The sequence below is a fragment of the Chelonia mydas genome, chromosome 6, assembly GCF_015237465.2.
Source record: "Chelonia mydas isolate rCheMyd1 chromosome 6, rCheMyd1.pri.v2, whole genome shotgun sequence".
In the NCBI taxonomy this organism is placed as follows: domain Eukaryota; kingdom Metazoa; phylum Chordata; order Testudines; family Cheloniidae; genus Chelonia; species Chelonia mydas.
This window is the reverse complement of record NC_051246.2, coordinates 81840191-81912279: the sequence shown is the minus strand read 5'-3', so window position 1 is coordinate 81912279 and position 72089 is coordinate 81840191. Positions and strand designations below refer to the sequence as shown.

Here is a 72089-nt window from a genome sequence, read left to right as displayed (position 1 = left end):
TGAGGCAGCAACAGTCTTAATGAGGATACAGTGTTGCTAATTCATCTGTTGTTGAATAAATTATATAGATTAATACAGGGTTGTAAAATATCTGATTAAAAACTGCTTAGAATGTTTTACAGTGCATGCTGTATAGAATACTATATGAGTAGAAATAGTTTTCGATTCATAAGAGATAAATCTGGATGGCGATGGTGAAGTATTTATTACCAGTAGGAGAAAAGCATATCAGTGGGAAAAAATAAGCATAAAGAAATGAATTACTCTGACACCAATCTATTATTACTATTTGTATTACAGCTGTGCAAAAAAAACTAAAAACCAAAAAACAAAAACAAATAAAGTTTGGGATATCATTATGCAATGCATTGTACAAGCGCACAGCAAGAATCAATCCTTGGCTCAAAGATTTTTTGCAGTCAAATTAGACAAGACAAAAATGTGGGTGAAATGGACACAGCATACAAGCAGAAGAATAGGAATTGTTGTGCAGAGTGGTTAAGTAACTTGTCCAAAGTCTCATGTGTTTTATTGAAGAATTGGAAATTGACACGCAATCCTCTGAGTTCTAGTCAATTGCATCAACCACAAGACAATTCTTCTTGCTGATGATGGTCTCATTTGATTTCATCCTGGTGAATAGTTTCCAATTTTATTGGGGAAAAGATATGAATTTACCAGGCAGGGTAAGCCCTTTTTGGATTTGTATACGAGCCAGTGCATGCTGCCCTTCACTGAATTGGGCCTACAGTGGAATTTCAGCTACTTATGACTTAGGAGAACCCAAACTCCAATATGGGTTAGATCGTGCGTATTACAATTAAGTTACAATGGAACTCAGCACAGCTAAGAAAGCTTAGAGTACCAGTCACAAAGGTCTGAGCAGTGTTGCCAAGCTGAAGCATCCAAAATTATGAGATCGTTGTAAAATAATTAGATTTTTAAAAAAATAATTATTTTGGGATCTTTTTATTTGCCCTGTACTTTTTTTTTTTTTTTGAGCCTCTGAGATTCACATTTTCAGCTTTTCTTCACAACTATGAAGGCTAGAAATTTACTTTTCATTAAAAAAAAAATTAAAGCTGGGATTCTCACCTACACACTTCTCTCCAGGAGCTGTGGCTTTAAGAAAAACAACAAATGAACCATAAGAGTTGGGAAGACTGTACCAGCACTAACAGGTGTTTGGAAACCACTGATGTAGACTTTAAAAATGGCACAATATGTACTCTTGAATTCTATGGTACAAGTTACATCAGCCTTTGTTTTTAACATTTCAGCATATGAAACATGACTGTAATTCAATTTAAGGTTATGAGGTGATTTTACTCAGTAACAGACTCTCTAATTTCCTTTCATTATTTATCTAATTGCAGAAAGTTCTGACGGGTATCAAGTTCCTTTCATGGAAATATGAATTCCTCCAATAAGTTATCAAAGACACTGTCTTCAACAAACACATTACAATAAGCTTTCTTGTTTAATACACCCCTCCATCACATGCATATGTGATCATACTTCTCTCAGCTGTCTCTCCAGTCTTACTGATTGCATTCCTCTCACTTCCATCATCTGTTTTACTTCATGAGCATTAGACTGTGTCATTAGTTATGACTCATCAGTTGAGGCATAATCATATCAATTCCTGCCCAATGTCTTTTGTCCTCATTTAAATACAAATGCTTTGGCTGCTGCTGAGCTATCAAATATGTTTTATTCACTGAATGGTCTAATAAAAATATGAAACAACCCTTCACTCTACAGAAGGAAACAAAGTTGTTTATTTTCCTAAGAAAAAATCCATGTAATTTTCAATTGTATTAATTTCCTTCTGTCATCCTCTTACAAAAGGCCTCCTATGTATGGCCTTCATATGGAAATTAGATTGCAGCATAACTATTGGTTGGGTTACCTTATCTTAGCCCACATATGTGTTGAAATGGGAAGTTATAGCGTTCTTTATGCAGATTACTGGGATTTTTATTTCAAAACTCATTGGACAATAGTTATTGAGGTTTGTGGCAACACAAGCAAAAGAGTCTCAGAATCTGCAGACTTGATATTACCATAAATGTAATGCTGGCCATAATATTTAAACTGCTCCTTTTTAAAAGAATTGAATCTGTAGTATTATTTCTATTCTTTTTAGCCATTAATCACTGGAACCAAAACCTCATAATCATAGTGATAGACATAGGGCAATCCTTTTATTTCAGAAAAGGTCAATCAAAAATAAACTAGGTAAAAGTCTAGTCAATAAATAATCTTATAAGGCTAAACATTGCACTCATTCTTTTCAGGTCACTCATCAGTCATCTACTCTCTCAATGACAATTTTTTTAAAGTATTATTCCAAAGTCTCCTATGATTATTTAATTCATTTTACAAAGATGGGGCGAGGGGTGGAAATAGCTAGCAAATTTCCATTTACAGCTGAGGTCCAGCTAACCATAAATGAGCAATTTCCCAATGGACAAAAAACTACTGTGACAGGCACATTAATGTTTCTGACCATATACCTCTGTGTCTGTCTCTTATATAATAATATGGTAATATAATATAATAATCTTATATAAATGCTGTATGAATAAAAATGGCTTTGTATTCTGTGGTTAGAGTGGTTGAATTATTCATTGGGCAAGATTTTAAAAATGTCTGCCTAAAATTGAGCTCCCAAGTTAATCTTTGATATATGTATAAATTAGGGCTGTCAAGCAATTAAAAAAATTAATCGCAATTAATATCATGATTAATCGCACTGTTAAACAATAATAGAATACCATTATTTGAATATTTTTGGATGTTTTCTACATTTTCAAATATATTGATTTCAATTACAATGCAGAATACAAAGTGTGCAGTGCTCACTTTATATTTCTTTTATTACAAGTATTTGCACTGTAAAAAAACAAAAGAAATGGTATTTTTCAATTCACCTAATACAAGTACTGAAGTGTAATCTCCTTATCGTGAAAGTTGAACTTAAAAATGTAGAATTATGTACAAAAAAACCCTGCATTCAAAAATAAAAAAATGTAAAATTTTAGATCCTGCAAGTTTACTCAGTCCTATTTCTTGTTCGGGCAATTGCTCAGACAAACAAGCTTGTTTACATTATCGGGAGATAATGCTGCTCGCTTCTTGTTTACAATGTCACGTGAAAGTGAGAACAGGTATTCTCATGGCACTGTTCTGGCGGGGTCGCAAGATATTTACGTGCCAGATGCTTTAAAGATTCATATGTCCCTTCATGCTACAACCACCATTCCTGGGGACATTCGTCCATGCTGATGATGGTTTCTGCTCGATACCATCTAAAGCAGTACGTACCGATGCATGTTCATTTTCATTATCTGAGTCAGGTGCCACCAGCAGAAGGTTGATTTTCATTTTTGGTGGTTCGGGTTCTGTAGTTTCCGCATCAGAGCGTTGCTCTTTTCAGACTTCTGAAAGCATGCTCCACACCTCATCCCTCTCAGATTTTGGAAGGCACTTCAGATTCTTAAACCTTGAGTCCAGTGCTGTAGCTATCTTTAGAAATCTCACATTGGTACCTTCCTTGCGTTTTGTCAAATCTGCTATGAAAGTGTTCTTAAAATGAACAACATGTGCTGGATCATCATCCGAGATTGCGGGAACATGAAATATATGGCAGAATGTGGGTAAAACAGAACAGGAGACATACAGTTATCCCCCCCAAGGAATTCAGTCACAAATTTAATACATTATTTTTTTAATGAGCATCAGCAGCATGGAAGCATGTCCTCTGGAATGGTGGCCAAAGCATGAAGGGGCACCATTTACCTTGCAATGCCAGCTACAAAAGTGCCATGCAAATGCTCGTTCTCATTTTCTGGTGACATTATAAAATAAGAAGAGGGCAGCGTTATCTCCTGTAAATGTAAACAAACTTGTTTGTCTTAGTGATTGGCTGAACAAGAAGTAGGACTGAGTGGACTTGTAGGCTCTGAAGTTTTATATTGTTTTGGTTTTGAATACAGTTATGTAACAAGAAAAATCTACATTTGTAAATTTTTGTACATTTCATGAAAAAGAGATTGCACTTCAGTATTTGTATGAGGTGAATTGAAAACTACTATTTCTTTTGTTTATAATTTTTACAGTGCAAATATTTGTAATAAAAAACAATATTCACTTTGATTTCAATTACAACACAGAATACGATATGTATGAAAATGTAGCAAAATATTTAATACATTTCAATTGGTATTCAATTGTTTAACAGTGCAATTAAAACTGTGATTAATTGCGATTAATTTTTTTGAGTTAATCACATGAGTTAACTATGATTAATCAACAGCCCTAGTAGAACTGCCTTGCTTTCAGCTGGTGTTGCTGGATATTCTGCACTTTTGAGAGCAATCCACTTATTTAAGGGTGAATTTTCCAAAAAGCATCAAAGTGACTTAAGAGTTCAAGTATGATTGAAAGCTGTTAGGTGCCTAATTGACTTAGGTACTTTTGAAAATCCTGCTAGGTACCTCTTTGCATCATTAGGCATCTAAATACCTTTGTAAATCTAGACCTAAATGCTTAGACATAGGATTTGGAAGCCTTATTTAAGCACCTATTTTTTTTAAAAAAAAGATAGCCAATGAATTTATCACCCTTTTTCCTGAATCCAAATAATTCATGAACTCATCCTGATTTCTAGAAATATATTTGATATTGGTAACCATTTTATAATGATTTCTTAGCAATTTCAACCTATGATTTTTCATAAATTGTTCATTTTAAAACTCTTAACTTTTAAAAAGTCCTTAAATTACTTAGGAACCAAAGTTTCCCTTTCAAAAACAACAAAGTCACGTAACTTTCAATTGGGCTTAGAATCCTAACATTTGACTATTTACTATATATTATTCATGGTGTGTGCATGATGATCTAGTCACATATTTTTATTTCTGTTCTCTGATTGGCGAACTGGAACATTTAACAAGGAATATATGAATGACTGACTAATAATTAATAATACACTTTGGATATAGATTTTCAGATGAATAATAATTAATGTTAAAATTTATGAAATTCTGGTGATTCTTGAAAGCCTGGTGGTCATCTGAATATTTGCAAAAATATATAAAATTCAGAGTGACCTCATCATGAATAACTATTACAAATAATAACAATAATATTGCAAAACTAATAGGGGTTTTTGCAAGGAAAGAGAGGGAGTTCAGAGAAGAGCCGTGAGAATGATCAAAGGAATGGAAAAAACTTAGTAGATTAGGACTGTTTACATTTGGAAAGCGATTAATAAGAGACATGATAAAAGTATATAAAAGAATGACTGGTCATGGAGGGCAAAACTTGAGAAGATTAAAAAAGGGACTGAGCATTTACATAGATATCAAGGATACCCAGAGTTATAATTAATGATATCACCATTTTTGGAAGGGATATTAAATCTCATGCTACATGCTTTAAGCCAATCTCTAGCAAGCATCTAACAGTGGAGTTTCTGTGGCAGCATTAGAAGTGACCTGAGGAAGAAAAAAAGATGGTCATATGTAGAAGCTGCAGGATGTACATAAACTTTGAATGTGTATCTGATGGAAACCATTTATGCATGAAATGTCACCAGTTAGGGCTCATGGCAGAGAAGATTCAAAGATTAGAGATGCGGCTGGATACAATGATGAAATTCAGATGGGGATTTGCCTGTGTAGTGAAAGTGAGGAGAGATGAGGCATTGCAGACAATTTAAGATTTGCAGACACCTGCCAAACAAAAGTAACCAGACTGCCGGAAGAGTAGAATAATCCATGCAATAATCTGAGGACAAGGCAGAGAAAGAGATCATCTAGTGATGGTCAAGTCGAGTTGAGTAATTGGTTTCCTGCACTGGGGAATGAGGAGGAGAAACAGGCAAAAGATGGGGTGGCAAGGAAGAAAAGAGGAAAAGCCAGTCCCTTCAGATGAGACGAAGAGATGATGGAAGTAGCCAGGGAACAGAGCCCCAAAAAACGAGGATGATGTACAGGGGACTGCTAAAGAGAACATAAAACAGACTCATACGAACATCAGCAAGAGACACATCTATGTTATAGAAAAATCAAAAGGCCTGTCACCAGACCATATCAGAGAACAGAAGAGTATGCTGTTCACCAGGAGCAGGCTAGGAGATGTGATATGAGGCTGAAGAGGATCTTAATGGGATCAGGGAAAATCCACTGATTGTACTTTATGTTGGGACAAATGACACTGCTAGAATTCCTGCTGGAGCAGATGAAGGATGACTAGACTTGGTTGGGTAAGAAGCTTACAGAAGTGGAAGCCAGGTGGTTTTCAGTGGAATATTTCCAGTCCCTAGGGAAAGAAGGTAAAGACATGACAAGATAATTAAGTAAACAGCTGGCTCAAGGGAGGGTGCAAGGATTCAGGCTTGTGAATGCCTGGGACTTGAGTGGACGTAGCATTTCAAGAGTTGCTCAGCCTCTTACAGGATCAATCTTTTTCTGAGCAAATCTACTTCTCCTGTGCATTCAGAATTTCATCCGTTGGCTTTATTCACTTAAATAAGTTTTTAATACATCTTAATCCCTGTAAACCTGGTGGCTCCCACACAGCTCTGAAGGAATCACCATCTTTCTATTATGGTTCTCATAACAGAACTGCTAACAAAGTTCCAGTTACAAATACATTGTGATGCATGAGCCAAATGGGGGAGGAGGGAGAAGAAAGAGAGAGAGAGAGAGAGAGAGAGAGAGAGAGAGAGAGAGAGAGATTCCTGGCTTTCAGATTCCAAATTGAGTTTGCAGGTCTGGTAGTTGGAAAAACTGTATTTTTTACTTGTAAGTGGAGAAGATTTCATATAGAAATCACTGAGACACAATAAACACTCTCTACCCCACAAAGCTATTTTTACAAAGTCACTTTCGTAGTCAAACTGCACTTTAAGCAAAGATTGTTAATGTTTTGGCAGAATGCCTTCATCAAAAGAACTTTAGTATAACTCTTCATTTTCTTGCCCATATTTATTATTCTCTTTCAGTGCACAAGATGTGATGAATCTGCACATTTTAGTATCTATTAAATATTTAGTGATTAGGTAATACCAGCTGTAATTTCTATTTTTCCAGGACTGCAAAAATTAACTTTCTTTTCTTGGAATTGCAGTGTTAGAACTGCAGCAAGAAAATGTGTGTTTTATTAGTACATCTAAATGGTAGAGGAAAGAATACATGGGAACTTCCACTTGTTCTATATGCCCCAAAACAGTTGAACAGCAAAGAGTGGAGTTATTATTTTAAAAAGGCAAGTCAGTAGTGCTTGAGTTAGGCAATAGCATACAAATTAACTTAAGGTTGTGAATATATCCAGTGGATACATTTCAAGCTACTTAAAATATGAAGAATATATGCAATTTTAAGTTCTGACCTCTACCATGTCTGGCTGAAAACCCCTAAGGGCACAAGAGACTGGGCACAATGTTATATACAAATTATATATAATCACTTTGTATCTGCCCTAATTTCATATGGATCATATCTCAAGGACATACAACCAATAATCTCTATACTAAAGCTTTGATCTTCTTCCTGATCCTGCTAGCTTTACTATTGATTCTCTGTTATAATTTATTTAACATAAGAGAAGTTACATAAGGTGGTTGCAGTTAATGAGCCATTCGATTAGGGAGAAATGAGGTTGAGATCACTTTGAACCCACTCTAATTTTCCTTAGGAAACAAAACTTATGAGGTTTAGGGTCCTGGAGGAAATAGAACTCCTTAATTAATGGCATATCTGGGGAGAGGAAGTACTTCCTAGTGTGCACTATATGACTTTGATTTTTCTGTGGAACTTGAACATAAAAAGAAGGGGCCAGTTTCTGCTCTTATTTACACCACTATAACTATGACCAGAATTTGCCCCATGGCACTAGCAGCTTTATGTTGAACTCTCTCTCCACCCCACACATACTCACAGCCTGCTCTGTGATTGCTCTGTATTTTAAATATAGGCTCACAAGGGAACCAATAATGGGCAGGAGGACAGAGCAGAGCAGCTGTGCTAAAGTTATAAAGTGTAAAGTGCATGGCAGCCTAAACCACCTCCATTTTAGGTGATTTATTTTTAAACTGGTTGGCCCTCATCTCACACAAGTCTTGCACCCATGTAACTCCATTGATTTCAGTGGAGCTACTCTGAATCAAAACTAGGCTAATGAAGGGGATGAAGGAATACATTTTCTAAGGCACCGCCCCCACATGATTTCTGCATTTGCAAGTTAACAAAATGCCTTTGCTCTACACTGAGTTCATTACTGGCAGGTTATCTTCAGAGTTATAAAGGCTAGAAATGTAGGGCAGGGGTAGGCACTACCATGTTACGTGACGGACACTTGACAAAATTACCATACTTAGTGATGGACACTGGTGGGGGAAGAGGGGGTTATGTCATTCAACATATTTTGAAAAATTACCACAGACCTCAACATTTTTACTTCGGACACGTTGCTGACCCCTGATGTAGGGTGGGCTTTTCAAAAGTGCTCAGCATCAAGCTAACTCTACTCCCATCAAAATGAATGGTAAATGTCTTCAGTGGGAGCAGAGTTAGGTCAATAGTGAGCACTTTTGAAAATCCCACCTTTCACTTTTGAATGGAAGCCAAGACATTGCTACAAAAGATTAAATCTGTGGCTGTGGAACTGCAGAATGGGCAGGAGAGACTTGGTGCATTTACTGATGTGTGTCTGAAGTTAATGCATGCTCCCTCCATTAACCAAATGTATTTCCTAGTAAGTATTATTCCCACATCCCAGGGATCAGTAAGCATTATAAAAGGCCTCAGGATTGGAGTGGGTCTTCAGTTGGTATTTGTGAAACTCCTGAATTGAAATGAGAAGTTTTTAAACACCCAGTAAGCTAAATACCTGTTAAAGGTTGTATAATTGCACGCCCACATTTATATTGAAATCCTGAGGTCCTACATAATGTCCTGTATATCATGTCAGCCTTTAGGAGCAAATCCTACTCTGCTTTCCATGCTAAGGAGGTTCCCCTGGCAGTGAAAGCAGGACTGATCCTTCCCATTTCTTGTGGAACAGATTGAGAGGGCCAGCACACCATCCCTATGGAGCCAGAGTATCTGCTACTACGTAGGTTTGCCTTCTCCTCCTATGGAAGGACATCTAAGGGCCTCTGAAGGCTACAACAGGCATTCCGATACTGTTACTACTATAGAGCAGTTCTGAAGTTATTCAGTAGTTTGGGGAAATTCCTCTCCTCTCCTGTATCAGGCCTGACTAACTCACCTGGTTGCTAAGTATAGGGTTGGTTGCTTAAGTTGTCCATCTTTTCACTGGCATACATTTCACATTACAATCAAGTCTCTGTGAACATCACAGCTGAATACTATGCAAATAATTGTAGAGTCGCAAACACTAAACTGACTAACAAATTTATTTGAGCATAAGCTTTCGTGAACTACAGCCACTTATGCTCAAATAAATTTGTTAGTCTCTAGGGTGCCACCAGTACTTCTTTTCTTTTTGCAGATGCAGACTAACACGGCTGCTACTCTGAAACCAAACGCTAAACAATGAAATCCCTATATTAAACAGCCTCGAGATGCATCCCAAAAGGAAAGCAGCAATTTCTCTTTTCCCATGATGCGTCAGCAATGAAGGCAATGTACAAACACAATATATACCAATTAAATGGAGTTTTCATAAAGTACTGTGCCTTATAAAGGCAGCACGGCCTTTGAGAGAGTCTTGAGTTCTTAGCATGGGGTTTGAAATAGGAGTTTCCAAATAGAATGCAGAAATAGAATGGACTGCTTTTGAAAATGACAATCTTTTGAATGCCATATAACCTTAAGATGCAGCATTCGGATGAAATAAATACAATTGGAGACAAAGTTACATCCATTCAAGACCTTTGCTGGTGTCCTCGCTCTCCAAAATTATCACAAAAAACATAGACATATGCCCCTCATAGCAGCATTGTGATCCAATGTTACTAATAATAAAAAAAAAAATCCTCCATATCAAAATATGCTGCCAAAGGCCATACAGAGAAATAAAATAAATTAACTAAACTCAAAGACAGACACTCTCTCATTTCCTAAATCTAGATTTGTAGTTTTGCAGATGCAGTTCAGTGGAACTTTTTTTGCTAAAGATATTTCAAGATGTTTGCTTAATATCACATTTTCCTGCATTCTTTACAAAAATATATTCTGCATTTGAAAACTGAATGGCTCTGAATGAAAAGCTTTTTAATTCCAGTCAATTAAGTTTTTATATGGGCTTCTGCATGCTTCTGGCATTAACTATTCTGTGGGAAGGGTGAGGAAGAAAAGCTGAATGACTGAGAGACACTCTGTACATACATGTAATGCAGATTTATTTTAAAAAGTAAGAGTTGAGGGAACGCTATTAGCTCAGTGTAATAAGGGATAATGGAAACCTTCAATTTTGCTGGGGAGGGGGACTGAGAGCATATGAAGATTTAAGAACACATTGAAATTTCCATGTATTCAAAAATCGTGTCAGAGATCTTTAAGTCAGATCTTTTATGCCATGAAATCTTTTTATTTCTCTTTTTTCTTGTATGTCTTCTGTCAAGAGTTTCCAAACTTTTGTCAGCAAGTCAGGCACTCTGTCTGATACACTTGTTCTCCAGCAACTGATATGCTAGCTTTGTCAGTCTTTTTCCAACTTCCCAAGCATTCTCATTAGTTGTGACACAAACAGAACTCATCATTTCCAGATCTAATCAATTGCAGCTTCTCCTTTCAAGCAAGTGTTCAGCCCCATCAAAAAAGTGTCTGGTGGTGATGGGAAGGGTAATAATAACTTAAGACACAATACTCCAAAAGGAAAACAAACATACAATTCAGTATTTTTCCTGCCTAACGTGTAATGTGGTTTCTGAAGTCCAATGTCCCAGCTGATAGGACAATTTGTGCTTTGGAATTGTTTTACCTCATTCAGGTTTTCTTGTGCCTTTCCTGCAAATTAAAAAGTTGCCAGTACTAATATCATTGTTATTCTCCGCAAAATATCCTCCTCAACATATCCCCTTTATTCTCCTCAACATCCTTAGTTATGGGCTAACTACATAAAAAGTTAAAGCTAAAGACATAACATAAGGATGTTGAGGAGGATAAAGGTGATATGTTGCTCAATCAAAATCAGGTTCAGAGAACTGCCATGAAAGGGAATGAGAAACTGTAAGTCTGATTCACCATTGTGTTTCTCCAGATGTATACTGGCCTAGCTCCACTGAAATCTGGTGTAAAACTGGAATAGAGCAGTATTGAATCTCAAGCCCTGTGAATCTAAAATGAAACTCTGATAAAGGGTTTGATTCTGATCAACTATTTGTACTCAGTACCCTAAATTATTTGTACTCAGGAGTAACTTCACTGATCCTGTGGACTGACTTTTAATTTATATCACTATAAAGAGGATCAGAAGCTGGCACAAGATCTTTAAACCTAAAACTATCAAACTTAAGGCCTCATTCAACACTACACTACGCAACACTACACTCATTCAACCATGGTTTCACCAGTGTACCACTGGAGCAATGCAGAAAAGAACAGCAGGAAAAAACAGTTCCACACATTCCCCTTCATATGCTGGAGGACTTAGATTTGGATAATAATTTGGGTAATAGCAGGTGATTCATGTAATAAGGGAAACATCCAGCATTAAAGAGTGACTTATATTTAGCAGTTCTGACTGTAATAACACTGTGACTAATAAATTTATTTGAGCATAAGCTTTTGTGAGCTAAAACCCACTTCATCGATGCATGCAGTGGAAAATACAGTGGGGAGATTTTTATATATATATATACATACAGAGAACATGAAAAAATGGGTGTTGCTATACCAACTATAATGAGAGTAATCAGTTAAGGTGAGCTATTAGCAGGAGAAAAAAAACTTTTGTAGTGATAATAAGGATGGCCCATTTCCAACAGTTGACAAGAAGGTGTGAGTAACAGTAGAGGGAAAATAAGCATGGAGAAATAGTTTTACTTTGTGTAATGACACATCCACTCCCAGTCTTTATTCAAGCCTAATTTAATGGTGTCCAGTTTGCAAATTAATTCCAATTCAGCAGTTTCTCGTTGGAGTCTGTTTTACATTTTTTTGTTGTTGTAGTATTGTGACTTTTAGGTCTGTAATCGAGTGACCAGGAAGATTGAAGTGTTCTCCAACTGGTTTTTGAATGTCATAATTCTTGATGTCTGATTTGTGTCCATTTATTCTTTTGTGTAGAGACTGTCCAGTTTGGCCAATGTACATGGCAGAGGGGCATTGCTGGCACATGATGGCATATATCACATTGGTAGATGTGCAGGTGAACGAGCCTCTGATAGTGTGGCTGATGTGATTAGGCCCTATGATGGTGTCCCCTGAATAGATATGTGGACACAGTTGGCAATGGGCTTTGTTGCAAGGATAGGTTCCTGGGTTAGTGTTTTTGTTGTGTGGTGTGTGGTTGGTGGTGAGTATTTGCTTCAGGTTGGGGGATTGTCTGTAAGCAAGGACTGGCCTGTCTCCCAAGATCTGTGAGAGTGATGGGTCGTCCTTCAGGATAGGTTGTAGATCCTTGATGATGCGCTGGAGAGGTTTTAGTTGGGGGCTGAAGGTGATGGCTAGTGGAGTTCTGTTATTTTCTTTATTGGGCCTGTCCCGTAGGTGACTTTTGGGTATGCTTCTGGCTCTGTCAATCTGTTTCTTCACTTCAGCATTGTAGTTGTAAGAACTCTTGATAGAGATCTTGTAGGTGTTTGTCTCTGCCCGAGGGGTTGGAACAAATGTGGTTGTATCATAGAGCTTGGCTGTAGACAATGCATTATGTGATGTGATCTGGATGAAAGCTGGAGGTATGTAGGTAAGTATAGAGGTCAGTAGGTTTCCAGTATAGGGTGATGTTTATGTGACCATCGCTTATTAGCACCATAGTGTCCAGGAAGTGGATCTCTTGTGTGGACTGGTCCAGGCTGAGGTTGATGGAGGGATGGAAATTGTTTAAATCATGGTGAAATTCCTCAAGGGCTTCTTTTTCATGGGTCCAGATGATGAAGATGTCATCAATGTAATGCAAGTAGAGTAGGGGCATTAGGGGATGAGAGCTGAGGAAGCGTTGTTCTAAGTCAGCCATAAAAATGTTGGCATATCGTGGGGCCATGCGGGTACCCATAGCAGTGCCACTGACTTGAAGGTATACATTGTCCCCAAATGTGAAATAGTTGTGGGTGAGGACAAAGTCACAAAGTTCAGCCACCAGGTTTGCTGTGACATTATCGGGGATAGTGTTCCTGATGGCTTGTAGTCCATCTTTGTGTGGAATGTTGGTGTAGAGGGCTTCTATATCCATAGTGGCTAGGATGGTGTTTTCTGGAAGATCACCAATGGACTGTAGTTTCCTTAGGAAGTCAGTGGTGTCTCGAAGCTAGCTAGGAGTGCTGGTAGCGTAGGGCCGGAGGAGAGAGTCTACATAGCCAGACAATCCTGCTGTCAGGGTGCCAATGCCTGAGATGATGGGGCGTCCAGGATTTCCAAGTTTATGGATCTTGGGTAGCAGATAGAATACCCCGGCTCAGGATTCTAGGGGTGTGTCTGTGCAGATTTGTTCTTGTACTTTTGCAGGGAGTTTCTTGAGTAGATGGTGTAGTTTCTTTTGGTAACCCTCAGTGGGATCAGAGGGTAATGGCTTGTAGAATGGGTGTTGGAGAGCTGTTAGTCTCTAAGGTGCCACAAGTACTCCTCGTTCTTTTTGCTGATACAGACTAACACAACTACCGCTCTGAAAACTGTGACTAATATGATAGAGGGAAATGACACTCAGAATGCTAGGAATACCACCATCTCGGTCACCATTGCTTCGCTCTTTTTGCACTTCGTGACAGAGATAGCAACAATGCAACACTGACAGTCCCCTTAAGAAATAATTTAGCTTCAAATGAAAAGAACACAGAAAACTGTAGCTAACTCTTTAACAAATACAGTGCTTGAAAGCAAACTTTTTACATGAGCTCATTGAAAAGCTATTGTCCAAGCAGATTTTTTTTTAAAGTTGGAAATGAGAGTGGAATAGTGGAATAGACTAGGATACTTTCCAAGTGATCTGTAAATATTCAGAACCGTGGTATAATAATCCTTATGCATATTAGTTCTCTTGCCTGGAATCATCCAAATCCTGACCCCGCCCAAGTGAATAGCAAAACTCTCACTGATTTGAATGGAGTCATGATTTCACCCTTTATATATATTATTACCAGGTTTACAAAGAAGACAGTGTATTATAGTGGTTGTTTGGCCAAGCAATCAGATATGTATGACTCATCATCAGTAATATAATTGTGACTTCAACAAAGGCTATGTCTACACAGCAACTGGGAGCATGCCTCTCAGAGCAGCTAGACACTTGCTAGTTCTGCTCAAGCTAGTGCACCAAATATAGCACCATAGCCAGGGCAGCAGGTCAGGGTAGCCAACTGAGTGCAAATCTACCTTAACCCCCGGCTATGTATTCAGGAGGCTAGCCTGAGCCACTGTCTGTGCTACCACTGGGTATACTACTATTTTTAGCACACTAGCTTGAGCAGAACTAGCATGTCTGTCTACCTGCACTGGGAAGCGAACTCTGAGCTGCTGTGTAGATATACCCTGAGGGTATGTTACACTGCAATTAAAAACTCATGGCTGGCCTGTATTAGCTGACTTGGGTTCATGCGGCTCTGTCTGCAGGGCTGTTCAGTTGAAGCGTAGACTTCCAGGCTTGGGAGGCAGCCCAAGGTCTGGGACCTCCCCCCTGGAGGGGCCCTAGAGCCCAGGCTATAGCCTGAGCCTGGAAGTCTATAGTGCAATTAAACAGCCCTCTAGCCTGAGCCCGAGTCAGCTGGCAAGTGCCAGCCGAAGGTATCTAATTGCATTGTAGATATAATACCGACAGACCCCGTTTGTCAGCAGGAGGGATCAAACCTGGAACCTTTGGAGCTAAATGCCTGAGCCTTTACTGCATGAGCTAAAAGCCACATGGCACTTAGTTAAGGCTGTAGCAGACTCATTAACCTCTAAGTAGTCTTGGTGCCACTAGAGAGGACAGAGCACCAGACCCAGGAGGTTTGTGGGTTGTATAGACCTACCCTAAGCCATCGTCCCCAGTTCTACACTCTACACCAAGTTACATCAGCATACAAACATTTCAAAGGAAAATCAAACCTATAATGTCCGACACTGGCTATCTGATGCTAATAAGTTGACGAATTGATCATTCCTTTTGAAATCAGCTGTTTGCCATATTTTTATATAAATGTAAGAAAGCCTTTAAGGGTATGATGTATTAACTATATCCTTTACGGCTATTAGAATTAGGCTGATGAAGTAACAATAGAGTTACATTAGCATAAAAAGTGTAATGGAGTGGAAAATCAGACCCCATATTCATGTAAAAATCCTGGGCACCCTTTTTGCATCTTCCGTGGATCCGTTTGACTACACAAATAGCAGCACAGTCATTCAAGAAGTTTAGGCAGGCTATCTGAACAAGTATCACAGCAAGGTATTTCACATGAGGCACAGTTGGTGCGCGTGATTTCTAAGTCAGCCTTCTATCTCACAGCAGTAGAATTTCAGTTGCTTCAGGTTCCCATTTGGAAGTATCAACCTGTGGATAAAGCAATCTTTTACATGTTGCTTCAGCATCGGCACAACAGTGTGATGATCCCCTGCAATGACACACTGCTGTGTTGATGAACATACTGATAAATATTATAAAAAGTACATTTTAAATAATGTGAAACCGAAAACGTCAAGCTGGCCTTGAATATCTATGTTGCTCGCTAGCAAGCGTCTCTTCTCAATGAGATCATGTAGAGAAAGAAAGCAAACTGTTGGGAGAAACTGCAGGAGTATCTAGTGTTTGTGAAGTGAAATTATGCAAGTTCTGTCAAATAAAGAGTGCTGAATCCCTGCTGTGCACTTTTGGGGACTTAGCAAGATTCTGAGAGCATTAGAGGGTTTTGTGATTTTCTAAAGAGCATCAAAAATGTTTGACTTAATTTATAGGATGAAATTTAGGGGGAGGAATAGCTCAATGGTTTGAGCATTGGCCTGCTAAACCCAGGGTTGTGAGTTCAATCCTTGAGGGGGCCATTTGGATCTGGGGCAAAAATTGGGGATTGGCCCTGCTTTGAGCAGGGGTTGAACTAGATGACCTCGTGAGGTCCCTTCCAACCCCAGTATTCTATTCTATGATTCAGTATTCTATGAAATCTTGGCTCCAATTGAAGTCAATGACAAAACTCCCATTGATGTCAATTGGGCCAGGACTCTATGCTGTCTGTACAAATTTCTGTAGCTGATGGCTGTAGTCACAATGTGGAATACCTAGGGTTTCAGAGCTAGAGTAGATGAAAGGTCTTGTTGACACTAGTACCTTTTCCAGTGTTGGATTAACACCCATCCAGTTCTAACCAATGGTAGAAGGTCAAGTATAGATAAGGCAAAGGTGTTTTTGTTGATGTGACATCTAATTGTAGACAACACAGTAATAAACATCATTCCCCATTTCACCTAGATATTCCAGTTACCAATAGTAAAGCTGCCCAGGTGCTAGGCTGAGTATTGGAGAGGTGGGGGCGGGGAAGAGTGCTGAAAATAGCTATTTATATAGAGAGTTCTAAAAATATTACTCAGCTTTTTGTCTCTTATGATTTAATAATTTCTGTATTTCTTCATTTCTCCTTAGAGGTCTAATGAGAACAAGGCTTGAATTCCTAATATAAAAAACAAGCAGAAAACCAAGAATAAACAAAGTCTGATGCGAACACTCCAGACTTTCTCATACATCATCATAAAGAAGCTTAAAAGGTCACAGGAACCATTTTTAATAGTAAAGCACATTAGGAAATGTTTACCAGCAGGTTCTACATGGCCCAATTAATGCACAATACATAAATTCACTTAGAAAACACACCCCCATCAAGCACATTCTCTAACATGTAGACCATTCCTAAGTGTTTAGTGTACATCCCAATGTTTAAGATGGATGCTATCCCCCTGGATTTGGCCCATATTCCTTATTTACACAAGTGGTCATACTGATTCATATTAAAATCAGTTAGACTGAGCGTTGTTTGGGTCCTCAAATAGGAAACTGAATGTACTATTCTATGTATTGTAAAATGTATCCCATTCAACAAGATGTGCAAGCATCTGAATTAATAATGCTCTTGGAACCATAATTTTTTAATATTGGATTTTTCCTGATTTTAGCCATATTACTTTAGTCTTTCATTAACATAGATATTTGTGTTTAATGTAACTAGGTTAAAAGGAACATCAAAACGTGCACATTGTGCATTTGGTTTCTTATCCACTTTTTATTTGTATACTATTTTGGTTGTTTTGAGCTGGTGGGAAAAAGAGTCCTTGCTTAATGAACTACAGTGCCACATTTTGTGATGAATATTCAACAACATTGCATGACTTTCATGGGAGCCAATGGATCTTAATAATGAAACAATTTAAGCATTTAAAATGAGCTAATTTCAGATAATTAAATAATTTAGACTAATTTCTGTAGTTATGGCACAAAGTAATTTGCTTGGGGGAAGGAAGGAAAGAAAAAATAAAATTAAAACCAACAACAACAACAACCACAAAACCCTCTCACTACCAGATTAAGACAAACAATAGATGCAGAGACTGTTATCACTGAAACAGAATTTACAAGGTACTGCTACAAGATATTTGTTACCTGAGTTCTTATTATTTTTCTTTTTGGGTCTCTTTGACTTTTACCCTTTGTTGTTACTCTGACTGCATTTGGAGAAGTATTCTTCTATTACGTTCTGACACCTTTTGGATGTTTTGATATTTTGTATAAATATGTATGTATCACAATGAAAACCAGATAAATATTGTGATATAACTAGCCTTCAAATGAGCAGAAACAATTTGTTTTCTATTTCTCAGAGGACTTGTACAGACTCTCCAGGATTTTGTTTTGCTTTTTAAGCCTTTGTCAGCTGCACAGACCCAAATGCCTCATCAGAATCATGAATTTTTCAATCTTCTAAATTGGACACACTTACCAGAATCACAGGAACTCATCGGGGTTTATTAAAAAGCCCATATATGGAATGTACACACAATGGGCCTCATCCTGCAAGCATTCATTCATGCAAATACTACTGCTGAGGTCAGTGAGTTAATTAGTATGGCATACATGATTAAGAATTTGGGGGATCAAGCCAAACAGCAGTAAAGTCACTGATTATTGCTTAGGACAGCACACAAAGTCAATTCTCCTGGTGCTTCTCCTGTGTCATAAGAATGGCCATACTGGGTCAGACCAATGGTCCATCTAGCTCAGTATCCTGTCTTCCATCAGCGGCCAACGCCAGGTGCTTCAGAGGGAATGAACAGAACAGGCAATCATCAAGTGATCTGTCCCCTGTCATCCACTCCCAGCTTCATTCACAAACTTGACTAAGAAACTGGAGTGCACTCCTCACTTTCTGACAACTAATTCCTAGGTCCGGTGTTCTGTGGAGATGGAAAGAAGACAGAAATCTGTGAAATCTTTGTATTTCTTTCTCTGGGAAAAATACAGAAATCACTCAGCCAGCATGCATATAGCTAGGAAACATGGATGACCACCATTAAGCACTGTTTTGAGAGACTGATCCTTTTTAATCTAAGAGAACTATGAACAACAGAATGCTTCTGGTTTTTCAGAATGCTTTAAAATTTATTCTTACTAATTAAAAATATAACAAAATCTTTTTGTAGGGCAGTGATCATTTTTTGATGATTAACATTTTATTTAATGTCCCCAGAAACCAATTTTTAAAATCCTGATTATGCCTTCAAAGAGGAGGATTTAGAAATATGGGACCAGATTCTCAGCTGGTGCAAATAGACAGAACTCTGTTGACTTCAGTGGAGTTATGCTCACCAGTTGAATATCTGGCTCATAGCTTTTTATGGAATATAGTTGAAACAAAGTTAAGCTTTCACACAATTCCCATCCGCTAAGTTGGCTCCTGGACTTTCCAAGCAAGCCAGCAGCAGATGGCTGAGACTTCTGGACCGAAGGGGCTAGATTTCCGATTGATGTCAGTGGGGCTTCCTGCATGCTTAACTTTAAGCATGTGTTTGTTGCTAGATTGCTCGGGACCTTATATCGTTGAGTTCAATAATCATTAAATGAGGCTTACATCTGTCAGAATTTGGCAGATCCTTTCATATGTTTTTCATGCTGTACCGTATAACAAAAAAACCCCTCTCAAACCAGTATCTCTGCTTCCAGCTTTATGTGAGCAAGAGTTTGGGATAAACTGCACTTAATGCACTAGAGATTGAGTAATACAGTTTCTGAAATTTTTCCAGACTCTTGCTCATAGTTTCTTCAGACAGTTTTAAGCACATTTTAAAGAAATGGAACCAAAGCAATTAGTATTAAAATTCACAAAGTATTAATGTATAATAATATTTTTCTCCCAAAGACATTTTTCCATTACATCAGAATAAATATGCTATTTTTCCCTTCACTTCCTTGGTTAATTCCATTATAGTTAGCTTAAATTATATAAAAATATTATATCACAGATTTCTATAGCTTGTGTTAACAAAAATAAATGAAAATAGGGATTTCAATAAAACTTTGCAAACAATTCCATCATAGCTTGTCAAATGCACATACGATCTCAGCTGTAAGTCCTTTCATTTATGTGTCAGTTTTCTGCAAAATCACTGATTGAAAGTATGGATTTCTGAATACAATTTCTACAAAAAGGACAAAATGACAATTCTAGCCTTAAGCTTTTAACTATGTCTCTAGCAATGACATTTTTTTCCTCATAGATGATTCTATGCTACTACTACTAATTATTATTATACTAGTAAACATTTGCATGTGAACAAATTGTATTTGTTGAAATATTAATAGAAATTTACTACAATATTAATAAAGCATAAAACATTCATCTACTTGCCTTCCTTTCGCATGTTATCAGACTCTGTTCAGGGTATAGCTGGATAATACTGTGAAAAATGTCCACAACCATTCATTCAAGCTTATGAACTTACTTCAGCCATGTGTGCACGCCTTTTGTGTTTGTGATCTGTGAATATGAATGCAATCAAGTTTTCCTGTTGTGAATGTTTGTTGGAAGTGAATTTCAAAGTCTCAATTTGCAAGTTATTTGTGGAAAACAGATGTAATATCACATGCACAAGTATTCACATTTCAAATTCAAAGTATCACTCATAGAAAGGAATAATAAACTGCAAAAATACAAAATGTTAAATGACTGCATAGGAAGGAGTACTGCAGAAAAGGATCTGGTGCTTATAGTGGATCACAACCTAAATTATGAATCAACAATGTAATACTGTTGCAAAAATAGCAGACATCATTCTGGATGTATTAGCTGGACTGTTGTAAGCAAGACACAAGAAATAATTATTTCATTCTACTCAGAACTGATAAGGCCTCAACTGGAGTATTGTGTCCAGTTCTGGGTGCCACCCTTTCGAAAAGATGTGGACATACTGAAGAAAGCCCAGAGGAGAGCAGAAAAAATGATTAAAGGTCTAGAGAAAAATGACCTATAAGAAAGACTGAAAAAGCTGGGGTTGTTTAGTCTGTAGAAACGAAGACTGAGGGAAAACATGACAACATTCTTCAAGTATGTAAAAGATTGTCATAAAGAGGAAGGTGATACATTTTTCGCCTTATCCACTGAGGATAGGACAAGAAGTAATAGGCTGAAATTACAGCAAGGGAAATTTAGATTAGACATTAGGAAAAACTTCCAAACTTTAAGGGTAGTTAAGCACTGGAACAAATTAACTAGGGAAGTTATGAAATCTCCATCAATGGATGTTTTTAAGGAAAGGTTAGACAAACACCTGTCAGGGATGGGGTAGATCAGTGGTTCTCATCCAGGAGTACATGTATCCCAGGGTACACAGAGGTCTTCCAGGGGGTACATTAACTCATCTAGATATTTGTCTAGTTTTACAATAGACTATATAAAAAGCACTAGCGAAGTCAGTACAAACTAAAATTTCATACAGACAAATGAGAAAGCAAGCAATTTTTCAGTAATAGTGAACACTTTAACAGTAATAGTCGCAGTTTTGTATTTTTATATCTGATTTTGTAAGCAAGTAGTTTTTAACAGAGGTGGAACTTGGGAGTACACAAGACAAATCTGATTCCTGAAAAGGGTACAGTAGTCTGGAAAGGTTGAGAACTACTGGAGTAGATAATACTTAGTCCTTTCCCAATGCAGGGGATTGGACCAGATGACCTATCTTAGTCTTTTCTAGTCCTACATTTCTTTGATTCTATCTACTTTGGAAACAGAAGCAACACTATGTGACTTTTACATGTAAACATGTAAAACAGGTCCAGATTTTTTGTCCTGTACTAGCTTCCTTTGTGCTGTTCAGAATTCAATGTGTGAGAGACAAAGGTTTAATTTAGGGAGGCTCTCAGATAAACTGGCTAATTTGCCTTAAATTCTCAAGAGTTCTGGTCTGAGTTGCTAGTTTGAAAGAAAAAAAATGGCTCCGTATACTTTTATGAGCGTTATTTACAATTAATAAGTGAGCAAAATTAGAACCAAACACATTGGTAAGGTTAAACTACTATAACATGTACAAAAGTTACTAAATGTTAAACAATACAATTATCAAATCAAGTTCACAATGGAAACTGAATCAATAAATCAATGGATTAACAGTGATACTGAATTAAATCACTAATTACTCAGCTCATCATATTATCACCAACAATCAAATCATGAGCATAATACAGCAGATAGTGAGCTTATATAACTCTTTACCCAGGAATTTAAGGAGATAGCCATCTGTTTTATTCTAACCCCCTAATTAAAGGGCTCTACCCATGACAAGGAAATCAACTGAACCAGTTGAATATTTTATTATTGAAACCAAATTGGTTAACCTTTCAGCCCTCAAGGTAAATCAAGGCTCTCCCCTGAAGTTACTGTGTATGTAATAGCTATCCTGCTTTCTCTCCCAACAACCTGAATACACAATTTTAACACAATAAGAGTCAGCAGCTCTCACAGCCTCTTATAGCTGACAGCTTACTTTCTTCAATACTTTTCACCAAACCGAGAGACCCCACAAATGATTTTACAAAGCAGGACTTTCTTAGGGTTTTTAGTTGTCAGGAATTATTCTTGCTATCTTCCCTAATGCTCATATGCACACACTCTCATTGACTGACACCCTTCTACTCCCACACCCTCTAAAATAAAGACAAAAAATGGGGACATCTTCCCAGTCAAAATAAAAGAGAAAATATAGAGAAAGGGAAGAAGGTACATAAGATGAAAAGGTTCAGACTCTTCAACTTGCATCATCTCCAGACTCACGTGTCATTAGAATCAGGACTGTCATCAAGAGCATCATGTGATGGTGTGACTAGTGGGTATTTTTAGTCAGCTAGGCTGTTAGAATGGCATGGCCTATGGTTGTCTTCATCTCCTCTGTAGATAGGACCAGCCTCGGAAAGTAGGGGCATCCATGTGCCTTGGAGTCCTGAAAGAACATGTGGTCTTACATCTTCACCTTGGCCTTTAGGGCTGTGATTCTAGCTTGCTCCACATTATGGCACCTTTCAAAAGTTTTTCAAGTAAATCATGTGCATGACATGTCTCAAACTGTGACATGATCTAATCCTCACTGAAGTGGGCAAGCTTGATCTGATTAGATAGTCCCCATCAAACTGGCAGTTTTGGCAATATCCTACCATTGTAACAACATGCTATGTGGGCTTCAAAATATAAAAGTTGGGACAAACAGGAGACAATTTTGAGGAAGCTTTCCCCAGTCTCCCCCTGTGGGGTCCCAGCTAGAGGGTACCAGATGGCACTGGTATCTGATGGAAGATCTTAACAAGGTTGTGAGTATAATGAATAGCCTAGCAAATGGCTATTGCCATTCACTCATTTGCCTATATCTTCACACATTCTCTCATCATTTCTTAAACTAAATGTAGATGACTCATGGCAACTGTCTCATAACTCTTTCACAAACCAAAGAACTGGAAAACTAGTTACTGTGGTTTAACTGTGTGAAAGGTCATGGCTTAATCCTAGTAACGTTCCATCTAGAAGGAGAAAGCTTCTGTATATCTTGCCAATATAATGCCATTTAAGATAAAGAACATTAAAATGCATAACAAATCTAGATTATCATATTGCTATTTCTCTCACAAAATGCTTGTTTTCCATGGTTGTTTAACAACTATCAGATTTTCTGATCAGGACATTCAGCCTAATTTTGATTCCTGAAAAGATACTGGAATAAATGATTAAACAATCGGTTTGTAAGCACTTAGAGGATAACAGAGTTATAAGGAATAGCCAGCATGGATTTGTCCATAGCAAATCATGCCAAAGCAACTTACTGTCCTTCTCTGACAGAATTATCCACCTGGTGGATAGGGGGGAAACAGGATATATGATATATCTTGATTTTAATAAAGCTTTGACACAGTTCCACATGACATTTTCAAAGGCAAACTAGAGAAATGTGGTCAAGATGAAATGATTATGAAGTAGGTGCACAACTGCTTGAAAGACGATACTCAAAGGAGAGTTACCAGTGGTTCACTGTCAAACTGGGAGGGCATATATAGTGGGGGCAGGTGTCAGTCCTGGGTCTGGTGCTATTAAGCAGTTTCATTAATGATTTGGGTAACTGAGTGGAGCATATGCTTATATATCTTGCAGATGACACCAAGTTGGGAGGATCTGTAAACACTTTAGGGGACAGAATTAGAATTCAAAATGACCTTGTCAAATTAGAGAATTGATCTGAAATCAACAAGATGAAATTCATAAAGATAAATGCAATGTACTACACTCAGAAAGGAAAAATCAAATGCACAACTACAAAAGGGGGAATAACTGGGGAGGCAGTAGTACTGCTCAAAAGAATCTGGTGATTATAGTAGATCACAAATTGAATATTAGTCAACCATGTGATGCTGAGAAAAAGGCTAATATTCTGGGGTATACTAATAGGAATGCTGTAGGTAAAACTTGGGAGCTAATTGTCCCATTCTACTCAGCACTGGTGAGGCCTCAGCTTGAATACTGTGGCAGGTTTTGGGTGCCACACCTTAGGAAAAATGTGGACAAACTGGTGAGCAACCAGAGGAGAGCAATAGAAATAGTAACAGGCTTGACCTATGAGGAAAGTTTACAAAAACTGGGCATGTCTAGTCTTGAGAAAAGAAGACTGAGGCAGGAACCTGATAAAACTTCAAATACATGAAGGGTTATTACAAAGAGAGCTATGGTCATTTGTTCTCCATATTCACTGAAGATAGGACAAGAAGTAATCGGCTTAATCTGTAGCAAAGGAGATTTAGGTTAAATATTATGAAAAACGTTCCAGCTGTAAGGGTAGTTAAGTTCTGAAATAGGCTTCTAAGGGAGGTTGTGGAATCTCCATCATTGGTGTTTTTTAGGAACAGGTTGTACAAACACCTGTCAAGGATTATTTAGATTTACATAGTTCTGCCTTAGTACAAAGGGCTGGAGTTGATGACTTCTCAAGGTTCCTTCCTTGTGCAGGAATTAAAGACAGACACAGGGGTGGATTTAAGTAGCAGGCTGCACCTATATATACTTAACAATGGGGAAGGGCACTAAACACCCACCTCCACTCACATGCCAGGCATTTTACTGAGTACATTGGGTTACAGGGCTTTCAGCATATAACCAATAACTCGAGATAGACCCTCTTCAGCCTACTCCTAGAACTCAGCTCACTTCTGAATACTCTCACTCTCTCTCACCCCATGAGGGGGACTTCAGCCTGTGAAGATTTCAGGTCTTTCCTTTTTCTTACAGGGAAAGATCCACCAGCAGAATCCTGGGACTCATTTACCTCTGGGAGCTGGCCCTTTTTTAGCCTTTATCTGCACGGGCTACAACTTGCAACAAGTTAAACATTCCTTATAAAGTCATAGAGTCATATCACCTAGTCTGAGCTACTGTATTTCAAAGGTCACCAACACCACCCTGCAGCCACACACTAAATCCAACAACCGAAAGTCCAATATTATTTGCTAATATTACTTCCTATTCCTAATCCTTTAACTTGACTGTGTCTCCATGATACTGCAAGGAAGGTGAAAAACCACCTGGGCCTCTGCCAGTTTGGCCCAATGGGGAAAAATTCTTCCTGATTGCCAAAACTGGTCCAACCTCCAGCATCCTGAAAGCACATCTCAATATACTTCAATTACAGGGAGAGATAGCAGGGCAGTCATAAAGGGAAGATGGGATCCTGAAAGCCAAGGCATATTTTAAATTTGAGGGGAAGGAGCATGTGATTGCCAATTGGCTTCTCTATCATTCTTTGGCTAGTCGGGGGAGGCAGAGAAACCACTACTCCTTGCACATTCCTCTGTACACCAACATAAGAGCAGAGGCCTGCTTCATCTCTCTCCCCTTCCCCTCTTGAGTTTGGACATCATTCCTTTAGGCTGCCCAAACATCCCCTCCCACTGATAATGCAGATGGAGGCAGAATTTAATGTGGGGTGTTTTTTTAAAGTACTGTACTCTCATCCTTAACTCCACATTAATGCATGTTTTTGTCAGAGCATATCAATGGTGGTGGTTTTATTTGTGATATAGTACAAATTGAATTATTATGAAAGCACTAAGATCAATGTATGGGGATTTAAAATATAAATAAAAGGAATGAATAAATAAATCATGACTAGCTACCCAACATAGCTGGAAGAATGATTATCAAATATTGAATACTCACCGATAATTGTTCTGATAAATCCTCTGCACTAAGGAAATTCACACCAAAAATGTTAAAAAGAGAAGGAAATTGTGATATGTTTGTGGAAAAGCAGCTAGCATTTTTAGCTAAATTATGCATTATACATTGTTCACTCAGTTCTATGGTAGTTCAAATCAGTGGGCCTGACTGAAAAACCATTGAAGCCAATGGAAATACTCCCACTGACTTCAGATCAAGTTCAAAATGTTGCAACACCAGGGAGAAAAAACACGGCAAATAATCATTTTTATAGGCTACCTCCCTCCACTGAGAGAACATGGCATGTGTATATGTGTCATTGATGATGCCTGTCAGGATGGCTCTGGTAAAGAAGCTAGAATTACACTAAAAACACAAGACAAGTTGTAGAAAAGAAAAAAAAAAAAGGCTAGTGCTTATCCCCTCTAGCCAAGTTTTGTAAGGAACAGTACTTTCTCTCAATATTGGTCTCTGGATAGTTGTTCAAGGATGTTGAAGGAAGGAAAAAAATAGTGAAGTTATCTTGGTGACTATCTCTTTCTGCAGTTAAGATGCTTCAAAGGTTGGCAGTTCTACAGTAATGGTTTGCAGGGGGTGATTAGATCAATCTAAGCTTAAAATGCTCAAGATATTTTGTAAATGTTTTTGAAAAATAAAAGTGCAAATTTGAACACCATTGTTTTCTAAAAAATTTTATAGCACTCTTATTAGTTAAATGTAAAGCCTAAATCACTGAACTACAAAGACCATCAAAAACAGAAAGCACTTATAATCTATCACTTTAAAGAAACAGGCTACCTGCCAACCAGCCATTATTTCTCATTCCGTTAAATAATACAGTGCATTTTATGACTGGACCACAAGAAATGAATTAAGAGCTTCATCTTTATTTCATCGGTTTACTGCAGCATTAATGTAAAAGTCAGATTTGTAATTTTTGTCTGTGTAAGAGCTGTAAATGTGAATTGTCTATTGACTGAGAAGTGTTCTGTTTCCTTCAGAAGGCTTATTCTGATGTTCAGAACCCTACAGAGCTACAGCCTACAACTATTTATTTTCCTTTCACTTGCCTGGCTTTGCATCGTGGTGTCTCTGAATAGTCACTCGCTAGTCATGATAGATGTCTTTGCTGTTGATATGGTCACAGCTAATGAAAAGATGGCATGAACACTTACAAACGTCATCCAGATTTATGAACCAATAAGAGAAGCTAAAATGCTAAACCGAAGAAGTAGCTAGTGTACCAGTCCTATCGAAGAAATTACTCACTTTGGAGAACTTGCTCCCTGTGAGACGTATAGTCCTGGCAGAAACATTGCTTGAAATGTCAACTTTGGATGAATGTTTCAAATTTTTGGTTTTACTGTGTTTTTCTTATCACATTGAAGTGTTCTTCTAATACAATAATTTGACATGTCTTCTGTTCCTGAGAAAATACCTTAATGCAATAAGATAGAAGGTGAATTCACTTTGTGTTGATAATGTATCCAGGTATATTCCATTCAAATCCAGAAAAGCACTCCATTAATGATACTTGGGGGATTTAATTTTTTTTAAAGCCCTGGCCTGGCAGATCCTAGCCACCAGGGAAGTTCAAGGGTTTGGGGATGGTACCGAGAATGGACCAGTTAAAAGCACCCAGTATCACTGACAGCTGGCACACAGAAATTAATGTGGGATTTCTTGGGCCTCCAAGAGCTACTGAGCGTTGAAATGTGGGGTTTTGGCTGGGCAAAAAACTATGTTCTCGATCCTCCAATGGTGTAAACTGTCATCGCTGCATAGAACCACAGTTTACACCAGCTGATGATCTGGCCCAACCTTTCCATTGCATATTGCCTTTAGCTTTGAGTCAGAATACAAACTGGGCTAAATATGTGCATTTCTAAAATGCTGGGAGTAAACTTTTCAGAAGTTAGAGGAAGGGTGATCCAGTGCTTAAGGCACTAGCCTAGGACATAGGAGACCTGGTTTTAAGTCTTTGCTCTGCCACAAACTTCCTCTGTGCTTGCCATCTGCTCCTCCCCCTTCATACTTTCTCTTCATCCTCTCTTTCTTTGATGTTGAGGATAAATCAGCTACGCATCCTATCTTCCTTCACCCATGCAGCTGAAGAGCATGAGAAGAATGAGGCAACAGATACCTCTCTACCTCCAGATATGTGGAAATAATGGAAGCCTACACACCATTTATTTGTGGAGAGCACAAGGGCAGATCTGGTTGATTCTTCTTTCCCCTTCCCAAAATAGGAAATGTAGGGCACTGGACAGAGTCACAATTCTCCATCCCCTTACCTCTCAAAAGTGCCTCTTCTCCAAAGGGCAGAGACAGCCTGGTAGCTTGAATACCCCTAGACTTGGCACACATACTCACACCCTGCACACTGTTACTGAGTGAGCAGCTGTGATAGTTGGCTTACCAGAGGGGGTTACAGGTCCCTCCAGCATGATCTCTCCAGTTGGGCTTCCCTTGTTTTTGTAGACTTTAGCAGGATTTCACTGTCAGTAAAGTTGTCAAAATAAGGTTCGTATTTTCACAAGATTTCAGCCTAAAATAGCAGATATTTAATGAGATCAGCTGCTCAAGTGAGATTTCCTTCTCCATAGGCTGAAATCTCACAAGAATTGCCATTCTCATGAGATTTGATACATGTCAAGACAAGAACCAAGCATACATGCCCCTTAATGTGCAGGATCTGAACAAGAGCTAAAAACATAGAAGTTGTTTCAGATTTAAATCAGGGATTAGTTTTGGAATCTCAGCTGAAAAATAAATTGGGTAAATAGAGAGGCTTGGATTTGAGATTGTTTGTTTTGGGGTTTGTTACCCGTGATCTCTACAAACTATAACAAGATACTGTACTAAATTGCAGAAGTCTTAGTCTATGGACACAGCTCAGAAAAGTATCCCCTTTAAAGGCTGTACTTAAACACATACTTAACTAGAAGCATGCTATTATTCCAATAGGATTTAAGCACATGCTTTCAATAAAGCATGTGCATAAGTGTTGTCCTGAACAGACATGGATTTAAGCACATGCTTAAGAGCTTTCCTGAATTGAGACCTATATGGTCTCTGAACAAGTGCTATATTTCACTTTATCCAAGGTTCAAGGAAGATTATTGTACCTTAAAGCTAAAAGTATTGTATTCCAAATATACTATGCTATGTTCAACAGAAAAAAAAATGGTGATCTAATCCATTTTAGATAGGAACATTTAAAAAACAGTAGTAATGGTTCCGAAATTTTCATTAACCGCTTTGTCAAAAAACTGGACCCAGCTCAGACTAACAGCTAAGGAACAGCTAACTGCTAAGGAATTCTTATTGGAATTGCTAATTTCTATGTAATTTGCACAGGAGCACTTTGTTCAAGATGTTTAAGCAAAATTTTGCTCTTGGTTATATCAGTGTCACACTCCAGAGTAATGCCACTGAAGTCAGTGGAGTTACTATGGATTTATACCAGGGGAACTGGTCTTATCTGAACCTGATTTTCCCTTCCCTTTTCTCACAAAGTCTTCTAAACCTCTTTTTATACATACAGATACTCTTATAGTCACCATTAAAGAAGAAGTGGCTCATTGCTGGAGATGTCCTTACAGATTCAGAGAGACATAAGATGCAAATACATTGAAACATGTTGAAGAGGAGAACTTTGTCCTGGACATACAGGAAGAAAGACAAGATGCAAAAGAGTGGTTTAATTAGGCTGAAACTTTGTTAATTCAACTAATCTGGGAATTATCTAGTAATAACTTATACAATGCAGGCGATTGTTCTTTCCTCACTTTTTTTGACCTTGGGGAGGGCTGCTGTCAACTCCCCACCCTTCCAAATCTGGGATCTGGGCATGAGAGAAGGCTCCATCCAGCAGGACAGGGCATATATATATATGCCCTTCCTCTGGTGCACAGAAGGCCAGTGGCTTACTTGAGCCCCTTCAGACTGGTCTCAAATTTCAGGCAATGCCCCCATTGCTCTTCAGACCTGAAGGACAATGGGAACCACTAAAGGAGCCATGACCCCTTTCTTCCCACTTGATGAGACAAAGCCTTTGAGGTTGCTGGGGTTGCATTTAGACATTACATGTCTTTGGAAGATTATAGATAACCTGTGAAAATATAAGAGAACATTAATAAAATCCCAAGGAAATGATAAGTAGCTATTGGCCTGGCCCTGCAATGGTGCAGAGTGGCCTTAACTCCCATTGACTTAAATAAGGGCTATAATAAAACTACCAAAGAGAGGCAGTGTAAGTGTGTTCATACTCTCTACTCTCTCACTTAAGACTGTGATCATAATGAAGTTCATACGTCTGTGTTGTTGTAGCAGTTTTCTTTGGGATGCATATCTCATGCTTCATTACTATCAGTTTTTTCCTGTTGAATTTAATTGTCCATTTATTATTTATAACACTGTTCTGAGTTCATAATTTATTGAATTCAAAATGTTAAAATAATGAAAATTACTTACAGCATAAGAGAATGAACTGACCTCTTTGAAAAAAAACTGTGGTATCTAGACTAAGTTTTAATTATGCCCTAGAATACTGTCTTATGAATAACACTTATTATATGGCATGATAATTCAAATGCATCTTGCTCTTATAACATTGAAATCAATAGCAGCACCTCCAGTGTATACCCCAATATATCCTGGGAGCTGCAGTACCTCTGAAAATAAGTGTGATTTGGCTTTAATCTCTTCACCAACAGCTGTAGGATAAAATTACTATTTAGACCCTAGTTTCAGCTACAGTCTTTGTTAGACATGGAGTAGGGGTATGCGCATATTTGATATCCCTTTTTTTCCCTTCTGACTATAAGGTCCTCTACTGTTCATTTTAAGGACTCCTGTAGAACTGGTTAAATATTATGTATTCTTTAGAGCTGATTGAATAATTTATGATTTCAGAAATATTGCTATTATTTATTAAACAAGTTAGTCAACAAATCCATTGCTTTGGTCAGCTCTAGAGTCCTGTTAGGTGAAACATAGCTACTATATACGAGAGCATGGATTTCCGCTACCACATCCATTATATTTTAGATACAAAGAATTACATTATCTATATCACTAATTAATGTCCTATCGTGGCTTGTTGTTATTATAGAAAAGGACATTTCTGTGACTTAGCAGAATTCCCTGTTTTTTTAAAAATATGACTGGTTCTCAAACTACGTACTAAAAAAACTTATTAATAACTTTTTCCAATGGCTACTTATTTTTTTAATGTAGCTAGTACACAGATTTTCAAGGAGATTCAACTACATGGACATATGTAAAGGTCATAATCATAAACTAGCAGGAGAAAAAGCAATGTTTGATTAAAGTGAACATTTTAAATCAGGACAAATTGTTTAATAACCTGCAAATCCACAAGGGTTTGAATTTTGCTTCCAGAATAAATTTGGCAATTTTCAGGCCAAAATAATCTTCCAATCCAAAATTATAAATTGAAAAGATGTGAATTGGATATACTAACGGAAACTGGATGTGAAATTATTTATAGAGAGGTGGTAGCCTCTATATAATGTTACAAATATGTTTCCATAAAAGAGAGAGCTCAACCATTTATCTGCTTCAATGAATTGCTATGCAAACATCTTAAAGACAAGCTTGAAAATGGGACCATCTGTACTATTCATTTCTTTCCATCCTGAATCTGATGAAAGGGAAATATCACATGATTTCTCCAATAAAATCTCACAAGAGTTTTGTATGATCAAAATGGTTTCTTTATAGTTAGTTCAGAACTGAGAATGATAGGAGTTGACTCACTTGAGTCCTCTAGCTGGATTCTTTCTAACTAGAGCTAGTCAGGAAATATTTGACAATCCATTTTTTCCCCCACTGAAAAATACCAATTTGTTGAAACCAGAACTGCTTGTGAGGCAGTTTCAAAGCTATTAAAACTTTTTCAACATTTTAAAAATGAAAAGTTATGGGTATTTTATTTGAAAAGACTTTTTGTTTAGAACATTTAGTACATTTAGACTTAAAAAGAGGAAAACGGTCAAAATTGAAACAAAGCATTTTGGAATTATTGAGACAAAGTGTTTCAGTGGACCCAAATATAACTCATTTGGGTTTGATGGTTCATTAAATATTTTCTGATTCTTAACTTTTTTTTGGTCCCAATTTCAGATGAGAAAAAAACAGAAGTCTCAAAAATTCTAATGGGACAGGAAAATCAATCCTTGCCAGCTCTGCTTCTAACTCCCACCATTCCCCAGTCCCCGATGAGTAACCAAAACAAACAAATCAATACAACCTTAGTGTTTCCTGTACTAATTCAAGAAGTCTGCTGCAGTGCTTCCATACTGTGTTCTTTGAACTCCTTCCATATATTTGCCACTGGGCAATTATGCTATAAAATCCTGTGAAGGGTGATGATTCACCTCCTTTGGATTCCAGGCACATAGTGAAATCCTCACCTCCTGCACATTGATGATGGTTATGCTCCCTGCAGACAAAAATTCTTGAAGACTTTCACTCAGAATGAAGAACCCCCTTCAGAAACATATTCCACTAAGAAGATAGATAGGTCAACATACATACAAAATGCATCTCACAATATTCTGAGAAGCAGGTAGTAATATTTCTATCATTTGTTATAAAGAAGATATAACTTTCTTATAGATCAGATCATTTTATTTAATTCTGTTCGTATCTGATTAAATAAAAAATGCCAAACCACACCAACATGATAACTCTGAATATAACTATTTTCCACATTCTTCTCCCCCCCCCCCCCCCCCCGTTTTCATTTTCCACTTCATTTAGAGATGATGAATTTGCATTTGAATTTTGCATTTTCAGGTAAAACTTTGAAAAAGATTTCACTCTGAATGCTTCCAGAGATTTAAAGTCACATGGCCATTCTGCACCTCTTACATTGTGTTATGGGGTCGTGCAGAGGAAAGGGTTATTGACAGAGGGGCACCCATTTGGAGGTGTCTGCACTGGCCCCTCAACAGCAAATGGTGTAGATGAGCTGTAGCTGCTCTTCCAGCCCATTGAGAGCTGTAGCAACTCAGGAGAGCAGGGGTAATAATTTAAATCTTTCCCTGACCTAAGGTAGAGTGGGAGGAGAGGTAAATTTTGCCTTCCCACCAACTCATATTTGAACTTGAAGCCTGATTAGTTGGGCTTTCTGAAGATGAAGGGAATTTCACCTCAAAGGAAATTCAAGAGGCATACAGAGGCAAAAGGATGAAGAATGTATCGAATGTTCTGAATTTTTACAAGGTACCATAGTAAATGTTACTGGGTTATGGTACAATCTGAGTTAAAATGCAAACAGCTGTGTATCAGTACAAGTGAATATCAGGTTTTGTAACTTCTGACATAATCTTTTATTTTTCATAAGAGAGAGCCTATTGGCAACAAAATTTAATTTGAAGTGTACAAATACCATGGTGACAAGTACAATATGAAAACCTGAATAGAATAGTTCATTGTCATATTCCATTTAATAATATACTTTAAAATATATATGTGTGGAATAGGCAAGCAACAAAATTGCACTTAAGTTCTTTCAGACACAAATTCCTCAAGCTTATGGCACTGCTGATAGACACTCCACTCCTAAGTCTTTTGATTCATATGAGGGCTCAAACCAATCCAGATTTGTACACCTGCAGCTGGTGCATTCTCCGGTTAGTACATTTTTAACACGTCATCTGCCAGGGGGGAAAAGGGGAGGGAGGCTCACAAAGCAGCTGCTGGCATAAAATGAAACCTTTCATACACTGTGAACTGGGGATTATATGGGCGGGCAGGGGGGGAGGGAGGGAGGAGGGGCTGGCAAAGGATATGAAGCTTGAAAGCAGGAACCTGTTATTTTAAATCATGAATTCTGAGAGGCTTTTGCTCCCACCTAAACACTGAATCCCATCCAGGTGTCTCTAGATCGCATTGCCTTAAAAAACTAAGGGGAGGAGGATGGGGTAAATATTTTCTTTGTTTTTAAAAACAAAATGATAAGTGGATGAGTGTTGTTTGCATTTTCTATGAGAGCTTTGTCTGAACATGATACACTGTGTAAACAAGAAGAGAACCCTCATATAATAAAATTAGTTGTATTATGTTGGGTGCTGTTCTGATATGCTACCAGCCCCATTAGGGAGTGAGCTGAGATCACCGCGTTCACCTAACTTTACAGCCTTATGCCATCCATGACCTCAGAGGAAAAGGTTGCCTTTTGAGCCACCCTTCCCACACCACCAATTAGATTTGTTTTTATTAAATTCTAAAACTTCTCCCTTTTAATGTATTATATCCTGGCTACAATTTAGGGGAGCATTAGAAAATAATTGAATTCACATTAAGGTAAACCAAATTCTTAAATAATAATAGCATAGGCTATTTGAATGTACTCTCATAACAGCAAATCCTTTTAAGGTCCCCAAAGTAAATTAGTGCTGTCTAGTATGTTTGGGGGGGGAAAAAGAGACTAATTCAAAGCGAATTAATCTGCAGTTCATTAGCAACCACTAATGTTGTTTTGGGAATGAAGGAAATTAGCAGGATTATAATTATAAGCAACAAGTGTCTTCATAAACATCTAATTGCCTGTCAAGGATGCACAATATACTATGTAGGGCTGTTGGATTGCTGTATACCATAAATCAGGTTTTCAGTTATGCAACAGATTGTGATTATAATGTAGCACTGTGCATCTGAAAAGGCATTTCAGTGACCAGAACCATTTTACAAGTGTTAGCAGGACTGTTGAATTGCAATATTTAATGAATTAAAGCACAGGGTCTTTTTAATCTTTGTTAGGCACCTTACATTGTTGTAATCAGCTGTGACTCAGTTCAGTTCCCTAGTACTTAAGACAGTAAATCAACCTTATATACCGAAAGCAGGGATTCATATTGAAGGACCAGTGCAGCAAGTTCTCAGGTCTATGTCTCTGTTGGTGTGGGTGGGTGTGGATGTACACAGTTGTGTGAGGGAAAGGCGGACACCAGCTATCAGTAAGTCTCTTTCTTTGGTAGTGGAAAACAGAGATCGTCCACCAGGGGAATTAACTTAGCTATTGACTCCTGCGGGGGCTTGTTAGGTTATACAGCAGCCATCCTGCAAACAGCCCTGCATAACAAACAAGCTTGGGAAACAGAAATCATTATGATGCCTGTGGCTGCTCCAGCTTGTCCTTTCTAGCGGGGTCACTTGATGGGCGTGAAAGGGATTTAGGAGAACTAGGTTGCTTAGAAACTGACAGAGCCTTTTATGATAGAAGAATTTCTACACTCAGAACTCTTCAAAGCCTTTATTTTTTTGTATGTTACATTCTTTATTTTGGATCCTGAATCCAAAAGGGCTTGATGGATTCAACATGATACCAGTTGTTTATAAAACTTGCTTGATACAAATTTCATGAATCCCAAATCCCATTGATTCCAGAAAGTCTTACACGAAAGGCTTGAAAGAGGAACATTTCAATGTGTATTTTATGCCTCTGTTCTAATTTGATTTGCACTTTCTGCCTCATTTTCATAGTCAGTCAGTTTAAAGGCCTGCATCAATGATTCAGCCATTTGCAAGTTGACAGAAGTGACACACAAATGCATGGATAGATTAAAGCTACTGTAGTTAGAGAGATCTAGATTAATGAGTGCAGTGGCTCTTCTAAATGTGTTCTTGACAAGACTTTCAGAAAACACAAACATAAGATGTCCTATTTGTAACAAGTATAGTGGAATAAATTCAAGACAGTGAAAACACTACTATATTTTAAATATTTAGCTTCTCCTGTTCTCCCTTTTTTAATGATAGCAAGTATAAACACATAGTTTGTATTGAATTGAGGCCATACAAATAGCAAAATAAAACTACATGGCATTGGCCTAATATCTTATGGTCACTGAGCCAATACAGAAGTTCATTCTCAGGCAAAACTCTCATTGACTTCAGTTCAAGCTTTGCTTGAATAAGGGCTGAGTAAGAACAGGGCCTATAAGTTGGTGGAATAGCTGAGAAGAAGCACAGACAGGAAGGTTGGCTCAGCAGCTGGCAATATTTATGAACACAAACCAAGCAGAAGGAACTAAAAACAAAAACTTAACTCAGCTCTGGTTGGAGAGCATTGGCTTCCCTCTAGCATTCTCCCCTTTGCTCACTTCCTTTTGCATAGGTGTTCACAGAAAGGGAAAGGGAAGCTGAGTTAACCCTATCTGTACTGGAGATGAGGTTGTGTTCATGCACCATGTCAATGTTCTCTGCATAGAGTCCTCACATTATACATCCTGTACAGGAGATGAAATTCCAAGGGTAGAGTTTCTACTAAGGAGTACATAAGAGTAGAGTGCCACGTCCAATGAATCGTTTTTCCTTACACCCAGCCTCCACCACCAGAGTTACTAGTATCTGCAGCTGAGGACATGGTAGGAGAAAATGGGAGTTGCATAGTGCCATCTTGCAGACCCCGCACATACATGTCTAATAGGAAGTAGGCTATCAAGAGCCCTGGAGACAAACAGGATTGATTTATTCTCTGAGTCATACCCCGAAACAAGTTTCATCCTAGGCTTCCTACTTCCTCAAGAATACTACAGTGTGGTCATAGTGGGGTGTCTGTGGAGGCAGAGAAGGTAAGGTACTAAAGTAGGATGTCTTGAGCAATTATTTGTTATAATTTTATTATTATTATTATTATATTGGCAATTTTAAATGAAGCATTGATCTTGTATTGAGCGCTCTCTAAAGACCCTTCTTCATTCTTTCTTCAAGTAATGAAGAATGAACGGTTTGTGCATATTTATAGTTTATTTTATCATCAGTCTTTCTTTCAGAGTTATTTTGATTGCACCAAAGGCTAAAGAATTATGTTGGAATCTGCACTCATGCAGTTTGGCTGTGTCAGTTTTCCTTAGGCAATCAAAAACTATTCCCTCCAGCAAGATTCCCTGTCACAAGCTCTCCTATCTTTAGGCTTCGAACAATCAACTTGCTCCATCTTCTTAGTGAAAGAGAGAAAGGATTACTGTGCTGACACCTCTTGGCTGATGGATGGATTATGGAAAATTATACCTATCACTTATTTCCTTACGAATATTAGAAATTGGTTATAGATATGAAACATGAAGGAATGTTTAAAATGTACAACAGGAAAAGGCCTGATTCTCATATCTACTAGAACCATTTTATTCTTTTCTAGTGGTATAAAGGGGTCTTAAACTAGCTGTAAATATATTTCCCCCATTTCCCATTTAAACTGGTGGAATAGTGAAAGTTGTTCTTAGTGTAAATAATAGGCCAATAATTAGGTAAAATTCTATGCCAAAGTGTATATTCTGGAAAGAATAAATTGTTACAAAATAATGAAAATAAATCATAAGGTTACATAGGAAAACAATTTTGAGTCTTTTAATTAATAAATTAGCTCTCAAAGATAGTCTGCTTGGTCACAACTCCTTTCAAGCTCCAACTTTCTTGTTCCGTGACAACTTCTAACATGGGGAACTCCTTCTTTGGTCCTCTGTGATGATGTTTTGTTGAAACAGGCAATGTCACCACTCTAGCCACCAATTGTAGGTAAACATCCTCCTTTAAGACAGACATCTCAGTTACTTGAATGATGGTTCACTTCAAATGTTGTCTTTTAGAGAAGATTTTTAAATACATGGGCTGGTGAAGTATTTATTCAGCCACAGCTCTTCTGTTTATCTGGAGCTATATGCAACCGGTTAGAGAACACTGGCTTTTAATATTGACTGCTGAATGTATGGACCATTTTAAAAGTTATATTCAAGACTTTGAATCTTACATTCCTTTACATTGTATTGTCTGCTAATTTAGGTTCAGCCAGTAATTTGTTAGTAACAGCTCCTTATACTGAAATAGCATTTTATGATTTTTAAAAAATGAAATTATGTAATTTTTTTTGACATTTACCAGTATAAATACACAGTATAAGTACCATTCGATATATATATATGCTTACATAGTTATAAATATATTACAACAGGTCTAATTTTTAGAGAAATTAGAGGTGCAACTTCATATGCAAAAGCATGCGTAATTCGCACTTTCAGATACTATGATTGTGCATGATATCTTGGTAATTGTTCATACAAACGTTAGAGGATCTGCAAGTAGATTTCAGTTAGTGTGTGTACAAATCAGGCCCAACTTTCACACAGAAGATGCACACCTCCTCTGTTTAAAAATTAGGCTCTTTTATGTTACAAAATATTTAGTATATTGGTTTCTTATAGACAAAGTGTCCTGTACTGTCAAATTCTATTGAATGGGGGTCAGAGCGAAGAGAGAGAGCAGGTATTTGATAACTATGGCATAAGGATTTTCCATGAACAACTCAAAAGTATAGTTTTTCAAAAGTGATTCATTTTTCTGCCAAATGAAATGCTTAATGCCAAATATTGTCTGGGTATGTTGTTTAGTACTAGTCAGCAGTAAGTTGAACAGAAGCTAGAGAAACTAGAAGGTAGAAAAGTCCTATAGATTTCCAAGTGAATGTTCCATAGTTCTTTAGACTGTCACTCTTGCAAAAAAGAAAAGAAAAATACATGTATTGGATAAAATCGAGGAAGGCAGTGGAGGATGTCTGCTTCTTCCTTTTCCAAACCCAAAACTCATGGGAAGTAGGGAAGTTTTTCATAAAATCTTCCTGTTGGAGCAGAAGATAGCCTAAAGATACTGTATTACATAGGGAAAATAGCAGAAATGTTTTCTATTAGTGGAGATGACTTAGATATGTCCCATTGTTCATCAGCTCATGGTAATGAAGCAGCAGGTGTAAGGAGATAAAATAGTCTCTTCTCTAAACACAATAGGGGGACAACTATCATTCACTTGCATGTAAATGGAAACAATGGCACAGGAAGAGAAGACATTAAACAATCAATAGGTGAGGGAATATTGGTTTGCAGGACTGTTTTTAAAATGATGCCGCCTCTAAATCATTTAGTTTAGATACTTAAAAGCACGTATTGAAGAGTATTAAATAATATGCTTATTGTAGGTGTTACTGCTGTTTACATTCATCAGAAACATCAAAATATAAATAATTTAGCTTCAGTCCATTTAACATTCATCATTACTGATGGCTTCCCCTTTGCCATCCAAGTAGAACAAACAGGGACTGGCTCTAGGGTTTTTGCATTCCATAGCAGACATGAACATACTCACCTGTGTCAGCCCCAGTAAATTCCACAAAGTCACGAAACATCATGCTGTTCTAGGCTTATTCTGGTTGACCAACAGAGCACTAAGGACAAAGCAAAAAGATCCTGAAATTCATATTAGAAAAATAGCACATTTAACACTTTTTGTATTAAAGTAAGTTATTGAGGTTAGTAGTGTTGCTATCAGATACAGTGCAGTTATTCAGAGTGAAAAGGAAAGGAATTTCACTAAAGCCAGTCTCTAGAATCATACTCAGTACAGCTCACGCAGAAGGTTGGGTTTTTTTTCCCCCAGTCGTGGGGGCTTTCGTCACCAATGTAAGTTAAAGCTACCTCATTCTAGAAACATCTCTTTTAATCAACAGCAATGTGAGTTCTATTGTTAACTGCGGATGCATTTAGATGGGGAGATCCAGGTTGAATACTTTAATTGTGTTTCTACACCTACACGTACCCACAGGGCTTAAGTGAGTAAAGTCACTCAGGTGACTTTAATTCACAGCATCAGGGCCAGGCCATGGGCAGCCTGTATGCACTGGTCAGTTACCAAGTTGCAGTCAAAGACATGAGTAGCTCGATCAGGATACCAGGGAGTCAGAGTAAGGCACCAGGTTACAAACAGCATTTTAATAACCCATTAAAATTATTACAAGAAAAATTTAAATGTAATTCCCCAGGTAGTAATTTTGCAAACTCCATCTCACCAGTGAGATGACGTCTAGGTGACATCAACCTGCTGCAGAAACAGTGCAGGACTGGAAGGTTCTTTCTTTTTTGCTGTGGTGTTGTTGTTGCTTCTTTGTTCTTCTTAGCTGTCTGGTTGCTGCTGCTATTGGCTTGTGGAGGTGAGATGAATAGGTTGTGGTGAAATGATACTACTGTGATGAAAGTGTTTCTGTTTTCTCTCTCAATTCAGAGAAATGTATACTCTTTCTCTTTCCATAATCACACTAAAAGGAGGAAGGCACACATCTTCAGGGCTACGGCTAGATTCAAATATTAGCCACTGTCATCTTTGATTGGCTCAACACCTTCATGGGTTGGACTTCACAATATCTTCTGCTTATGAATATGCACTCTGTTAACGCTTAGGCAGCAGAGTTGTTATTGCTTTTTATCTCTGTGCCAGAAATTTTCAGAACATCTTTAAATACAGAGTTTTAACTCTTTCTTTCATTCCATCCATTTTATGAGATAACCTTTAGTTCCATCAGGGTTTAACAGGAGTTAAAATTATGTTTCAAATGAGTCTAACCACTCCTATTTTCTTTAAACCAAAATGATTCTTAAAGAATGTCTTTAACTTAAATGATCATCAAAGAATGTATTGTCTTTTCTTCTTAACATCTTTGGAGAGATGTTTCTTGTTTTTCTGAGTATGGTAAGGAGTTGCTTGAGCATTGTTGGTTAACTAATTAATTCCCCAATTTACATCAATATTTTAATATACAAATGGCTTCTTAAATTAGTAACAAATTATAACATCAACTGATCTTCCTATATTTGTACATAAAACATCTTACTATTCATATAACAATGGTATCGGGCAGTTAGTATATGAAGGGTTGAATTTAAATACAAAATATTTTCAAATCTGTATCTCAAAAGAAGTTTGTGACATCTTAGACATTTGAGGAACAACAAGGTTTTCACCTTTAAGTGGAAATGAATTAGAAGTAATTAGTATCCTTTGTAAAATATTTTCCAGCCATAAAGTTGCTGGAGTTAAGGTTCTCCTTAACATCTGTAGAACAAAGACATTAGAGTTCTTGTAAAAGAAATCAGTTTCAGTAAAGATATATCCAATATTCTTTGTGTGGGTTTAAATTAGAGGTTTTTCTTTGCAAATGGGAGATGGACTAAAAGGTTCACTTTATGACTTAGGCTACATTTACACTGCACCCCATTGGCAGAGGTGTGTAGAGTAATTGTAGTTGAATGCTGCAGTGAAAAGTGCAGGCCGTGTCCACACTTTTGCGGTGTGCTGCTCCACATGGCAGCAAAAGGCTTTGGCAGCTCCCTGCGGTCAGAGCCTTTCCCTGCTTCAGGGAGCTGCCTCTGCCACTCTGTTGCTAAAAATAGCAGTGTAGTTGGGGGAGGCACTGCTTGGGTGTGCAGAGAGCCATAGAGGGTCCATACCTTGAGGGTTCAGGTGTGTCTTTACGCTAGTTGCCTAAGCAGTGTCTCACCATTTATACTGCTATTCATAGCCATGTTAGGGTCGTGCACAGTATGTATATTCAACATGCCTCTGTAAGGAATGTGCAGTGTAGACATACCCTTAATCTAGAGCTCTGAGAACTAGGGCTATCCAGAAAACAAGAATTCATTTTGTGAAAAATTTCAAGCTTTCAGCATTTGATTTTGTTCCCCCTTTGAATGAAAACTGGACTTTGTGAAATTTTTCATGAAAGCACATACGTACACATACACGCACACATGCAAAGTCCCATCCACTCCCACATCTCCACTGGGTGCCCTAACCACTAGGCTATTGGCTAGTCTAGTGTGGGGGTAGGGGGCTTCCTCAGAAATTCTATCCAGGACCTGAGAAACCTTCCCAATGAAAGTTTAATCAAAACGGATACATTTTCACAAAAAAGTTTTGTTTTTAACAAATTGGCATTTTCCAACAAAAAAATCCGACGAGCTCTGCTGATACCACATTGTAAGCATTATTCCTCCTTGGAATTTCCTGAATAAAAAACAGCCTTGCATTTACACAATCAAGTCTTTTCCTAACACATGTATATCAAAGTGTGTTTTCTTGAGATAGCCATCATATCTACATCAAACTGGTATCTTATACAAGAGTGATGTGTCCTTTTTGTCAATAACACACTTCTGTTGGTTTATTTGTTGTTTGACCATATTGGTTCTAGATTTGAAACTTACTAATTTGCAATACATTTACAATTTGCAATTGAGGACTCCTGTCAAATATTCTATACACAACCTGAATCACCATAACTCTTTCTTTTCAAAACATAGTATAAGAGAATATAATATAGAAGGTTAAAGCAAAGTAAGTTATAAAGCTGCATTCAAGAGGTTGTATAAACATGTTAGTAATAAAATAAATAAAATCTTCCTTGAGACTTAGGGGCCTATCTCACTGACAGAAAGAGAACTGCTAGGAATTTCCTTAATTAGTTAGAATATTTCATGTAATCAAATAGGCAACTAAAACCTAAGCATGTAAGCTATCATATTCTCCAAGCATTATGTCTATGAAAAAACTGTAAGTAGCTATTAAAAATCAGTAAAAGCAAAGGCAAGTTTGTAATCTAAAATTATAAAAATAAATTAGAATACTTTCATTAATAACCATTGTGCATAAATATTGAGGTTTAACCCACACATGTATAGTACAAAACAGACATGATACAGACTGCAGGGTGTTGTCCTTCGTAATTCACATGTGTTCCACTATACTATTGGTTTTGGAAATGCTTATGTACACTATGTTACTCTGTAAAATACATTTTAGATGTAATGGAATCAGCCAGCTACTATGTCATGTTCCAATTGTATTGTGTTGGGCTCCTTGCAACCTGGAGAGTTTTAATAAGTCACAAATTGAGAGACAGCCTCTATAAGTCTGCAGTGTATTAGCTTCTACTTATCACCTGCAAAACGATTAAGTTAATAAAAACCCACTCTGTTAACTTCATGTCAAAAGAAGTTCCCAAAATTAGAGCATCAAATAATTACTGCCAAAAGATATTTCTCTCGTTCAGTTAAAGTTTGATTTCTAGTCAACAATAACATATACATACTGCTGTGTGCTTTTCTACAGTTAAAGCTTTTTGCTTCAGCACAGGGCAAAGTGGACTGTTGCTAGGATTCCAGAGTTAACCAAATGAAAACAGTATTAATGAAAATCAAAAGAAAAGAAGAGCTATTTGCAACAGCAGGAATGGTTGATAATCAAATAGGTTCCACCCACATAAAACAGAAACCAAAAACAACAAAAAATCGTTTTTCACTTTAATGTTGTTGATAAAGTCCTTTCCATCTTGAATAGTAAAGAAGAAAAATAATTGCAGCTTGAACTATGATTTGTACTTTATATAAGTTATTCTAGCCAATCTAAGTTATTTTTATGTTTGGATATATGATTATAGAGCTTCTGCCTATAGAGGTTTCCAAAGCCATAAATAATATGTTGTTGTTGAGTTATACATTTCTGGCGCTTCTATCAATGGTGAATAAAATATTATTTAAAACAAAAAAAAATAAGCTTTTCAGCTGAATGGTTACCAGGTACCATTGTGGCAATGATATCTGGCTTACTTTTAATTGTTGTTTTGTCAAATAATTTTTAATGAACAAGTCTACATTAGACTATTTGAGTAATAAATACCTCGCTGATGAATATTTAATGCATTTCATTTTTCCATACAGTATTGTTGTCTATATCCTAATTAATGAGGCAATAAAACATAAAAATAATAAATTTGACTGCTCACTTGCCTTTTCTCTTTTGCAGTCTCTGCAGTTGTTCTTTTGCAATATATTTTTAAATTAACTTTTATTGAAAGATTCCTTGAGAAATACATTCAGCCCAAACTGCAATAATCACAATGTACAAGGATAATTTCATGTAATTATGCTGATGTCTTTATATGACAGCTGAAAATTGTGAAAATCCACTGCAAGTTGTAAGTAGACACTATAAATATTCTGGTGTCTGTATGCATAGACTTGCTTGTGCTGTTCTTCTTTTGTTATGGGCTGTTGCTTGTAGGTGCTAATAATTACACTTTGTAATGTTTTGTCTGGTATGCCTGCCACACAGCCATGTACTGGATGGAATACCAGACCTCTTCAAGTGTTTGTCTCTATGTTTTACTTTAGTGGATAGCATACAAAGAAGAAACAGGCCTGACTGCCCTTGGTAGCTAATGTAGGGTGACCAGATGTCCCGATTTTATAGGGACAATCCCGATATTTGAAGTTTTTTCTTATATAGGCACCTATTACCCTCTGCTCCCTGTCCCAATTTTTCACACTTTCTGTTGGCCACCCTAAGCTAATGGGAACACTTCTTTAGTTTAAATGGTAGGGGACCACCTTTGACGAGCACATCACCATGAATTCTATCTTCAGTAGCCCTGTTTAATTCACAGTCACAGTGATAGCAATATATAGGACAGAGAAGCAGCATTTGTCTGTCTCCAGCTTTGCCATGGATTTCCTGTAGGATCTTTCAGTTTTGCCATGTGTAAACAGAAATAATAATTCTTGATTGTGTCAAAGGAGCTTGTAAGGATAGATTCATTAATATGTGTTAAGTGCTTTGAGATCATCAGATGCAAGGTGCTATTGAAGTGAAAAATATAAAACATGAGGGCACCAATGACTTATTAAAACATCTTGCAACAAAAAAATTATAATGCTTAGTAATTTTCCCTGAGACCTACAGACTCTTTTTTTCTTTTGTAGAAACCCTAGGGGACCATATATCTTTTCTAATATAGCTATATTTCCCATAATCAGGTTCATTCATCCTTTCCCAGAATAGTCAAAACCATGTTATGTGTTCCAAAGACATGTGAAATCATGTCTTCTCACACATAGATTAGAGCTTTTTCATAATATGATTTCATTTTTCCTGTGCATGATATCATCTAAGGGGAATATTGCATTTCATTTTTCTCCATGAGGCCAAAAGTTGTACTTGGCTTACTGAAAGGGACTGTATGTACATATCTATCTTCATACTATATGTTCCATTCTATGCATCCGATGAAGTGGGCTGTAGCCCACGAAAGCTTATGCTCTAATAAATTGGTTAGTCTCTAAGGTGCCACAAGTACTCCTGTACTTTTTGTGCATTCTGTTTTCCACTGTTATTTCACTCTGAAAGTCAGTTGCCCAACATGTTATTTTTGAAATTATCCTGCAGGATCTCAAAGTGTTGTCCAGGACTAATCCTACACCCACTGAAGCTCATTGGGAATACTGATGATCCCAGCATTGGAGCCCTAGTTCTTAAGTGAGGTTTCTTCAATGTGGCAGTTGCAACAACTCTTAGGACAAGTTCTCTGCTCGTGTAAATGGAACCAGATCCATTGACTTCAATGGAGTTTCACCAGCAAAGAACCTGGCACCTCATCTTCAAAATAAACATAGAGAGAAATTTTGTAGATTATGCATGATGATAAAAGGACAACTAACGACAGACAGGCAGAAAGGGTTTTAACATAACAGACTAACTTCATACCAGACTAACTTACACAATTTTATCTAACCATTTAGATAGTTCTACAGAGTGGATTGGAGACAGATAACATACAAGAAGATAGGGATGTCTTTGAAAATCAGATATGATTCTTTTATTTATATTTTATTGATTTATTTTTACAAAAATGAGGGCAGAACAAAAAAAGACAAAAGAACAAAAAGAAAAGGAATGGGAAGGGCAGGAAAGAAAGGAAGGAAGAGAAGTAGTGGGGGAAAGGAAAGCAACATCTTGGTTTCCATCCACTAGGGATTAATTAAAGATTTCTAAAAAGTTAGACCAAATCTTTTCAGATTTGTCTGAGGTCCCTCTTCTCCAAACCGTTACCTGATCTTTAGTTTCCAGGTCAGCCAAGTGACTGGAGGCAGTCTGTTCTTCCATCTAAACAATATGAGTTGTTTGGCTACAAGCACTGTTCTAAAGAAACAAGGTTTCTGTGCATTGGAGAGTTTCCAAGATGATGGGATATACATTTATTATAATACAATATACGATGTATTTTCTATTGATGTGTAAGTTAAGGGAGTCAGCATAACATTTTTTTGCATTGACTAGTCTATTGAATATGAGATTGTTTTATATTATTATATACTTATTTTATGTTGTTACCTGTTTATGTGACATTAGAAACTGCAAGCCAGGTTTTTTGTGCAAAAGGTGTTCCATGTCTAAAAGCATCCCTTGGTTAAGTAACACTGAGGAACCAAAAGATGCAATTTAGAAAGAAAGATGTTGAAATAACGCAGGAATATACAATATATCTACTTATAGATGTATAGCTCTCCTCAATTTGGTATTTGAGCACTTAACACACATTTATGAATTCTTCCTCTCAATACACCTATAAATAACGAAGTGTTATTATCCCCTTTTTGCAGATTGAGAACAGAAACTCAGAGACAGTAAGTGATTTGCTCAATAGCATGCCAGTGACTGACCTGGGAATTGAACTTAGTTCCCCTAAGTTCCAAAGCAACGCCTTTAACATCCTCCATAAAGATGGAGGGAATAGTAACACAATGATTTCAATGCAGAGATAAAAAAAATATTGAATTTCAAAAGAAGTGATTGAGTTTCTTTATCTTACATGTCCCTCTCAAGAAAATCTAGTCTGCACTTCAGATTAAGTGTCATCTTTCTCAGTAATGATTACCAGTGCTACATTATTCTTGATTCTCTGTGCATTCTCTGATGGATATATAATAGCTTTGTGACTCCTTCTTTTAATTTATTTTAAATAGAAACATGATTTGATTATAAATTTTTACAGATACAGACTAACACGGCTGCTACTCTGAAACATGATTTGATCTACTTGATGTTTGTTTTGTTGTTTGGTTAGTTCTGTGTGTGGATAAACGTTAGTGATCATGATAATAGAAGACTGATAGTATAAGCGACAGTCAGCTTGTTGTATAAATTCTCTACCTGTCAATTCATCCCAGCTCCAACTTAAATTACATTTTACCAAGATTTAATTTGAATAGGAATAAATGAGATTTTATTTAAATGAAAAAACAAGTGAGATGGTTGTCACTGCACTGGGGGATATTAGACGTGCTGTGTGAGAAGCAACCTAAGCAGATCATCAAAAGGGGGAAACCATGTTCCCAAACCAAAGCCTTCTGTCTCCCATCCCTGTTATGGTGGGTTTTTTTGGTATTCTTTTTTTATGACAAAGGTGAAGTAGGATTGCATAATTAAATACAAATTCTCAGGTCACACTCTTGATTTTGACTGTCAAAGAATGGAACCCAAATTTTAGTTCTCAGAAGACTGCAATATGAAAGCAAAATGTCTTTAACATATAAGAGAATGCGGAACTTTGTGGGTGTGACGTTATCTCTTACCATCTTAGCCCACCCTATACCTCCACTTTCTTTCTGCATATGCAACCAGTAAGCAGGCTGTCACTCTCACAAGTTTTATTTGTCTCAAGTCAGATGACAGGCTGATGGTTTCTTCAGAGGTGTCAGACAGTTCCATATCCCTTGACAACAGACCATAGTCATTTTTGGTCTGTAATTGGGTTTTTAAGATCCAATTAGGCTACAAAGAGAAAAAGATTCAGAAAATAAATGTAAATTAGGTGCAAATTCTCCCTTCACTGATACCCAGGGAAGCCCATTGACTTCCACAAGGGATAGCAAATGTAGCCAAAGGGAAAAACTGGATAGGTGTAGCCAATGGGAAAATGTGGCCCTTACTATTTAAACATACCACTTCTCCTTAAGGTGCAGGTCTGTGAACTTGTACATTAAACTTCATTATAAAATAATGCCTATTACCTCTCAAATGGCCAGTGGGGGTGCACTGGTGAAACAGAGTAGAATGTGGTCCTTAAGGCACTGGAGAAATCTCACTTCCTTCTAATTGAATATCTGCTTTTCTCCAACAATAAAAAACAGCATTGACTGTCTACTCCAAAATTGAGTTTCTCCCTTTCTGGCCACTAAGACTTATTTGTAACTGCTTATATAGTCTCAAATCTGTCTCCTTTCAACCACTTATTTTAGTAGATTCAGGAAATATATTGGTGACTTAAGCTTTCCCATCCTGGTTGGTCATATCACTGCCCTCAAACTTCAAACATTTATATTTAAATAGATATCACCCAATCATCTTTGCCATCAGCACTTTTAGGGCCCAGGGTGGGCTGATTAGTGAAGAATTATTTTTAAAAAATGAACATTCAAGTAGCCACACTATACTTCCAGCTTGGTGGGAGACAGGTCAGATTCAACTAATTATATTATATTCTCAGTTAAGCGAATCTGAATTGCAAATCTAATTTAAGACAGTTACAAACATAGGTACCGGTAAATCAGTGATGACCTTGTTTAAATGTCTCATTGAGTTGTTTGTTTTTAAAAAAGACTTTTATACTGATTGGGCCAGCTTATGTAGCATTCACTAGGGCTGCTTTGAACTGTTCCAGTAGGTGGCTGTAGGTTACCTCTCCTCACAGCTTCTGACATATTGAGAGTGATGCCATGGGAAAGTACTCTTGGCTAGCAGCCACTATCTCTAGTCAATTCCTTGCTACTGGAATGGCGTATGGTGCAATCTTCACTTGCTACTATATAATGTGACCCAGTGGCCAGCAAAAAATGAAGTATTTGTAACTTTAGAAAATGCAAATGTTAACTTGCACAGGTCTAATATAGCTATTAAGGTAGCCTATTTCCCCTTGCTTTTTCCTACCCCCCCTCCCCAGACGTTCTTGTTAAACCCTGGATTTGTGCTGGAAATGGCCCACCTTGATTATCATACACAATGTAAGGAGAGTGGTCACTTTAGATAAGCTATTACCAGCAGGAGAGTGGGGTGGGAGGAGGTATTTTTTCATGCTTTTTGCGTGTATATAATAAGATCTTCTATACTTTCCACAGTATGCATCCGATGAAGTGAGCTGTAGCTCACAAAAGCTTATGCTCAAATAAATTGGTTAGTCTCTAAGGTGCCACAAGTACTCCTTTTCTTTTTGCGAATACAGACTAACACGGCTGTTACTCTGAAACCTCTTCAATAATGTATCCTACATTAGTGTTGGATGCATTGCTTGTTCATCATGCTAAAAGCACATACTCAGGGTTAAATATTCTGTCTGGCTCTTCACTTTTTTCAGAATGACTAATTCATGGGACACAATGAAATATACTTATTGTGTATGACTATCAGAAAACTATAAGGGGGTCTCTCTGATAATGTATTACCCTTCTTGTGAGCGTATACATATATGAAAATAGAGGAAATGTTTATATGAGCATGCTCTGCAACCATCTGCCTAGCCCTGTGTTGCTCACTGTTTTCTGCCTCTGTCACTCTTCTCTGCTTTTCCGAAACTTCATGGAATTGTTGTGAGTATATCTATTTATCTTTGAATAATAATTAGCATTTGCATAACGGCTGGTAATTTGATGTTTCACCCATACTGACTTCAAATGGATGGGAAATGTTTTTCATGAATTTCAACAAAAAGTGCTTTGTGGAAAAAAGTGATCTCCGTTACTCTTTTTTTTTTTTTGCATACATAACACAATAATTGCTCAGAACTGGGTCAAAATTTGCCTGTAAATCAGGCCTGAAGTCCTTTCTTTAATGTTAAAAGGAAATGCCCTTATTTTGCACTGGAAATATTTACTTTTCTTAACCATTAAACTAAATTTAATTTAAAGCTGAGCTAGGACAGGATCCATTTGCCTTCAGTACCTGAAAATGTTACCTTTTTAAATCAAGTAGCCATATTCTGCCACTCCAGGAAGAGCTGACCCAGTTAGTGATAATTCTGTGAGTGGTGTCCTAGCAGGCTTGACAAAGCCCTGGCTGGGATGATTTAGTTGGGGATTGGTCCTGCTTTGAGCAGGGGTTTGGACTAGATGACCTCCTGAGGTCCCTTCCAACTCTGATATTCTATGATTCTATGATTAGAAATTCATTTTTTCCCTACTACTGCAAAATATGTTTGTAGAGCATGACTTTCAAAGGGTGGTAAGCATAGAAATGGCTTTAAAAGTGAGGTCCCCATTGCCTCTCATAAAGACAAGGAAAAGAGTTCAGGTGCAAATTCCTGTATGCAACTTGTCTTATCTAGAATCTATTCTATGTTTAAATCAATTACCCCTTGCACACAGACATCCTTCTCATTATTATTATTATTTATTATCATCATTTGTATTATAGAACAACTGTGATCAGGAACTCATTGTGGTAGGTACTGTGCAAGACTTAGTAACAGTAGGACACAATCCTTGCCCTGAAGAGTTTACAATTTAAAATAGACTAAGTCTGGAAGGGGAAAAGTCACAAGGCAGCAAAGTGACTTGCCAAAGGTCATGTAGCTAATCAGTGGCACAGTCACAAACAGAACAAAGATCACTGACCTCCTAGTCAATTACCCTGTCAACTGGGCCACACTGCCTCCTACAGACAATATCACCCCCTATTTTCCAGCTAGACCACATATATGTGACTCTGGTGACAGGCCTTCAGCTTCAAAACCACATGACTCTGCCACTTGAGTTAAAGGGGGAACTTCCACCAGCTGTTAGTAATAGAGATAGTCTAAAAGTAGAAACAAAATTTGCAACAATGTTAGTCATTTTCCTTCTGTAGGATTCTAAAAGGAATTTTTATATATGTGTATAGATATAGATATACTCAGATTCAAAAATGTTCAGTTTTGAAATATTGCATTTTTTCAGTATGCATTATTTCATTTTTACTTTTCCACCTATTCCCCACACTTTTTCATGTCTGACCCTTTCTTTTCCTTTTACCATTTTGCTATTAAAGGGGGAGGGGGGAGAGAAAATAAGAAAAATAATAATTTAAAAAATGAAATCTAACCCTCCACCCCCAAAATAAAATTTTAAAAACCCTAATAAATATTTCATTTTCCAGTTTTCTTGTAAAAATGGAAAATTCCAAATCAACAAAAAATGGTTTGTGAAAAAGTCTAATTTTCCAGAAAGTCTGTTTTCACTTAGGGAGTAGTTAATAAGGTTTAGAGCCATACAGGGTAATACAGTTAAAAAATGACATTTCATGCTCTCTCTCTCCCCCCCACCTCTGTGTTGACAATGACTCACAAATCTCTGCTAATCTGTCTGTGCTCATATCTCTGCAGCATCTGCAGAAGCAGAATGGGGTTTTCCACTTCTTCAAACCAAACATATCAAAAACTAAACTCTTCTTCCCACCTGTATTTCCTGTCTTCTCCACTTTCTTCAACATCAATGACAATTCCACTTCCCTCCTACTCATTCAAGGCTGAAACCATGGGTCATCTCCCTTTCATAGACTCATAAATTTTAAGGCCAGAAGGGACCATGGTAATTATCTAGTCTGACCTTGTGCATATCACAGGCCACAGAACCCTACCCACCCTCTCCTGTAATAGACCCATAACCTCTGGCTGAGTTACTGAAGTCCTTAAATCATGATTTAAAGACTGCAAGTAGCAGAGACTCCACCATTTACTCTAGTTCAAACTAGTAAATAACCCATGCCACATGCTGCAGAGGAAGGTGAAAAACCTCCATGGTCTCTGCCAATCTAATATGAAGGAAAATTCCTTCCCAACTCCAAATATGGCGATTAGTTAGACCCTGACCATGTGAGTGAGACCAACAGCTACACACTTCTGTCCATAGGCGCCAACTTCTTCTGGCACCAGTGAGTGCTCGACCCCCCTTTGCCGCCACCCCCCCGACTCCACCCCCGCCCCGCCACCTCCTGCCCCCATTCCAACCCCTTCCCCAAAGTCCCCACCCAAACTCCGCCCTCTCCTGCCCCCATTCCAACCCTTTCCCCAAAGTCCCCACCCCAACTCCGCCCTCTCCTGCCCCCATTCCAACCCTTTCCCCAAAGTCCCCGCCCCAACTACACCTCCTCCCTGCCCCATTCGACTCCTTCCCCAAATCCCCATCCCCGCTCTGGCTCTTCCCTGTGCTCACCACATTCCCACTCCTACCCCCTCCCTTCCAGAGCTTGCTACAGCTGTTTGGAGGTGGCTGAGAGGGAGGGAGGAGCAGATACATGGCATGCTGGGAGGAGGTGGAGAAGGAGGTGAGGCAGGGGCAGGGTGGGGAGCTTGGCTGCTGGTGGGTGAAGAGCACCCACTAATTTTTCCCCGTGGGTGCTCCAGCCCCAGAGCACCCATGGAGTCGGCGCCTATGCTTCTGTCCTCATACCCATGTTCTTGCAAACTTGTCACATCTAGCTCTATATATTTTCTTAAACCTGCTCTCATTTTCCCCATCTCCACTGCAAAACTACAACCGAACATTCTTTCTACCTTGGACTACAGTGCAGCATCTTTCAAGTTAACTCCAACTGGCACCATCAGCTAGAATTGGAACTGTTTGCCCACTGATATATTATTGAAGGCATTAAGACTACTCTAAATTATTAGCTGGATTAGTCCCATAGTGACCACTCTGTTAGCTGAGGATCAGATGGAGTGCTGTGTGCTCTGGTCCCATCCTCCCCTATCCTACCCTACCCTCAATGCCCCCACACCAGAGAATGGTGGAGTGGGTGGCTATGATGACTACACCAGGAGAGGTTTCCTTTTCCACCACCTCTTGGGTATGTTTACACTGTGATAAAAGGCCCGTGGCACTGAGTCTAGATCCTGGGTCAGCTGACTCAGGTTCACATGGCTGAGGCTGTGAGGCTATAAAATTGCAGTGTAGACATTTAGTCTCAGGGTAGAGCCCAGGTTCTCAGACCCCACGAGGGGACAGGGTCTCAGAGCTCAGGTTCCAGCCTGAGCCCAAACAACTACACTACAATTCTATAGCCCTGCAGCTGGAGCCTCGCAAGCCCGAGTCAGTTGTGCCATGGCCTTTTATTGCAGGGTACACAAACCTTTTAAAGCCAGAGTAAGAATCCTATTCATGGCAGATTTCATAAAAAGCTAATAATATAAGAAAAGCATGAACATAGTGAACAGAAATTCAATTTCTATTTCACCCAAGCTGTTTGTGAATGTTTTTTACCCATTATTCATCAGCTCCACTTTTGGACAATTATAATGACCTGCTTAAAACAGTGTAATAATCTCAGTGTGAACTTTTGACTCAGCCGTTAGATTGAATGCCAAAATGCAGAAACAGCTAAAAAATCCAAGCAGTAGTGAAAGTGCCGTGTAAAAGGAAATGGTGTCCCAGAATGCAGGAGTAAGTGGAAAAAACCCACTATAGTGGTCTGATTGGCATAGATAGGGACCTAACAAACTCACGGCCATGAAAAACATGTCATGGATCGTGAAATTTGGTCTTCCCCTGTGAATCTGGTCTTTTATGTGTTTTTACCCTATCCTATACAGATTTCACAGGAGAGACCCAGCGTTTCTCAAATTGGCGGTCCTGACGCAAAAAGGAGTTGGGGGGGGTTCACAAGGTTATTTTAGAGGGAGTCACGATATTGCCACCCTCTCTTTTGCACTGCCTTCAGAGCTGGGCAGCCAGAGAGCGGTGGCTGTTAGCACCATGCCAGCTTTACTTCTGTGTTGCTGCCTTTGGAGCTGGGTGGCCGGAGCGTGGTGGCTGCTGACTGAGGGCCCAACTCTGCAGACAGCAGTACAGAAGTAAGGGTGGCAACACCATACCAGGCCATCCTTACTTCTGCATTGCTGCTGGCAGTGGTGCTGCCTTCAGCGCTGGGCTCCCAGCCAGCAGCCGCCGCCACCAGAAGCAGCGCAGAAGTAAAGGTAGTAGTACTGCAACCCCCCCCCCCAATAACCTTGAGCCCCTTCCCTTCCCCCCCCCCCCAATTCCTTTTTTGGTCAGGACCCCTACAATTACAAAACTATGAAAATTCAGATTTAAATAGCTGGAATAATTAAATTTGCGATTTTTAAAATCCTATGACCATGAAATTGATCAAAATAGACCATGAATTTGGTAGGGCCCTAGGCATAGAGTAACTGACCCCACTGCAGGTTGTTGCAATTAAGGTTGCGCAGTTCTATGGTACACCAGCTCCCTCTAGCTATCTGGTAATGTACTCTGTGTACCATGAGCTCAGAGGCAAATGTTTTAGGTGCTTCAAGTACCCAACTCTTCGGACTCTAGCCCTCCATGGGTTCCTTTAAAAACTCATATACTGAGTAACACATGATTACTTAGTAGGGTTTCTAGAAACTAACAGTTCCTAACTCATCCTCTAGGGGCAGACCAGTACAGGGTATAAAGGTAGGTCTTGTTGGGGTCCCCTCCACACTATCCTTCTGCTGTGCACATGCAGTTGTTATCACACCTCCTGCTTGCAGGCCACTGTGCTATAGCCTCTTCTTGCTGCTACTGCTGGCCTTTCCCAGCAACTGGCTACTTGCCTGCCAGTCTCTCAGCCTTTTATTCTCAGCTTGAAGGATGTCTGGTAATTGTCCTTCTTTCTTCTGACAGCCCACAGGCTGCTGCTACTCCTGCTCATGCCCAGCTTCTGGCACTTTCCTGACCCCAGTCCTCAGGGCCCTGACTTCAGGCTATTATGTCATTTTCCTGTCCTGTGGGGATTATTGAGCCCTCTACTGGCTGGGTGGGGAACTGGATAACAGTGCCTTTACTGGCTAGCTCTTCTCCCTCCATTTACACCAGGGGGAGGGCAGGTACCCAGTAAAGAGTCAGAGAATCATTACAATTACATAAATGCTACAGCACAGAATGGCTGTAGCCTTGGGACTACCTAGTTTACCCCACACTTTAGATTCTACCCATGCTAGCTGTGGTTAGATGTTCGGCTGCATGTATGTGTTCTCTCTGTGTGGTGCCCCAGCTCTATGCAGACAGCTGGCACAGCAGAACTGCTCAATGACCACAAGATCTGTTAAGGTCCGAAGGTGCCAGGCCAGGTTAATTGTCAACAAAGCACAGTAAAGCACCTGGTAGACTCTATGAGGATACTAAGACATATACGCCCGTGACAGTGGACGCAGCTCAGTGAATGGCAGGACTTTCCATTCCCCACTCGGCTGAACAAAGATACTCCCTCTGAGATACATCTTTATACCCTGATACAAACAAGTTAGTACTGCCTCTGACATAGTTAGTTACTGCCAGCTGACGTGGCTAGTTATCACCTTGTACATGTTGATTCAATCAAAACATTTCTATTACATACTGTCATCCTGACCGTATCTTTTAAGAGGGGTTAGTGTGTTCCTGTTATCCTTGGGGAATGTTTTTGTACCATCCTTGATATCAGGATGTGTTTGCATGAGTATTCTGTGACTAGCAATTCTTAGGAATGTGTATGTCTGAAATATCAGCCCTGTTCTTGCCAGATTCTGTGAGCAGGTCCTGCCTCATACCAGGCCTCTGATACAAGTGCTTATGTTTCAGGCTGTCTTCCTACAACACCAGCATTCATTACACTCAGAGTTAGTGTTTCAGTGATGTGATATTTTAAGTTAACAGAGAATTATTAGAGAATGCTACATTGCAATAGATTATGAGATACTGACTATCCTCCTATCAGTAGTAAGGTATGTAGTGAAGTTGTATGCATGGTATGTAATGAAACTAAATTACTTCTGTTAAACATTTCTCTTGTTTTGATGCCATGATCCATTGCATTTTACTGGACTATCTAAGTATCTGTGTTGGATTTTCTGTAAGTTTCTGAATTGTTTTGCTTTTTGTCTATTTGTTACTTTAAGCAACTGTAGAGTTATCCAATTGCAATTGCACATAATTTTCCTCAGGGTATACTTTTTTCTCTGTCCATTTAATCTAATCAATGTATCTGGTATGATTACCCACTGTTGACATTTGCAATGGTGATGTGGATGACCCTCTATTCGGGTTTAGACTGATATCACCATGTCCTTTCACACAGATAACCAAAGAACTATGAGATGCAGATGGTAATGAACTATCAGCTACATCTAGAGTCAAATGGGTGACCTAAAAGGAAGAGATTCTATAACTCAACACTAATTTCCTGAGCTATTCAATACCCTTGATTGGGTGTATTCTGCATTTGCTACCACTGGCCAGAGGCCTCGCCACCTTGGCACACCCTGAACTATGGACGTGCCCTGTTGGAAGGGAAGAGCAGTGAGTTCAGACCTCCAGAGGTGCCTAGAGAAGCCTCCCAGGTCAAGCTGCGTGCAGAACCAGCAAAAGTTGTTGTTCTAGCACCTAGAAGGGACAGGGGCTCAGTTAGCTGGATAAAATGGGCTGGCTGCTTTTACAAGGGGTCAGTTCTGGGTGAAGCCAGGACAGGGAAGGAAGGTTCTCCCTACCCTACCCCAAGGAACCTGGCCCAGTCAGGGACTCAACCTTGACAACACTGGCCCTGCAGGTCTATAAAAGGTGAGTTTTTATATTTTGGTCTTTAAAGCCCAGGTGGCTATATTGAGTTAAGATTGTAATTGTCTTCTATTAACCCTGGAAGAGGACTGGACTAACAGCTGTCATAGCTGGAGGGCTAGGCCACAGAAGCAGCAGACCACTGCAGAACCAGGACACAAGGGGATATGGGGGCAAGAGAGGCACAATCCCTGCAATGCCATGCCCTGACACAAGGGAGTACTCTGGTGGTGAGTGCACTCTATAGCACCTTGTTTTGATTCTTTGTTTCTGCTTGGAGCCATTATTAGGTAGCACGAGCTGAGATTGCATTATTATATGCAGTAGATGGCATTCAGATTTTATTTTTAACATGGAAATAGGGCAATCTTTTGGCTCTCTGTCTAGTTGCTTAACTGAAATTCGTCTTGGATTACTGGGAATAGACTTTAATCCAAGAAAAACGAATTGCTATTGTTCAATACAACGCACTTTGGGAGAAAGCTGTGTTGGTCCTGCCATGTGTTTAAGGGGGCTAGATCTGGTTTCAAATTTTGAAAACAACCTTGATGTTAAACTTCTGACTTGATAGCTTAAAAAACTGTCACTTTAAATTAGTCTAATAGTTCAAGCATATAGCCAGGTGTTCACTTTTTACAGTAGATGTTGATATTCATTCATGATTTTACAGACTTGATTACTCCAATGCCCATGTTTGTATTCTAAATGTAGTTAGCCACCATTTTTATGACAGCTTCTAAAGGTAACACAGCTATACTTTTCACATGGCCAAATGTTTCTAATTATAATAAATATTACAGTGGTGGGAGCTATAATAGCCAGATGATAAAATACAGCCTTGATGTGTTACTGTTCCACCTGACTTATAAAAGACTCTCTTTTTTACAGGCAGTCAGTGTTATTCAGTGGGATATATTTTGTATGGCAGAACATCTCCTGAATAATAGATGGATCTTTAAAGCATCGGGACTCTACTAGTTACATCCCCATGAAAGAACTAGTTGATAAGAACACTTTTTTTGCAGTATAGTATGGACAAAGCATTCATGACCAAAAACGTATTTAGTTGAGCTTCATATAGTAAACAGTATATCAGCACTAAGATTTAGATGAGGCCCCTTTTAGGGCCAGTAGAAGTCTTATTGACTTTTCTGCTATTGGATCCAGACCTCAAGCAAGTGCACAACTTTGTGTGCATAATTATTTATTTATACCGGCTGAGCAGTTGGGTGCTCATCTACACTCTGCGGGCACAAATATGAGCCTTGCAAAGAAAGAAAGTTACCACTTTTGCTTTCAAAATCATCTGTATGTGTAAGAGTGGGTGTGCAAAAGCAGCATCTTTCTGAACCTCTGGACCAGTGGTTCTCAACCTATTTACCATTGTGGGCCACATATGCAGCTCTCTACTGTTATGTGGGCTGCATTCACACAAAAATATATATTATCTGTATGGCCCTGAGGATGTCACATGGTCCACTGTGTGCTAATTGGGCGGCAAGTGGCCTTGGGGCTGAGAACCAGTTCTCTGGACCAATAAATAATTCTCGGTAAACTTAAAATATGACATCACTGAAACACTAACTCTGAATGTAATGAATGCTGGCATGGTAGAATCTGTGGTTTGGGGTAAACTAGGTAGTCCCACGGCTACAGCCATTCTGTGCTGTAGCATTTATGCCACACCAAAAAAAGAAAATTCAAATCACACAAAAATATATTATACCATATTTAAAATCCATCCAAAATATTTTACCATAAAAAAGTCCATCTGCTAAGGAAAAATCCTCTGAGAAATATCTTTTTAGGCAAACCTCCGGAAAGGGAAATTAATTGTAGGGAATCTCTGTGTATAATGTATCTGACCCCCCCGTCCCCCCAGCCCCTCTCTCTTGGAAATGCTTTTGGGGAGAACCTCTCCAAACAAAACCCCTGCAAGGAAAATATTTCAGAGGAGGGCAGGGAGAGGCTCCCTCAAGGATGCTTGCCATAAGGGAATCCCTGATAGTTTGGGAGTGAGGCTTTTATAACTGCAGGCAAAATAAAACAAACCCCATATGAACTAAGGACTTGCTTACACAATGCGATAATGTATACCAGTGGGAGGTAGATTCTAAAGTGCACAAACATGATGCATACTAACTGGCCTGTGTAAACCCCGCTGACATGTATTAAGTTCCCTAGTATGTGTTAAGGTAGTACTGTTAACACACATTGAAGGAACTTTTAACACACGTCACCAGGGTCTACGCAGGCCGGTTACTGCACATCATAGTGGTGCGCTTTAGAATTCACGCCCACTGATGAGCATTATCGCTCAGTGTAGACAAGCCCAAGTCTTCTTGTTAGTCCATCACAGTTAGGCAGAACAGAATAAAATCCCTTATAAATCTGGATCCAGCTGCTCTTTCCCTTCCTCTGGTTCATAGGGGATTATTTAGCCTAGAATCCCAGCTACTGCATCAGAAGGTTACAATTATGCAAACTCAGGCATTCTTTCAGATTGTAAATATGTTGGTTGTTTAAAAAATGTCTGTCGCCTTCTCTAAAATAGGAGTTGGTATTGGAAAGGCTAACAAAACATTACTATAATGATTGCTGCTGCTATATTATGCAAAAGCTTTCCTATAAATGGAAATCCCAAAATAAACTGTTTTCTTCTCATATTAAAATTTCCTTTCATTGGGGTAGTTTACATAAAGAAGTGGCTACCTGGGGATATACTTCGTAATTAGCGGCTATATAATTTTTGTGGTTTTGCTGCTTCTTGAAATATCAAATGAACTGAAATCAGATGAAAGAAGTTTACTTCCCCCCCCCAAATAACTAAGAGACAGAAAACCCCTTCCAAGTTTGTCATTTAAGTCCCAACTGTGCTGTTGCCTTTAACCGTCAAGACAGCACATTTTGTAAATTAAGCCAATAAACAAGCAAACATAAAAGAAACAAATCTCATAATTGTGGATTTCAATTAAAGAAAGGAGGATCAAAGCAAACATTCTGCTTGAAATTGCACAGCTGCTATCGACACAAAGTGAGAAGAAACTTCTCCAGCTAGACATAATTTTGTAAAGGGGGGAGAAAAGCCCAAAGCCTGCAGTAGGACAGATTGCCCATGCTCCTCACGTCCCAATCAGTAATACAGAAATATTGAGTAATAAATTCCCTGCCTTTCCTGATCTGTAAAAACTCCCACCATCTGTGAAAGACAATTTATAACAGCTTTAGTATTAAGATTTAGTAAACAGATAATCACAAGCATTGCGCCAAGTAGTGGCTACAATTTGAGAAAAGGCATAAAGCAAAATAATTACTAACACCAAGACCCCTGTACTGCAAATTATCAAGCAACCGAAACAACTAATTTTGATTGCAGAGGGGTGTTTTTTTCTTCTCCCTTCAGCCAGAGAGAAATGCTGGAGATTGCACACAATTCAGCTACATCTGTGGGCTGTGTAGGTAGGCCTCATCCTAATGTGCTGAATTATTATTGATGGCTGAGGCAGTTCTGCTCTGCTGGTGAACCAATAATGTCAAGCCAGTACCTGCAAGATTAATTATAGGAGAGAATGGGCTATGGTTTCCAGGGACTGAGGCAATAATAGAGACTGAGCATTAGTTTCAAGGGATTCAACAGACAGCCGAACAAATGCCTCAGACAATGTTATACATGCTAAATCCTGGCACTTACCTCTTAACAGCATTGAAAAGTTTAGAACAATTGTGTTTAACTGGGAGGTACAAAGCATTAGAAAATAAAAAATAGACAAGTCACTACACAAGTTACAAAAACAACCTAGGCTAGATAAATACGTGCAAGCATATTGCTGTCTGTGATATATAGAAGGGAAAGGTGACACAGGAACTATTTCCTTGAGCACTAGTACAAAAAGAAGTCTTATTTCTTGGTAACTAATTGTGCCTGTATTAAAAAAAAAATCTGATACAATTCTAAACGTGGTGTTATAGGTTGGATCAGCAAAGAGGAAAGATTTTTTTGGCAGTTTTGCTAAACCATTTCTCTTGTATTGCTGGAGTAGAAATGGATACTTCGTGAAGCCTTTTAGCTATAGAGAAGTGAGGGTATGCAGTGAATACACTGCAGCCATAGCAACAGCAACATAAAATTTCAGGCAATACCAAGGTACGTGCTACAAAATTTAGGCGACGTAACTCCTACTCTGACCTCTCCCTTAAAATATAGGTGTAGAAACATGCTGGCTTGCTGCGTACAGTGTATCACGAAGCAGTGGTGCTGTGTTCCATGCAATATCACGTTATCGAGCGTCTGAGATATTAAGCACTCAAAAAAGTCATGTGATACAGAGTTACAGTTGAAAAATTAATTGCAACTTTCCCACTAGTGCTTTTGCCTTAGAACACAGCCGGTGTCTGTGTAATTGGTTATCCAGAGTGGCTAGGATTTTCAAAGACACCTCAGAGATTCGGATGCCCAATTCTCAATTTGTGTCCAAATCCCTGAGGTCCCTTTGAAAAAATCTCAGCCTACTTGTGCAATCCATTTGACAAACTTGACAGTTTGAGCCAAATGTTGAAAGAATCCGAACATTAACACATGGCAGAGATTGGAATGGTCCTGCATTCTAAACCACAGTAAGATGGAACTGATCTGAAAACAATAATTGAAAAAGCTTCACCTCGCTAATTTTGCAGTTTTATAGCTGTAAAATAAAGCACTGATTTTCTTCAAACTTAGCCTGTCCTTAACTGGAACAGCCTTATATCTGAGATCTCTTAACGATAAAAACATATTGTATTGTATAATTATGTGTGGTAGGAACTGACAAATAATTTATAATGATATAAAGATTATATTTTCAGCTGTATGTACAAGTAGAAGGGGAAATACTAAGGAAATGCAGTTACGCTATATCCCTATATAGTAATCTTTTGCACCTAAACCGCATTTTCTTAGCTTTTGAGTACTTGCTTTCACAATCTCAGCATGCCATTGCTAATTCTTGCCTGGACTATAGAGACAAGGATAAGTGAGCCCAAAACTCGGGCTTTGCAAATCTCTCAAACTATTTATGAGCTTTGCATACCTAATGAGAAGGCAGAAACAGAGCTGGCCAGAGGGCAACAATTCATTTCACAACAACTTTTGAGGTTTCAAAATTTGGTTTGGTTCCTCATATAATGAAAAACCAAACCTCTTCAATGTTTTAGCAAAACAGAATTGTGTTGAAATGTCTGTTTTCAGACTGAAAAAGTCAAGTTATTGATTGGGGGTCCTCTAACTCTGGTCAGTAATGATCAGAGTCCATTTTGGACCTCAGAAGTTCTCAAGTAGAAGAGAACTTAGTCAAAATCAGGGACTCTATGAAATTTGCCTTTGACAAAACATCCTATTTCAATGAAAATACATTTAATTGAAAACATTCCAACAAGTCCTAGTCACAAACCACTTTTCCCCACTATATGTTAAAAACATTTTAGTCTAACCTGATTCAGTTTTGTTGATTTTTTTTTTAACACAAACAAACAAAAACTCACAAAGGGCTACAGTGAACTTTGATCAGTGTCCAATTCCTGAATATGGAACAGCGTATAGCTTCCCTGTCCCAGGGGTAGACTTAGGAAAGAATAACAACTCTGAGACCATTGAACTTCATGGGGCTGAAATCTGGATCCAGGCCAGGTTTTAAATTTTGCAGCTTGTTCCCATCGCTATTTTATGCTGATTTTGAGCTAAGCTGCTCAGCTATCATACATTATAATCAGTTTCTTATTGTATGTCATACACAAAACTATTCCTAAAGTGTAAGCAGAGTGGCTGGCAGCCTAGTGTGTGTTACTGTTTTTGATATGATTCTGAAGAAAGGCTCTACAGAAGTGATTAATTACTTAAAAGTGTCACATTTTCCACCATTTATGAGTCAAAGGAAGTGCTGTGGGTATCCGTCTCATTATCTGGCATTACATTGTGGAAATGTAAAGAAGCACGATGTAACTATGTTATATGACAGCACCAGGCTTCTTAAAAGTCTCTTTGATCTCGTATCAAAAATATTCCATGCCACTCCTCAGCCTGCTATTGCTCTTTCGTACGTGTTTGGGTTTCAACACAAACTCATGCTAAATCTCAACCGGCGAGTTTGAAAATTGATTTTATTCAGGCCTCAAAAATTTAATAGTTTTAGACATATGTTTATCATTCTTTTTAGCAGCTGCACATTAATTTTGGGTAGGAGTTTGAAAGGCATTTCAAATTATGTGAAGAGAGCAGTTAGACTTCAGCATCAGGCCCAGTGTAAACCCTAGGGTTGTGTGAATATTTCGAAAGAAATTAACCCATTTGAACTGTTCTTACTCAGTTTCATCAAATACATTAGAATATTAAGAGTTTGACTCAAGTGACATAATATCAAGTCATTATGGAATGACACTTGAAATGCACCATCATCACATTTTAACAAGAGACAGTCCTAAATCAGACCCCCAGATCTTTGGATCTCAATTCTGAAATCAGAGCCCAGTCTGATTTATGACACCACCTCAGGAGAACCTGTTCTTTAAAAGCTTACCCATAGCACACACGTGGCAATAGAAGGCAAGCTGCATAACAACATCAAACCCTTGGTCGTCAAATAAACATACCCAAAATGCAAAGAGAAGGTGGCCAGCCACTTTTTCTTGGAGCATGGGATGTTCTCTGTGCTTGTTATAATTTGATGGCTTTTATTTTGCAACATCACATGGTGACGTGTTATTAATATTATCCCATTTGGTTCTTCACTCCACCAAACTTTGAAGTTAGACACACACACACACCCCAACTCAATCCAGAATGTAAATCTCTGTTGGTTCACATATGGAGCAGTGTGAAATACTGGAATATTCCCACCACACATGAATGGAAGTGGGACACTCTACCTGAACACTAACAAATAAGAAATTAATTTCCTGCAGGTGAAGATTGTGGTGATCTAGTAGGGCTAGTGACTGATTTGTCAGGTATATGCTCAGAACTGAATCTGGGAGCCCTATAAAAATAGTTCTGTGGTAATTAGAAGGGAAGAGAACCTCTGATGCGGGTGGAGCTCTGCACTGAGTAGCTAAAGAGCTAGCTAGAGCTAGTTTTCTTCCTCTTTTATGTGTTTGAAAAAACATGTTTTTACAACTGATGAATCCTTAAACCTGCAAATCTAGCCTTTGGAAAAATACTCTTTTGTAAAGTCTTTAGAAGTGTAACATGCTATTCTTCTTCGTTAATTTTAGGGAATCTCCAAATAGTCTGTAATCACAAAGCATTACCAAGGGAACTTATAGGCTCCAGTCTTTCACTGAGAACTATACACTTGGACCACTGCACGTACAGAGAACCATATTGACTTTGGCCTACATGGCTCTCAGTGCAAGGTCAAGGCCATAGCATGAAAATAAATAGTTTCCCAGGAAACTGACTTAGCTAAGCAAAGAAAGAAGAGATGTATTTGAAATAGTAAGTGTAAAATACAGTGTAAGGAAGGCATTAATTTTCTGTATGTCGGCACAATGCTACACAGGAGTACCAAAGTGTGATATCTGTATTTACTGATGTCTTGCAAGTGAACTGACTCAGTGAGGGGGAAGATCCTAGAGTCCGGGCTCCAGCCCAAGCCCGAATGTTTGCACCTCAATTAAACAGCCCCGTAGCCTGAACCTTGCGAGCATGAGTCAGCTGACATGGACCAGCTGCAGGTGTTTAACTCCAGTGCAGACATACCCTGAGAGGCGTATTGTATTAATTTAGAGAAAATAAATGGCCAAAGGTGTTAACAACCCAGTCACTGTCCAACATTAAACAGTGTTAAACAAGGTTCAGAGGTTGGTATACAGAGACCTCAGCCTGTTTAATACCATGGCAAACATACCATTAAAAATCATTTTAACATTTTATTAAACATACAGAAAAGAAGGAAAGACAGTCGAAAGCATTTGAAATGTGAAGTGTTACATCAGCCTTCTATTTTAACAACATTTTTTGTTCCCTTTCCCTTCAGCTGGACAGAGTTTTAGAAGGAACCCTCCCCCCCTCCTTTGTTTGACAGTCTCTGAGATGGTATCAAAGATGGTAATAACTGTCCTGTTGGGGAAACGAGAAGAAGTTAATTGAGATGGGTGGGAGCTGTTGTTGAAGTTTGAGACATCTTTCTGCCTTCCTTTGATGCCTTCTCTCCTCACTCAGGAGTCGAGATCAGTCACCCACCCCAATCTCTCAACGCTTCACCACAAGGTGAGTCTTCTCTAAGGCTCTCACCCCAGGCTGTATTTGAGTTTCAGCTGGAGCTGGTGGTGATGTCATCCGAATCCCTCTCTTTAGTTTGGCATGATCAGCATGCCTCTCAGGATCAACGTGATGAAGTCCCAAGGTCACAGGAAATGTTGAGGGTGGCAGCCAGGATAGTGAAGCTCACTCCAGTAGCCTCCCTCTGCTCTCCTCTTTTTTTTCCGTATAGTTCTCTTTCTTTAAGGACCCAAAAATGGAGTGATGGATAGAATCCATTCCCTCATTATTTTGTCCACCAATTAGGCCTAGTTTCCGACACAACAATCTTGGTTCATTAATTTCTGGTTCCACATCATCTGCTTTTACCAAACATAATTTCAACAGAGTCCTTGAACCATATCAGTAAGCTCTTTTGTTTAGCATAATTCTCCTTTTGTTTAGTATAATTCTCTGTCTCCTTTTCGTACCTTTTCCCATCAAGAATTGTTATAGGTTATTATACCAGGCGTATCACCTTTACATTTACATCTATGCATCTTCTTTGCTTCAGTATTGATATGTAAACCAATTCTAGCTCTTGTGCTGCATTGAGTAGCTCTTGAATTCATGGTTTAAAAGTGAGCTCTATTTTCACTGAACATTAAGTTAGTACAGCACATTAAGTTATTTGAACACCATGATGAACGCAGTCAGATTTTCTGAGCACAAAGTCAATTTCTGGCAAGAGATGTGGTAGGAATTTATAGCACAAAAAGGATTAACAGAGCAAAATAGCTTTTAATCTCTATCCTCTCTTTCTTCCTCCATGGAATAAATGAAATCCTGCCATCCCCTGACACACCAGCTGTTATACTATGGCACAGATTCTGAGTGGGTTATTCAGCACTTTTATAATTGGTACTAAGAACCAGTTATGTCTCTTGTGTGTAGAGAGCTGCTAACAACCAACTTATTACATCCTGTTTTTTGTGTGCCAATTTTAAACACAAAGATTTAATGGAGAGTTCCTTGAGTGATTCAACAGCCATGTACATGTATGTGAAACTTAGTATTCTTGGAAAATGAGGTAAAATTGTATGCAGCACTTCTTATGTCTAACTGCTGTTGCGTAAAGGAGTCAGTTGCTACATCTTAATCAACAAAAAGAAGGACAGTCTTCTTGTAGAAGTGTCCACCTGTGACATAGGAGTTCTGATTTCTGTTCCTGGCTCTTCCCCAAGCTTCCTGATTAATGTGAAATTCAGATGAAACTTTAGGAAGGAAGCAAGGCTGTGGACATAGACTCACCTTATCATGGTAGCACACTATGTGTGATGGGTCCACCATGAAAGCTCCAAGCTTTCCTACTCTCCTGGTCAATGTATTGGCTATGAGGAACGAGTCTTGAGGGACAAATGAAGGGGGAAACAACTCCACATAGTCTCAAAGGGGGTGTGGGGTTCTCAGTGCATTAAAGACTAGGTTGAGGACCCGGGGTGAAGTTGGTTCTTTGATAGGAGGGAAGATGTTGAACAAGTCTTTCATAAATGTTGTAGTGATGGGGTAGGTGAAGACTGAAAAACCTTCTATGAGAGGGTTAAAAAGCTGTGATGGCAGCTGGGTGAACCATAATGGAGCTCAGCAATAAGTCTGTGGTCTTTAAATTTAGCAAGTAATTGAGGATGAGTCAGATGGGATATAGCATGATGGCTTCAATGAAGCCTGGAAGCATTTCTACTTCTGCAGGTAAGTTTTCCTAGTTGTGGGATTTCTGCTACTGAACAGCACCATTTGAATTTCTGTAGAACAGATTTGTTCTATACTAGAGTGCCATAAAGACACACCTTGTGGTGAAGTGCTGAGAGATTGGGTGACTGATTTCGACTCCTGAGTGAGGAGAGAAGGCATCAGAGGAAGGCAGAAAGATGTCTTCAGGGACATGAAAACCAGCTCCAGGAACCACATCTGTCTTGGCCATGACGGTGCTATGTGAATGATTACTAGTTTCTCTTGTTTTAATTTGTTTAAGAACTTGAATAGTAGAGGCATTGGAGGATAAGCATATAGCAGAACATGAGGTGTCATAATGACTTGGGCATCTCCCATTGAGATGAGGCTGTGCTCTCCCCTCAAGCAGATTCATCTGCACTTTGCACTAGTTGTAGTTTCAAAGAGATCTGCGGATGGCCCCAGATGTGACATATCTCTTAGAATACCTCGTTGGTCAGCCTTCACTCATATTCTATCCCGAAATATCTGCTGAGGGAATCTCTCACTGTGTTCTGTAGTCCTGACAGATAAACTGCTGAGATGTTTATGCAGTGAGATATGCGCTGAATCTATAAACTATGGAACTGGTGCATAAGAATCACGATCTTGCTCTTCCTTGCTGATTGATATAATACATTGCTGCTCTGTTGTCCAGTATTAGTCTCATTGGGCGGCCCTTGGTGTGTGGAAGGCACTGTTGGCAAGCATAACAAACTGCTCTGAGTCCTGAGAAGTCCACTAGTCCTGGGCAGGGCAGTTCTGGAATTGTGTGCCCCAAACTATCGAAGGCATCTGTAGTGATAATTTTCATGGGAGGAGGTTGTAGGAAGTTAAATCCCCCTCACATATTTGTGGGTTATTCCACCAATTTAGAGAAATGAGGCTCTTCCAAGGAACAGATGCCCGCTTGGATAGACTGTGTCTATTGGGGGTGCAGACAATTATCAACTGTCTGATGCTGAGAGAGAAGACTTGCTAAGGAAGTCATGAACTGCCATATGGCTCAGAAGTGATAGGCAAGTCTTTGCTGTGGTTTGTTGGCTTTGTTGAGACAAGGTTGGACATTGTGGTGAATCTGTCCTTGGGTAATTACGCTCTGGCTGAAGAAGAATCTAGAGTGGCCTCAGTGAAGTCTATACGTTGTGTGAGTGTTAGCATAGACCTTTCCACATTGAGGCCGAGGCCCAGAGAGGGAAACATAGCTAGGGCCCTTCTGACTGAACTCTGAGAAGTGAGTGGCCCTTCAAGAGCCAGTCTTCTGGGTAGGTGAAGACAATTATGACTATTTGGTGAATACAGGTTGCTTTGTCCACCAGAACCTTGATAAAAACCCATCGAAAGGCTGAAGGGTAAGGCATAATACTGGTAGTGGTCACTGCCTACCACAAATAGTAGGAATCATTTGTGTGAGGGATGGAGGACAACATGAAAATAAGCATCATGAAGGTCAAGGGAAACAAACCAATCTCCCAGATCTAGGGAGGGAATTATCTTTGCTACCATTCTGAATCATTGGGTGGGACAAAAAAGTGTTTTAAATCCTGTGGTCCAGAATTGGTCTCCACACCCCATTTTTCTTTGGGAAGAGGAATGGAATCCTCAGTAGATGAAGTCCAGTGGAACAGATTTGATTGCCCCCAGAGTTAGGAGAGATTGTACCTCCTGCCATTAAGAGGTCTTTGTGAAAAGGACAGGGAAGGAGGCTGGGACGGTAATAAGGTGCTGAACTGGATGGAATAGCCTGTAGGATCCATCTGTCTGAGGTGATGAGTTCCCAGAAAGGTAGAAAATGGGAGAGACAGTCTTCATAGAGATGGGGGTGGGCTAAATGCAGTTTAAGATCTGGGGGTAGATAGAATCCTGAAGCACTTACATGAAAGGAAAGTGATCAGGAACAGTCAGCATGGATTCACCAAGGGACGGTCATGCCTGACTAATCTAATCGCCTTCTATGATGAGATTACTGGTTCTGTGGATGAAGGGAAAGCAGTGGATATATTGTTTCTTGACTTTAGCAAAGCTTTTGACACGGTCTCCCACAGTATTCTTGTCAGCAAGTTAAAGAAGTATGGGCTGGATGAATGCACTATAAGGTGGGTAGAAAGTTGGCTAGATTGTCGGGCTCAACGGGTAGTGATCAATGGCTCCATGTCTAGTTGGCAGCCGGTGTCAAGTGGAGAGCCTCAGGGGTCGGTCCTGGGGCTGGTTTTGTTCAATATCTTCATAAATGATCTGGAGGATGGTGTGGATTGCACTCAGCAAATTTGCGGATGATACTAAACTAGGAGGAGTGGTAGATACAGGAGTGGAGGGCAGGGATAGGATACAGAGGGACCTAGACAAATTGGAGGATTGGGCCAAAAGAAATCTGATGAGGTTCAATAAGGATAAGTGCAGGGTCCTGCACTTAGGACGGAAGAACCCAATGCACCACTACAGACTAGGGACCGAATGGCTAGGCAGCAGTTCTGCGGAAAAGGACCTAGGGGTGACAGTGGATGAGAAGCTGGATATGAGTCAGCAGTGTGCCCTTGTTGCCAAGAAGGCCAATGGCATTTTGGGATGTATAAGTAGGGGCATTGCCAGCAGATCGAGGGACGTGATCGTCCCCCTCTATTCGACATTGGTGAGGCCTCATCTGGAGTACTGTGTCCAGTTTTGGGCCCCACACTACAAGAAGGATGTGGATAAATTGGAGAGAGTCCAGCGAAGGGCAACAAAAATGATTAGGGGTCTGGAACACATGACTTATGAGGAGAGGCTGAGGGAACTGGGATTGTTTAGTCTGCAGAAGAGAAGAATGAGGGGGGATTTGATAGCTGCTTTCAACTACCTGAGAGGTGGTTCCAGAGAGGATGGTTCTAGACTATTCTCAGTGGTAGAAGAGGACAGGACAAGGAGTAATGGTCTCAAGTTGCAGTGGGGGAGGTTTAGATTGGATTTAGGAAAAACTTTTTCACTAGGAGGGTGGTGAAACACTGGAATGCGTTACCTAGGGAGGTGGTAGAATCTCCTTCCTTAGAAGTTTTTAAGGTCAGGCTTGACAAAGCCCTGGCTGGGATGATTTAATTGGGGATTGGTCCTGCTTTGAGCAGGGGGTTGGACTAGATGACCTCCTGAGGTCCCTTCCAACCCTGATATTCTATGATTCTATGATAGTTCATGACTCTCAGCCAATGGGTCAAAACAGGACTTTTGAGGATGTTGCCAACTGAGAGATGTCTGTAGAGGAGGCCCCTTTCTAAGTAAATTGGAGCTTCTTCCTGAGGGCATTCAGCTGGTCTGGTGGGCTGATAGTGGATCGAGTGCAACTGTTGAGCCATCTGTGATTTGCTGTATTTTCTTTTTGTTGTAGATGTATAGATGCCCAAAGATTGTAGCATCTCCCAAATACCTCTAAGGTATTGGAATGGAGGGACCTTTCTGTGGCTTCACTAAATAGGGTGGGCTCCTCAAATGGGAGGTCTTCAACAGTATTTTGTACATTCCATGGGGAGGCCAGAAGTCTGCAGCCAGGAAACTCCGTGCATGACTACTGCAGTAGCCATGGAATGTGCAGCTGTGTCAGCAGCATCGAGTGAGGCCTGGAGAGATGCCTTGGCAACTGTCTGACATTCTGTAATGAGGGCCTGAAATTGTTTTCTCCGCTGCTGAGGCAGGTGTTCAATAAAATATGATAATTTTGAATAACTCTGAAGTCATATTTTGCCATCAGGGCTTGATAATTGGTTACTCTGAACTACAAGGAGGCAGAGGGGTAGCTCTTGTGGCCCAAAAGGCCCAATGGTTTTAGCGTCTCATTAAAAACAATGTTCAGGAGAGTAGGCAGTTTTTAAAGGAGACAAGAGAAAATGATCTCAATGTATAGGAAAGATAGAAAGTATGGTAAGAGGCCAGCCTGTCTTAACCAGGAGCTCTTCCACAACCTGAAACTCAAAAAACAGTCCTACAAAAATGGAAACAATGTCAAATTATGAAGGATGAACATTAAAAAAACCTACACAAGCATATAGGGACAAAATTAGAAAGCCAAGGCATAAAACAAGGTTAAACTAGGTAGGGACATAAAGGGTAACAAGAAAAACATTTTAGAAACACATTAGAAGCAAAATGAAGACCAAGAACAGAATAGGCCTATTACTCAATGAGGAGTGAAAGACAGTAACAGAAAATGCAGCAATGGCCAAAGTGTTAAATGCCTTTTTTGTTTCAGTTTTCAGCAAAAAGGGTAAGAGTGATCAGATGAATAACACAGTGAACATCAGTATAAATGGGGTATGATCTGAGGCTAAAACAGGGAGAAAAAACTGGTTAGGAATTACTTAGACAAGTTAGATGTCTTCAAGTCAGCAGGGCCTTATTAAATATATTCTAGAATACTTAAGGAACTGACAGGGCCAGCTCCAGCTTTTTTGCCGCCCCAAGCGGCAAAGGAAAAAAACAAACAAACGATTGAGCTGCTGCCGAAATGCCACGGAAGAGGAAGGGAGGGAATGAAGGACCCGCCGCCAAATTGCTGCTGAAGACCCAGATGTGCCACTCCAAATAACACACAGAGTGCCACCCCTTTCTATTGACCTCCCCAGGCACCTGCTTCCTTCGCTGGTGCCTGGAGCCAGCCCTGGGAACTGACTAAGAGAGCTCTGAACCATTAGCACTTATGGAGGATAAGAGGGATCCCAGAGCACTGGAAAGGGCAAATATAGTATCTATCTATCTATCTATAAAAAGGGGAATAGGAACAATCCAGGGTATTATAGACCAGTGAGATTACTTTTGGTACCCAGAAAGATAATGGAGCAAATAATCAATTTGTAAACACCTAGAAGATAATAGGATGATGAGTGTAAGAGGGTGTTCCCTTCTCCTGCTCCCCTGGTTCTTGTCACAGAGACAGAAAGCAGAAGATTAGAACTCCGAAGTGCAGGCAATGTGATGTTTATTGGGGTTAGTTTCCAGGAAGTGTGTCCATAACTCTGACACCGCAGAGCCTTGTCTCCCAGCATCCCATTCTCCCCCATCCTTAGCAGACATAATTATACGTGAAATGCACGCCCTCGGTCCCATCCCTTACAATTTATGGCCATGTTCCATTTTGAGGAGTTGTGAGTCTGGGGTTTTCGTCCCACCTCTTTTGTATCCCATGGGAGGGGTAAGGAGTGAGGTTGTACTACAGTCAGGGACAGGCGTTTTTGGCCTTTTAGTGTTTTATACCTTCCCCCCCAATCTTCCCTTGCCCCTCCCAACTGGTTGCTTGACCTTGCCTTGAGATAGGAGTTAAGGCAGTCTTCAAGTGTGTGCTCGTATATTATACTCCCACCCAGTAACATTTTAACTGTTCCTATTATACTAACAAACCCATCTGGCTAGGCAGAAGCAGTATACAGTGTCTTTGTCCTTTGTTTACACATATTAATAAGAATAGAAGTGTATCAAGAATCAAACAGGCAAACAAGATCTAAAATTCTATCTCAGGCAAAAACATAGGACTGAATCCTACACTGTCACTAGCACTCCTAACAATGAGTAGCAGTCAACATGGATTTGTCAAGAACAAATCACGTCAAACCAACCTAATAGTTTTCTTTGAAAGGATAATAAGCCTTGTGGATGGGGAGTGGGGTGGGAGGAGGGATCAGTAGATGTAATATATCTTGACTTTACTAAGGCTTTTGATACTGTCTCACATGACTTTCAGATAAACAAACTAGGGAAATAGAGCCTAGATGAACCTACTCTAAGGTTGGTGCACAACTGGTTTGAAAACAATATCGGTGATCTTCCTGAAAACACCATCCTAGCCACTGTGGATGTAGAAGCCCTCTACACCAACATTCCACACAAAGATGGACTACAAGCTGTCAGGAACAGTATCCCTGATAATGTCACTGCAAACCTGGTGGCTGAACTTTATGACTTTGTCCTCACCATAACTATTTTACATTTGGGGACAATGTATATCTTCAAATCAGCGGCATTGCTATGCATACCCGCATGGCCCCACAGTATGCCAACATTTTTATGCTTGACTTAGAACAACGCT

The 72089-nt window shown here is 39.0% G+C and overlaps 1 long non-coding RNA gene across 1 annotated transcript; it reads right to left on the bottom strand.

The window, feature by feature from the left end:
- Positions 1-20005: 20005 nt before the first annotated feature.
- On the bottom strand, positions 20006-39082 carry LOC122466377. Its single transcript, XR_006291812.1, has 4 exons — positions 39002-39082; positions 32239-32368; positions 29768-29948; positions 20006-20128 (listed from the first exon to the last, which is right to left on the bottom strand). It is a non-coding gene; the product is annotated as an uncharacterized LOC122466377 (long non-coding RNA).
- Positions 39083-72089: the final 33007 nt, after the last annotated feature.